Genomic DNA, 72,089 nt, shown 5'->3' with positions numbered 1-72,089 from the left:
ACGTAGATTCTTCTGGTATAGAATAGCAAGAACATTGTGCGATTCATCAGGACCTCTATTAATCATACCGGCCCACATCAAACTGATTGAAGGCTATCCAGTTCCTTCTAACTGCTTGTCTAGGGGAGTCCACCGAGTAGCATGAGTGGCTCAAGCCCACCATTCTCTTTGTAGTGACAAATGATTGTCATTTTTAGGCTTGCTACCTCGAAACTTGAAATGGCTGGTAGCCAGAACTGGCTAGATATAGAATAGCCAGGTTGACAAGTCTTCTTTGTGATGACCAAAATTCTATGCTCCACTGAGAGCCAAGACAGGATAGGAGCTCCCACTGTATTTTTGGTTGGAATAAAAATGGATTCAAATTAACACCTCCCTCTCATAAATGCATCTGATGGACCAATTTTTATTCACCACGAATAGGAAGCAACTTTTCATTTGCAGATATCCAAGAGGTTTCAGAGCTGCATTTATGGAAGCTCTAAGGGTGTATCTCATTGGGGACCTTTGATCTCTAGGGGTGTATCTCATTTTGGTAACTATTTTGATACAACAGAGTTTATATCTATCCCAGATATTGGCAAAAAGGCTCTACATGGATGTGAAAAAGCATGGGGGAGAGTATTGGTAAGAATTGGGAATTGTTCACTTGATTTGTTTCATTTTCATTTGGAAGGAAGAGCATTCACATTTTACTTGTCCCATTTGTCCCATCCCCTTATAAATAAATATGGCCTAGTGATTACATTAGGGGCTACATCTCCTTCCCCCTCGCTACAAATGTTTGGCCAGGACCACCATAGAGAATTACCATAGAGACCACCATATTGTGAATGGGCTCTGATACTATATAATGTGATAAGGCCCCTAAAATGAATGATGCCTACCCATATTGGACCACTATGTCCCTAATTAATACTAGGATATATGTAATATACTCTAGGAGATCTAAAAGAATCTCCTACCTTACCCTGGTACATCCACTAGTATGATTCATTAGGACTAACTTCACATAGTGGACCAATAAGGGACATAATGATAAAAGAGACCATTTGGTCCTTACTTCATTGATTGCTAGAGAAGGATTGGACTGATATCTTAGTCTCACACTTCTCGAGGATGCCTTACACTCCCTCATATCAATAGTGCTCACTACATTTGTTTTTATTTTGTTGAAATGCTCCTCTTGAGCAGGAGGTTAAACTTCTTCCACAGTACCAATACCTTGGGTATACTCCACTTTAGTTGGATGTACTTTAGAAGGACTATGCAAGAGCATTCATGAAGGTCAATATCATACTAATGGACTCTACTTTGGCACACTATGCAATGGGCGGGAGTCACAAGTGGTGAGGAAGGATGGACGATGGAGAGTAGTAGTTCTCTTCCCCCTAAGGCCACACAAATAACAAAGCAAGATTTGGAGATGGAGCACCATATTCACACAATTCACCAGCTATAGAGGGGATTGAAGTACTAACTAGAAGGGGCTCGCTTTTGAGGGGAGGCTTGAGGAGAGTGGAAGAGACTATAACCAAAGGAAGGAGAGACAAGCGAGTTGTTGGTGCTCAGATGCTTCCATTCCAGGTTTGGTGGCTCAAATTACCTGAACAAAAGAAGTAGCACAAAAAATGAATTTGGCATCAGAATGCGCGAGAGTTCTCCTTGTATCTCTCTCATCTAACAAGTTTAAAGGCCTTTCAATGCGTGAGAGTTCTCTCTTGTATCTCTCTCATCCAACAAGTTTGCCGTCTGATCGATTTCTGAAGTAGTAGCAGAATTTTCAGAATAGATCGAGACCTGGATATTATCACCACTGATCACATTGTAGCGAGCCAAAGGAGGCCCGCAAGTTTTGCAATGTGATCGACAAAGTGCTCACTGGTACAAGAAGCAGATAATAGTTTTTGTGCGTATCACATACAATCATTTGCTTGATTCTTCCATGTCTGATGCCAATCTGCATGCTAACTCACAGGAGTCCAGGTTAGTGCAATGCACATACCATTTCTACATTTTAAATGATAGGGAACGACACTTTTTTTGTGCATCATGCTTTTCTACTACATTGGGAATGGCTGAAAAAGAAAAATCCCCATGTAGAAAATATAAGACAACATTGGGTGTGGTCATGGTGCTACCTCTCAATTTAAATTAGCCTGTGGATTCTACTTTTTCTCAAGGTTCAAATCCCTGACTGGTCTAGAGATGATGTGTAATTTCTTTGGGTCTAGCCATGCCAAGGGTGAACATGATGGATCCGGTGGTGTTATTAATCAAGCTCTGTTTAACCAATTAACATGTCCTCAAGAAAAAGTCAATGGTGCCCATGATGCTGCAACATGGCTTATAGCCAACCTCTCCACAGGCATGCATTCAATAGACAGTAAACAAAGCCTTAAGAATAGTGTAGTACGCAGAGTATTCCATAAAGTGAAAGTGGATGGAGTGCAAAGGAGAAGCCGGCACAATTGCGAGAAAATTAAAGGATTTTGTGGTCTGCATAGCATATGGGGCTTTTCAAACAACCAACTGATTAAAACCAGAAAACTTTCTTGTTTCTGCAGTGTATGCATCATAGGAAATCATGATGATTATGAGAACATTGTAATTGTGAAGACATGGGAGTGAGGTCAAGTTTTTCCTCTATGTTCAGATGGAGTGACAAACGACTCACCACAGTTTGGGGAGAGTTTCGATGACCTCACTGACTGTCTGGAAGAGGGGGGTAACTTTGTGGTTGTCGCTACCTCTGACAAGAACAAGGAAGATGACCCATACTTTCTGTTACAGTGCACAAAACCTAAGCACAAGGTTGAGGAAGCATTTAAGAATAATTGGGGAACAACCTGTGAGAAAAGGGATGTAGTAGTCAGAGCTTTTTGGTACAAAAAAGCATCCAAGAGAGGCCACAAGTATGGACTGGTACATAAGAGTCCACAAACATTTGTATATTCTCATCTAGTAAGTGCAATTAAGTTCCAGATGCAACCTATGCCACAATGAAAGAAGGACAAGGGTGTCTTCAATTTATATTTAGACACACATGAGCACATCTTGGGGTGTCTTGGAGTGGTGGATGAGGAAGACTGAAATAGTACTAAGAAAACATAGTCTCATTGCAAGGAAACAATATTCTACTTATCCTAGAAAATGGAAAATGTATTTGAGACTATGCTTCTTTTAGTAAATCCCAAACTAACCACTGCACTTATTCTTGTAAATCCCAAATCATAAATCCCATGCTTTTTAGTATATCCCAAACAACCACCGTGCTGGTTTTATTAAATCCCAAATGGTAGATCCCATGCTTGTTTTTATTGTATCTCAAGAAACACCACGCTGCTTTTATTAAATCCCATAACAAATCCATTCATCTTATAATAATAGAAGCAAACCACCTTACTATGGCGATTGTTAATATCCTAGTGCAACCAATCACCATGCTGGTGACCACTTATCCTGCACTACTATCGTGCTATCCCTGCACTATTGCCCTGCTATCCTAAAATTTATTGCACAGTGCTATACTAAAACAGTCTCCTTTCTACTTGTAGATTTCAACCACTGGTTTACTTAAAACATTTAAAAACTAACATGAAAGTAGGTTCTCATTCTTCAATCTCACATTAGTTGTCTAATCAAAATCTTTCATCTCACATTAGTTGTCTAATTGAAATCTTTTGTCTCACAATAGTTGTCTAATCGAAATCTTTTGTCTTATATTATGGTCCTTGGCATGTCAAAGGACACTATCTAGTCACATAGCTGAGAAAACATTGCCCAAGTAAACTCTGAAGAAGATTAACAAATCAATAGATTACACACAAATTACGTAGATTACATCTAAAAGATTCCTTTCCTTCATATTACATCTAAGGACTCCTTTTTCTTCAAGAGACTAGTTCCACATTGCTTTGAACAGGTTGCCTTTTTGAGCTCCTTGATTGTAGGCTCGGCCCTCCTTACTCCTTTCCAAAAAGGGGCTGGTTGGTTCCTTCAGGGGCCTGGCCCCTCCCTTCATGTCGCTTCCTCTTTCCTTGATTTGAGCTTCCTAGTTGTAGGGTTGGCCCTTCTTGCTTCCTTCCTGAAGAGGGCTGGTTCCTCCCTTCAGGCTCCTTTTCCTCGCTCGCAGTAAGGCTCGGTCTTGGTCTTCTTCAATTTGAGCTTCTTATCTTTTGCATTTTTTTCCCAAATGCCATATTGAGCTATAGCATCTACTTTCTCATCGTATAGATAGCTATAGCAGGCAGGCATATTTGATTTGTCCATGACCTAGGCAATGGCAAATGGTATTCTCTGCATAGAGATCTTGCATACACAAACACCCCAAAGCAAAAACGTGCACAAGGCAGGCCATTGGATCATGCAATCATCTATGATGGGAGTATGGCAGACCATGCATTTCAGACCTTGCTACATAGCAGGATAGGCATGCGATTTAGCTATTGTGGCTATCAATACCACAGTCTTGCTCTGTACATGACAAAGTTGCTTCTTGATTCCTTCCTCCCTCATCCTAAGGCTGCAGATGTTCTCTTCCATCTCCTCCACTCTTTGCTCACTCTATGCAACAGCTTCATGTGAATCCCTTAGCATCTGTTGAAGTTGCTTAAATCGCTCAAGAACATCAACATGGGCCATTTCCAAGACTTCCACTATAGTTTGGAAATCTCTCAGGATGACAGACTTCTTTTCAAATTTTCAAAAGCCATAGCAAGCTCGTGCACAACCCTATCATAATCTTGTTGCAGGGTCTTGTAGCTTACTCTTTGAATTGCCAACAGTGTTTCGAAAAACCAACCCTCACCGTGGCTACTGCAACTTGCTCCACCGTGGTTTCTACAACTTGCTCCACCATGGCTACTCTCTGCATCCTTTCTGGCCTAAAGTATTGCCTCGTTGTCTTCTCCATCCTGGGTTCTCTATGCCCCATACTTCCTAGCCTTGAAGCTCTCTCACAATTCCTGCATCACCTTTCTGGTTTCTGCATTCTCCCTTTTCATCTCCTCCATCATCTGGTCTTTTTCAATGTTCAATGCATTATGCATGTTGTAGAGCCGGTTGGAAAGACCTTCCTTTATGGCTCTCTAATCTTCAAGCTCCTTTTGCATCATTGCTATCTCCTTGTCCGCGATGTCCCCATCACTTCTCACTTCATTAAGCCTATCTCAGAGCTCCTTGATGCACTTCTCTACTTCTTCTCTTCTATTCCATCATGTCAACCCTGAGAATTTTCTCAAGTTACACTGCCTTTGTTGTATGGGTGTCTTTCTCTTGTAGAAAAGTCACCTTCTGAGATATCTTTTTATCATATTGCTCAAAAATCCCTTTGAGGGTAGATGCCATCAGATGCATTGCTACTCCAGCGGACTGAGATGAGAATTGGGATTTGCCATCCATGCAATTCTTCAAGTTGGTTATCACGCTCTTGGAGATCACCCTTGAGAAAGATACATCACGTCCTTTCAATTGCTCTACTATTGCTTGAACCTGTCAGAACTTCATGGTTCCTCTCGCATCAGGAGAGAAGTCAATGGTCTTCTTTAGTACATCTTGGAGGTTTGTTGGCAACCTAGAAAGCTTGACTCCACCATCTTTACTATACTGAGCGTTGGCGTATACATCTAGAATATCATGTCTCTTCCACTGCTTCTCGAAGAAGTGTGCTTGAAAATTGCCTCCAGGAATGCCTAGCACATTTTCAATCACGCTTTCAGTGATGGTAATCTTCTTACCTTGACTGACTAGTTGCCCCTCCTTCACGTTCACCTCTGTACGAACCTGGTGAAGTTTTTGAGAGCATCCAAATTAGGCTTTTGAAGAGCAAGAGAGGAGGAGAGGCTCCCATATGTCACAATTTCAAGAACAGGGGAGGAGAGGCACTATGCTACAGAGGGGGAGGAAAGATTGTGTGAGGAGCTCCCAGACTATGCATGGTCCATTGCAAGAGGGGATAGAAGTTGCAGAAAGAGTGCAAGGGAGATAGAAATAGTTGAGAGGGATAGAAGATGAAATGGTGAAGTAAATGGAATAGTGGAGGCTTGAGTTTGCAGTCCAAGTGTAAGGGAGAAAGAAACGGTTGAGAGGGATAGAAGATGAAACAGTTAAGGAAATGGAATAGCGAAGGCTTAAGTTTGTAGCCCGACTACACTATCAAGGTGAGAGCCACCATGGTGGTTGGCCCGAATTTTGATTAATTCAAGAAAGCAATACTACCTTACATGGTAATGAGTGATTAGAGGTGGTGGCATCTAATATTTCCAGCCACGTCTGTGGTGGTGGTTAAGACCCACTGGGCTTGCAGTTAATTACCTACCCTACAATGGCCTGCAATTACTCACCTTCCAGTTACCACCACCGGGCTTGCATGCATGATTACTACGAGTGCAGTAAATACCAGTCATTGGGCTTGCATGCTCAGGAGAGTACTAGAGTGCTTGGTAATGAGTGATTAGAGGTGATTAGGCTTTTTGATTAATTCAAGGCGACAGTACTACCTTGCATGGTAATGAGTGATTATAGGTGGTGGCGTCTAATATTACTAGCCACGTCTGTGGTGGCGGCTAAGATTCCACCGGGCTAGCAGTTAATTACCACAACCGCCACTACCGGGCTTGCATACATGATTACTATGAGTGTAGTAAATTACCAAACACCGGGCTTGCATGCTTAGTATAGTACTAGAGTTCATGGTGATGAGTGATTAGAGGTGATTAGGCTTTATGATTTACTTTTATGGTAATTACTACCTGGTGGTGGTGGCTTTCATCAGCCACGTCTGTGGCCACCAAGCTGGCAGTTAATTACTAGCCACCGCAGTGGCCCGCAGTTACTCACCTACAAGTTACCACCACCGGGCTTGCATGCATGATTACTACTAGTGCAATAAATTACCAGTCACCAAGCTTGCATGCTCAGTAGAGTAGTAGAGTGCATGGTAATGAGTGATTAGAGTTTATTCGGCTTCATTATTTGCTTTTGTGGTAATTATTGCCTGGTGGTGGTGGCTCTCATCAACCACATCTATCATGGCTAAGATTCCATCGGGCTAGCAGTTAATTACCAGCCACCGCAGTGGCACCACTAGGCATATGCTTCATGATTACCAGCCCGTCGTCTAGGGTGGCGCCTAAGATTCCATTGCGGTAGCCTGTAACAAATATGGATGGAACCCCGGGATCCATTCACCAGCGTGGCTCAAACTTCATAATATAAGATCCGTGGCATTTGGCATTTTATTACATTGCTCTCATCTTCCCCTGCTCTCCTACTTTGCTCCACACACTCTGCTACTTTGCTCCACACACCCTCCTCCAGCTCTTTTCTGCCCTTACTTTACTTTTCTACATGCTCCCTCCTTTAACTCTCATCACTCATCTGCTCCCCTGGTCATCTACTCTGCTGCTCACCCACTCGTCTTCACCATGCCTATTACCACCCCCCCTCGATGCACTATGATCCTAATGTTATCTACCTACTCATATAAGGTGATTGCGATGCACTCACTTGGAGTAGAAATGCTAGCACTAGTACACACCACGGACAATTCCCCCCATATCTGCATGTCACCACCTTAGATGACATGCTCACCTCTAGCCTCTTTATGGTTGTGATGTATGGGTTCCCCCTAGACGTCGACGAACGCCTCAGGATTTTCACAGTAGAGTACTCTCGAGTTGTTGGGGGTGCCGTAATCTGAGTCCTGGTAATGTGCATGGCCTTCGGCCTCTCGTCTCCTCCATTAGCTCCCTTGTCAATATATGTACGTATGTGCTTTGTAGGAGTTCTAAATATCTTAGAGTACTTCGCCAGTGTTATGCAATCATTTCTTAAAGATGTATGCTTTCTTTTTTTGGTTGTCAAACTATTTTTTACACTCAGAGTTTTCTCTACTTGTGTTGTTTCCAAAAAATAAGAATGTTGCTTGATTTTCTCGATTGGAGCTATGGGTTCTTCTGTTAATATTTGGATTGTATCATCGGCTCTCTTTTTTAAGTTTGAGATTTTATGTCTAGTAGTATCAAGACGTATTGTAGTTAATGGAAACTATTCGTGCAAGGTACGCACTATATCGTTTGTCGAATTGTAGATGTCTCTTTTAACAATGTCCTCCAAACTAAGGACCATGGCTTCAGTCCAACGAGTGTTCTTCTTTTTTATTGGTTGCACCGTGCTTATGTATGTAAACATTTCAAGATGTTTTATTATAACTTGTATTTCTTTTGCTTGTTTTAGGAGCTTCATAGGTATTGAAGTATTGTAGTTTATTTTGTCATTAACATGATATGTTTTCAGTTTGAAACCAAAAGTATTGAATAGAATATGTTGCAAGAATAGGTCTTCAGCACAATAGTAATAATGATCATCTAGCAATCCTTGAAAATATTCTTCAATGTTGTTAATGTGTAAGTAAAGTTGTTTAAAGAGGCACGATTCAAAGAATTGTAGTTGTTTGTAGCAATTTGTATCCTTCGGAGTAAACCATTTTTTTTTGTGTTGTAGGCATGATATGAAAATGCAATATGTAAGATATGCATGTAAATATGCATTTGTTTTGCAGATAAAGCTTGTAGAAAGAGTTGTCAATGTGAATTTCTTTCGAAGAAATGCAGTTGCTTGTTTGTGAGTACTGACTTTTCATAATGAGAGCTACAGGGGAAATTTATTTATAGAATGATGGTGCTTCGAAGTTGATTGTAGATGTCGTCAGATGCCTTCTATAATTGCTCCACCAATGTTCGTACTATATTTTGAATAGTACTTGAAAGCAGCGAAGTGAAATTTTTAATTGTATTGTTGCATGCTATTTGAAGATAACATGACAGCAAAAACAATTGAAGATATACTATTGATATAGATGTTCTTTGTTATAAATTGTGTATCTTCTAATTTAAATGAACAATGAACTGGTTTTCGAGTACGAGCATAAAACTATTGATAAAGCATAAAATCATATGCAATAGAAGTAGAGAGGATCAAACACATCTGTTCTTAAATTATGAATTCTACAATAATGTACACGGATCATTTTATTGATGGCATATTATTATTATCATAGTTTAACGTCATAATTACATTTTTTAGTGAAATAATATGCGAAAAAATTGTATGTGGCTTTAATTTTGTTTTTCTTTAATGTGCCAATGTATTGTATTAGTAAAAAGCATAAAAAACACATACTTATTAAATTTGTAAAGTTAGTTGTGACCAATTTCTTCAAGGGAAAAAAAAAAGTAAAAAACAAGAAAGACACATGGGTATTAAATTTATATGATAATGAAGTTCATAGGCTTGTAGTACTTACTTGGATTATTACTAATTAATAAGTACTTATTGGAATATTTTACTTCTTAAAATTCAAGCATTGTGATGAGTATGAAATTTCTATGAGTGCATGATTTTCTATTATCAGAATGAACCATTATAGTTAAAATATTAATACCATAAAACATTGATGAGCCATTTAGTAAACTTTACATATTGCTAATAACACATGAAACAAGAAGAATGTACATCATTTTTCTATGTATAATTTTTTTTCCTTTGCATAAAAACAAGCCATATTTACAAGGGTATATCATGTCCTTCTCTTAAAAGCAAATCATTCTACTATTGAAGCAAAACAAAGTAAAAAACAAGGAAGACTCATAGGTGTTAAATTTATATGATAATGAAGCTCAAATGCTTGTAGTAATTATTTGAATTATCACTAATTAATGAGTACTTATATGAAATTTCTATAAGTGAATGACTTACTATTATGGGAATGAACCTTGTACTTAAAATATTAAATACCATAAAACTTTGATAAGCCATTTAAGATTAAACTTTACATATTGCTAATGGCAAATGAAACAAGAAGAATGTACAAGCTTTTTCTGTGTACAAAATATTATTTTTTTGTATAGAAACAAGACATATTTACAAAGGTATATCATGTCCTTCTCTTAAAGCAAAGCACTCTACTATTGAAGCAGTAAGACTCCATGCTTCTTCCAAAGAAATAAACATGACTGAATAGTGTTGTACAATGGATAAGTGGGTGTTGAGTGTTAAAATGTTTCTTGTACAAGAGAAAGTAAAATGACAAACTAGAAAACCACATGGTACTATAACACACTGTAGTAGAAGCATCATGATGAGAAGGGCTAGGCAGCAACATTCTGCAAGGGAATAAATCCTACAACTGTACCATGCATGTTAACTAGAAACCTACCTTCAATTTTCATGTCAAAGAGTTCAGACTTCATGTATTGCGTGTTGTCCTCAAGCATTTCAATGAATGGACGTGGCAAAAATCCAAGACCTTGGCTACCCAGATGTCCTTCAAGATGATAGCTACATTTCCACCATCAAGATTGGTAATAATACCTTTCACTTTGGGAATTTTCTCCATAATTGTAACTCGGTTGCATGTCAAACAGCATGCCACAGTATTGTCCTTTGAGATTTTCCCTTCTTTAAAAAGACTACGTACGGGTTCGTACAGTGTCGACTTGATTCCGACAACGCTAAGGACACCACTCACCTTCATACAAAATGTTGACAAAGTGAATTATCAATAGAATCAGGTAAATCCACTAAATATCACAAACGTTACGGAGTACTAAAACATACTTGATTGTCGTAATAGCCGATTTGTTGAATATGTCGGTGGAAAACACGCGCAAAACCTTGCAGGGATAGACGAAATTCGAGCTGGTACCAAAATGGTTATATCTAACATATTTAGCATGATAGGCTGGCTATTCTTCTTCACCCCAACATTCCTTAGTATAAAATGACAAAAACCAACAGCTTTGAACCTTTCTAAGATCTCGACATAATCAGAACGCCTATTGCTCCAAAATGTGAGCTGTTCAAGGAAAGTAAAAATCAAAAATAGTTTTATAAGGATAAAAGAGAGATAATGATCTACTTTACATATAGTGCTTGGAAGAAAATAAATTGCAATAAATGAATACCGTTATTAAGTCCTCTGTGTCCTCACCATCACCAACAATCAATTCATCCATCTAGCGGATTGAGCTACCAAGCTTGATAACTGTGACCACAACTGTTGCCAAGGGGAGGTAATTCACTTTCCCTTTATTTATAAGCTCCTTACATTCCTCCTTATACTTACAAATGCTTGTTGTCGGAACAAACATTGGATCAACCATAAACGGCTCAGATTATTTGATCCTAGTGGAAGGATGAAAAACTAAGGTGAAATCAGCAATACCCCCGTTGTCATGAGTATTCTATTGCATATAGAAAAGTGGTTACTCTAATACAGTCACCAACATTAAGGGTTATAACGAAATCTGCATAGTACACCTCGCCTATTGTGAGGATGATCCCCTCTCTGTCAATTAGATCTAGCTTCAAGCTTTTGGGGTAACTGACATTTTGTAAAGGCCATGTGCCATACTTGTTAAGAACTCTCCCTTCAAAAATTCCATTTCTTACGGATAAGTCAATTTCATCAATTGATAGGGGCCTATCGATTGGAGAGTACTCAGTGTCTGTACTTGCTTTGTCTGATAATTCTATGGATAATATATTGGGAGATCTCTCATCCTTTGGGGCCTCTAATTTGATCCTTTTATCATCTCTCCCATCAAGATTCGGGGAGAAGCGCTTCATGAAAGATTTATCAATGGTTATAATGGCACAACTTGACAATTCTGCATCCGCATCATAGCCATAGTGTCTTCACTTTGGATGAAGGAGTTGCTCGTCTTTGTAAAAAACAAACATCATTCTAAATTTCATTGTGAACTAGTTAATTTAAATTTGGCTTATGAAGCATTCATCACAAAAGTACTACTTTCACATGCAATTTTACAATTTGGATTTTAATATACTTCTCGTGACACCACTTTTAAAAGATAAAACTTAAAAATGAAAGAATTTTTTTTGGCATATACATTTAAAGGCTCTTGCAACACAACATCATAATAAAAACAAATATTAAGACATTTTAAAGTTATTGTATCAACACCTCGTCATAACAAAGTTTATCTGCATTTCATTAGTCGTAGTGCTATGTATAAAAATATGTATAAACATTACCACTTAGCTTGAAAGTGATATATACAACAATATGTATAAACTATACCACTTAGCTTGAAAGTGCTAATCCTGTAAGTGCATATGTGTGTACTTATAAACTCCAAAAAACCTAATGCCCTTGCAGTTTCATAGTACCAAGGCTTCATTGTCCTCTTGTTTCTGGTTTTCTTACACTTGATAACCTTTCTCTTTTGTTTCTTCTTCCGAACATTGATGGATTTCAACTTCAAAGGTCCATCGAAAGATGCAATTTCTGGAGACACCATTAGAAGCAACTGCTAAAAACTATAATTTGCTTTCAATGCTTTGCGTTCATCTCCTAAGTTCTTAAGACGATGTATAGACAGTCGAGGAGTTTCTTAGCATAGTCATAAAGCTTGAAGAAAAATAACTGCATGATAGTACAAAATATCATCAAGTCCCACATTAAATACCTAACACAATTTAAGTGAAGAAGCCATTCTATGCATATTTCATGTATTATATGAAATTCGAGAATGTCAAAGCATGATTTACCATGTAGAACAAGTACGGAGGAGCATCGTGCAATCAATTTAACATTGGGATGAATAAAACATGCATTTGTAACATACAAACCAACGATTGATGAATCTAAAATATTAAACATTTGAATTACGACCTATTGCCGAAAATACATTGCCCAAAAAAAACCTGATGGTAAATTGCATCTTCTATCTTTGTTATGTCTTGCAACTGCTTCGGGTAAAAAAAGAGGGTACAAACATGTACACCAGCGGCTGCTTGCGCTGCAATGCCACCCAAAAAAACAAAAAAAAGGTAATTGGAACAAAAACCCTTCATATTATTCTGAAAGCCATTATCTATATCCAAGTTATAAAAGAAGTTAGGAAAGGTGACACACAATCAGGTGGTAAAAGTTTCAATGACATAGGAGCATGAAACAAAGTCTCCACAATAGAATTGTAAGTAAATGGCCATAAGATCATGGGCCAAAATCGACAACTCGCATCTAAGCCTTTACATTTCATTGATCTAGATGAAACTTCTAAAGTACTACAAGCTACAAACTACTGATAAGATGCTAAGGTACTTAATATTTTGAGGTCTACTAAGAGTTGAAATTCATTGGTGAACATGCCGAAAACATTTTAAAGGGAAGAAGCTGAAGGAAGAAACGATCCAAGTCCTACAAAGACTAGTGATCAAGAAAAGTTCAAGTGTGTCTAGCAAATATTCCAAAACTTCGTGTGTCTACCATATAGTAGTAACAAGTAACAAAATCGGGCTGAATAATCGGAGTATGCAACGGATTGTCTCACCTCAACTATGAACAGTGGGCTTGATCAACCTAGAAGAAGTCAAATACACAAGGAAAACAGAACACTACAAGTTGTAGCAGATGCTTATTGGTGACAATCAAGTTGAAAAACCTAAGATAAGTCAAATACACAAAGAGAAGAGAGCACTACAAACTGTAGCACACTTATTGAATCTAGTTGAAGTAGAAGAAAAATTCAACTGAGGTGTTGACATACAATCGGGCTATGAAAGTTTCAAGGACATAGGAGCATAAAATAGAATCTCCACTAGAGAATTGTACGTAAATGGCCATAAGATCATGGCTCAAAATTGACACCTCGCATCTAAGCCTTTACATTTCATTGATCTAGATGAAACTCCCAAAGTACTACAAGCTACAAACTACTAATAAGATGTTAAGGCACTTAAGATTTTGAGGTCTACTAAGAGTCAATTGAATTTTATCCAAATCAATAGGCATTTCTTTGTTACTCTACCTTAAAATTCTTTACCAAGATCTGAAATTCATCTAAATCAATTCACAATTGAATTTCTCAGGAATCAGTTCAATCGCCTTCCATCATAATTTGCAAAGCCCATAGAATCGTTGTGAAAGTCTAGGTTTGAAACTTTTGTGGGGTGCAGGTAGTTGATATAAGGAGAATCTTTGATATCAAGTATTGGGGACTAAAGTTGATGAACATGCAGAGGCTACACTTTCAAGGGAAGAAGTTGAAGAAAATGATTCAAATCCTATAAAGACTAGTGATCAAGAAAAGTTCAAGTGTGTCAACAATAAATAATTCAAAACTTCGTGAGACAGATGCTCCAATTCATAAGAGGGCAGCATTTACCACATAGTAGTAAACAAGTAACAAAATCAGGCTGAATAATCAGAGGATGCAGCAGACTGTCACACCTCAACTATGAACAGCGGTCTTGATCAACTTACGAGAAGTCAAATACACAAGGAAAAGAGAGCACTACAAACTGTAGTAGACACTTATTGGTCACAATCAAGTTGAAGTAACCTACGATAAGTCAAATACACAAGGAAAAGAGAGAACTACAAACTGTAGCAAATGCTTATTGGTGACAATCTAGTTGAAGTAGAAGAATATAAAATCAGGCAGAATGATTAGACGATGCAACAGTCTGTCTCAACTCAAATTATGAAGAGCGGGCTTGATCAATTTAAGAGAAGTCAAATACACATGGGAAAGAGACCACTACAAACTGTAGTGGATGCTTATTCAATCAAAGAGAGTCCTTCAGTATAGCAAAGAACACAATGTGCTAGAAGTACCCAACATCACTATTCAAGATTTAGGGGAGGGACCCAAAAGCATATTCTAGATAGAATGAATGGTCCACTCAGCAAACATTCAATCCACTTTAGAGCAAACGTATCATGTGTAAGAATTAGAAGCCAACTCTATTAATCAAGCACTACAGTAACTTTTTTTTTTTGCCGAAAAAACAGTGCTAATTATATTGCTTCGAGAACAAGATACAAAAGGTCAGCTTGTAGCTGACAGGCTGCGTTCACAAATCGGACACAGCCCTAAAAAGTAACAAAATAAATCATACTCTCACGGAGGGATAAGGCGAGTGTGAATGAACAGCCAACGGGGTGGTGAGTAGTGCCACCGAAGGCCCTGCGAAGTCTGCTCGAAGAAGAGGCCCTGTGTGTCCCAAGCCCGAAGGAAGCGTCTCCACTTCTCCTGACCGGCCCGAGAATCTCCCTGAATCTGGTCCCACTGGCCTCTGAGGGTATGAATAATCTCGCTCCAAATCTCCGTCATGATCTGGGCAGTCGATAAGGAGGTGCCACCGAGGATCTGCGCACAGCGCGAGGTCCAGATGTGCCACCCTGCAATGCTGCTAATAATCTCCCAGACTGGCTGCCTCTCCCGAACTCCTGTATCAGCCTCTGCTAGGTGCTGCGGGATACCCTCGAGCGGCCCCCACGTCCCCTGTGTGATAAGGAAAGTGGGGCATGCCTCGAATATGAAGACCAGGTGCGGTACTGCACCAACAGAACGCGCCCCAAGTGATCAATCCTAGCTCTGAAGCTGCGCGAGTAAGAATCCCGAAAGTCCACCTCCACACTTCCTGGGCGCGAGTGCAGCTCCACCGGCAGTGTTTTGGTGACTCCTCATCCTCATGGCAAATCTGACAGCATCCGTCCTGGCCTATCTGCCGCAACCAGCTCCCCACTGGAAGACCTTTGTGGGCAAGAAGCCACAGGAAGTATGAGATCTTCCGCGGCCGCCAGCTCTCCCACAAGGCCTTCCAAAATGCCTGCAAAAAGAACCTGGAAATACCCTGTGCATACCAGCTGGGCCGCTGGGTGGGGGGGCGGCTCTGCATCCTCCCAAGAACTCGCCTGCCCAGAGTCGTGTTGTAGGCGAAGAAGGAGGTCGGCCCCTGTCCTGTCACAATCTCTGGCCACCACCACTCTCCTGGGTCCCAATCAAGCTCTGACAAGGCCCCCCTCCCAGAGCCAGAGACGCCAAAGCTGCATCTAGTCCTGCTCGATGCTAGGATCGGTACGCCAGACCTTCCCCAAAAGGCCTACGACCCGAACCCTCTACCATGGGAGTAGGGGGTCGATGAGCGCATCCTCTCTCCTGAGTCGTCCATCCCCAAAAACCGCGAAGGAGATAGAGGAGTCATCCATACGTCCTGCGATCACCAGTGGGATGCCAGCCAGCGGACGTCACCAGGCATGAGGACCTGAGGCTCAGGTGGAACCAACCAATCAGCTGGGATCGCGTCGTCGATCTCCGTGCGTCTCGCCTGGGCTCCACGTGCACCTCCAGCTGCGTCTGCAAGATCAGCCGTCTCCAGATGTCTGTACGTATCCCTCCAAACTCGAAGGGACCGGGCTGGCCCCCTCATCCAGCCATCCCACCTGATATGTGATCTCTCCCCCAACTGAAGGCCCTCGGCATCTCTGACCTGACCATTCCAGATAAGCGGCTGACGATCGATCTCCTCTTGACAGCTAGGAGGGGACTGAATTGAGATTGAGGCGGAGCCGCCTCCAAACCATGAGGAGGCTACGAACGAGTGGGGAACGTGGCGGAGTGAGCGGGGCGGAAGTGAAGATCCACCTGAGGGACGGTAGCCACTCTCCACCTCGGCGTGGGACACAAGAACCGACTCCCTGCTGAAGTAACATCTTCCACGTCTGCCCCCCCGGGGTCAAACCGCGGATGACAAGCTTGCCTAACAAGGCCTGACTCTGAAGCTCTGGATCGATGACCCCCAGGCCACCCTCAGCCTGCGGAAGAATGACTGTCTGCCAAGCAACCCTGGCTCTGGTATCTCTGAGACCATCCTCCCCGGACCAAAGGAAGTTCCGAACCAGCCTCCTGAGCTGTGCCACGCTGGATCTCGAGAAACACCAGCAGGAAGCCACATACCAAGCCGTGGCTAGGAGGACCTGGTTAACTACCAGGGCACGACCTGCAAGGGAAAGCTTAGCAGTGCTCCAGAAAGCCAGCTTCCGTCGGATGGAGTCTAGCACCGGGAGAAACTGCTGAGCTGGCGTGATGTCTAGGCCAACCTGAAAACCAAGGTATCTAGCTGTCTGTCCCCGTGGGATCCATCTGAAACCCAAAAACCTCCCCCACTGAGAACACGCCCCGGGGTCTGTGAGAAAACCAACTGATTTGTTCCAGTTGATTTTCGCACCAGCGGCCGAGCAGAAGACCTCCAGGGCCATCCGCACCCTCTCTAGCATCCTCTCATCGTCCTGGACATACAGGGCTGTATCATCTGCGTACTCCGAGTCCAAAAGCTCCGTGTCCTCCCGGAGTGGAAGGCGAACACCCCTGATCCCTGTAGACCTCGCCCGAAGGTAGTAAGTCATAGCCTCGGCAAAGAAGAGAAACAGGTATGGAGCAAGGGGGCAGCCCTGACGCACTGATCTCTCCAAGCTAAAACGCTCACCCAATGATGACCCTGCTAGAAGCTGTCCTGTACAAAGCTGAGATACCCTGAATCCAACCTGCTGGGAAACCTAGCCGCTCCAGAGTCCCCTCCAAAAAGGACCAGTCCACTCGATCGTAGGCCTTCTCAAAGTCGAGAAGTAGAATGGCAAGGTGTGATCCGCTGTGCTGAGCCCACTCCGCCGCCTCTGAAAAGGTGAAGACATTATCCAGGATACTGCGATCCTAGACAAAGCCTGTCTGAGTGTCATGGATGAGGTCTGGGAGTAGAGGCCGAACTCTGGCGCTGATCATCTTGGCGAGGGTTTTGTAGGCAGTGGTAAGGAGAGTGATCGGGCGCCACTGACGGATCTCCTGTCTATCTCCTCCCTTCGGGATGAGGCAAATCAGTCCCGAGGAAAGGCTCTCTGGCATCTAACCGCTGCTGAAAATCCTCTGCAGAGCTGCAAGGAGGGGCTGATGGATCTGGTCCCAGAAGGAGGTGAAGAATGCCCGAGATAGCCCATCCTCACCTGGGCATTTCTGTCCGTCGATGGCCATCAAGGCCTCCAACATCTCATCCATGGTGAACGGTGCCAACAGCGTCGCCTGCATGCTAGGCTGGACCAGGGATGGAGTGTGCCTCCACACCTCCTCACGGGCACGTCGAGTACGAGGGGCAAGCGGCTCCTGCTGGAAGAGGGTCCTGTAGAAGTCAGTGGCCAACCCCAATACCTCCCTCGGATCCGTAACGATGTGACCATCCGCTGTCCTGAGACTCCGAAGCTGATCACTTGCAGCTCTCTGGCCATGCGTCCTGAAGAACTCCCTACACATCCGGTCACCCTTCCGGCCCCAGAAGGAGAGAGAGGCGTGATAGGAAAACTCTGATCGACGCTGGAGTGTCTCCTCCATAAGGGCTCTGGCTCGAAGGGCCTGGATCCGAAGCTCCTCCGAACCCGGGGAAGCCTGCTGGAGTCGCTGAATGGAGGCGAGGTCCCTCCGAAGAGCTCTCTCTCTGCCCCACCACTCCTGTCGAACCTGTAGGGCTGCAAGCTGGCAAATCTGGCTGGCAAAGCCTGTGCCACCGAGCCAACCAGATCCACGCACTCGCCCCAGTCTCTGTCCCAAAGACTGCAAATACTGCTGCGCACATCCTCCCTCGAGAAAATGGAATCAGGAATCCGGCATGAGCGGGGGGGAAGGGACTGAGCTGCCGAATCTAATGATAAGAACACAGGCGCATGGTCGGACATTGTCGTCCCTGGAACTATACCCGCCTGACCGCCTCTGCCGATGGCCCAATCACTAACATAAAATCTATCCAGCCTCTCCAGGAGTCTACCTCCTTCCCTGCGGAAGCCCCATGAAAAGTCCAAGCTCTCGTGCCAGCGTCGGAAGGACGGGTCTCGCCAACTGTCCCTTCCTCCTGTCGCAAAGATGAAAGAGTCCCAAGCTGACTGCTCTGCCTGAGACATACCTGTAAACTCCGATCCTCTGCCCTGCTGGTCCTCCAAGGTCTCCAGATTGTTGAAGTCACCTCCAACAATCCAGGAATCCATGTCTGAGAGAATCCCTGTAAGTGTCCTCCAGAAGGTGGCTCTACACAACAGAGATCTGTGGGAGCATAAATGTTGAGGACTCCAACTCTGAATCCCTCCAGTTCCAGGCCTATCCAAAGGGCACGGCCTGGTATCAGCGTGCCATGACCGAAAACTCCCTGGGCTAGCTGCTCGCCCACGGAGGTACAAACACCACCACTCCTCCCCAGTGCGCCGATCGAGGGCTCCCAATAAGTGTGAGAACGTCCAGGGAGAATCTTCCCGCATCTGCGGGAGTGAGTCGCAGAAAGCTTGTGCTCCTGGAGCAGAAGTACATCCAAACGACCTATCACTGCTGGCTGAAGTTCCTGTCTCAAAATGAGCTTCCTAGGACCACGGGTTCCAGAAGAGTGAAACCCGTTCACATTCCAGGAAACGAGGTGTAGGCTCATGGTGAGGGCTGGGGGGCTGCGAACAGCTGTCTGCTCGCGGTCGAAGTTGAAGAAGAAGCTGACATCTTGGAGTGGAGGCGCTGACGCTTATGGGAAGGTTTGGAGGGGGAGGCGGGGTCATCCTGCCCGTTCTTCAACACCTTCAGCAAAGGCGAGAGGCCTTTGGTACCATGAACGAAAGCATTCTCGAGCCAGCTCGAGATCTCTGAGGTGGTCATGCCGTAGAAAACGCGGAGTTTCTGAGGGGTCCAGGCTCTGACATCTTGGGGGAGGGGCCAAGACAGGGGGGGCCTGAGGATCACAATCAGTCTGAAGCGTTTGGCGGCGCAACGCCACCACAGGCGCACGTCACCCTCGGACCACTGCGTCTCGAGAAGCTGCCCACCGGACGGGCCTATCCAGGAGCAAACCTGAGCATGTGTCTGCTCCCTGAGAGCCTCCCAGACCGAGTCGTCTGTCCAGGTCTCGGTGCCGTCGCTAAGGAACGTGAAAGCAAAGCTAGGGCCATCCCTGGGGGCCAAGGCGGCTATCCTCCCATCCGCCCCTTTGCGGAGCAGGAAGATACTGATGTCGAGGCAAGCAGGGAAAGTCCCGAGGTCGGCCACATCCAAGTAGTCCCAGGGGCCAGATCTGTAAAAGTCGCGGGGGAGCTCTCTCTCCTGAAGCTGAGACCCGTCGGAGTCTGCTACTGAGGGGCTAGCGGACAGAGAAGCCTGCTCCGGTGAAGGTGTAGACTCAGGGTGTCCTGCCAGCAGAGGGGGAGGGGGAGGAGGCTGGGGAATAGGCAACACAGACTCCTCAGGGGCGACTGGTGGAGGAGGAGGAGGAGGGGGAGCGGGGGCTGCCCTCGGCTGAGGAACCGTCGGTGCAACTAGCTCTGCGGGAGAGCTGAAAGAGGCCGGGGGGGGAGGGATGGGGATGCATCTGGAGCTGGGGCTGAGAAGGAGGGGGAGAAGACTGAGGAGGACGAGGAGGGGGCTGAAGCTGCGGGTCGGGAGAAATGGGGTGCAGATGGGGGATGGCCTGGGGCTGAATGGGAAGAGGCTGGGGAGAGGAGGAGAGGGGGACCTGAGTCTGTGGAGGGCGGGCTACCGTCGAAGAAGATGCTCTCCCAGGTCCCTGGGGCGGCTGCCTGTCAGGTCTCTGAGGTGCAGCTGCAGGTTGGGTAACCTCAGCCTCCTTGCCTTTATCAAAATTCTTCTTGTTCTTTCCTCTTTTCCTTCTAACCTCAGTCCAGCCGCCAGCTAACTCTGGTCCGGGCTCCGGCTGCCTCTGCTCCTCCTGGCGTGGCTGCCAGGAGGGGGGGGAGGGGGCGGAGAGGGGGGGGCGGAGGGGGTCGAGAAGAGCTGGCGAAGCGTGGACAAACAGCCGCCAGGTGCCCGAAGCCGTGACACCTCAAACACTGCCCTGGCTGTCCGGTGACTACCATGCTCTGGGTGATGCTGCCGGCATCTGTCACGATCTCGATCACTGTCGGGAGAGTCGCAGGATCCACCACAGCCACACGGACTCGGGGGGCTCCTGTCGTAGTCACCGCATCGGCGAAAGTATCGTGCATAACCCAGCCAAAGTGGGAGCCCAGGTCCCTGACAATCGGCCGTAGCTCAGCAGCAAGACCTGGAAAAACTAGCGTCATTGGATGACGAGGTATACGGAACCGAGCATCAAAATCCGCTGCGCTAAATCCGCGGTACCACGGGACTATCATGACAATCTTTCCATCCACAGTCGTGGGGGAGCCAGCAATCAGGTTGCTCGCAGCTTTCGCATTGGAGAGTTTGAGCCAGAAGATGCCCCTTCCCATAAGGGCCACCTCCTCAATATGGCCGTCCTCTAGCATGAGAGTGGACTGGAGCCAGTCCCTGATGGCTGAATATGGGACGCGACCTTCACCCCGCCCGCTGCTGCCCCTGCCCCTCGCGCTGCCTAGGCTCCGCCCTGCCACTCCCACCCTTCTCTCCCCGCGCCCTCCCCTCGCACCTTGGTCGCCGCCTTGCTCGCCTTGCTGCAAGCCCCCTCCGCTGGCTGAGTGCTCCCGCCTGCTGACTGGCTGCCCCCCTGCTCCGGTTCAGCCTTGAGCCTCTCCTGGATGGCGCATCCCCAGCCTTGGCCTGCTTGTTGGTGGCTTCCTTCCCGTGGCAGTGTGGTCTTCCAGGCTGGTCTTTTGCACCCTTCTCCCTCTCCGTGGAGTAGAAAGCGTCTGGGTTGGGGGTGTTCGGGCATTTGGAGGTGTCGAGCCACTTGTGGCATGGGGCCTTGCACTTCTTCGGAGGGGAGTATCTTCGGCTTCAGCCATCTCCCTTGCCCTGGCGGTCCTCCACAATTGCACCTTCATAGCAGCAGTAGGTTCATCTTTCAGGAAGCGTCTCTCCCTTCCCGGTGGCATTTCTTTGGCGGGAGGAGGTTTGCCCTGCACTCTCCTGCTCTTCCGAAGTTGGAGTTCTCCTCGCAGCTTTGCCCCGGCGACATCGGCCATGGCCATCCCCCAGCCGTCCAGTTCGTGCCTCTCCGTGGTGGTGGTTGTGGTGCCCTCGTCCCATCAGCATCTCCTAGTCGCGAGTGGTGCACTGGAGCTGGAAAGACCTGGCCCTTGGACAACAACCCAGAGGGGTCGCGTCGGCTGGTGGCCTCCTTGCTTGGGTCTCCAAGCTTCTCAAGACTCAGAGTTTTTCTCGAAGATTCTTTTTCCATAGGGCGGCAGCCCTTGACTCTTTCCTCAGGGATCCCTTCTCCTTTGGCTCTACTTCTTCTTGTCGTACCAGGAGGCTCCCCATGTGGGTTGAGGCCTGCAGGTGCGTGGAGCGGGCTACTGGAGTGCGGACTCGCCCCCCGTCAGGTGGTGGTTGCTCATGCTGGCAGGTCTCTTCCTATTGGCACCCTCGGGCGGGCACGATGGACGGGAGCTCAGTGGAGGAGGGATCCATACATGCTTGGATTACGAGTATCTCCAGGATTCACTTCATCAAGGATTATTGGTCGGCCTCGATTGCTCGATGGTGACTCAGAGGAGTCATATCAGTTGATGGTTCACTGTCTCGAAGACTTTCTAGTACTTCCAGGATTCACTTCATCAGGGATCCATAGCTTTTTTGGTTTCGCGGTTTACTGGTTTTCAGAAGACCCAGACTAGGGCTTTTGTTTTAACAGCATTTTGTAACAGTTTTATGCTTAGCCCTGTGTGGCTTGTAGTTTCGCAGGTGGGAGTTATCCATGTGCTCCAGCATTGCTGTTGAGTCTCTTGTATTCCTTGTCTCGAAGTAATATAATTAGCTCTTCTTTTTGTGAAAAAAAAAAAAGTCCCTGATGGCTGATCTAGAGGGGGAGTGTCCAATGACTCTGCCATAAACAGAGGTAAGGGCAAAGTCATTGGCAACCTCCTGAACCCGAGATGATTGTTGCTCTGTCAGGATGACGCGGTAGGCATCTGGAGAGGGAGGGTCCGTCTGGGCCTCCGGTTCCGGGCAAGGGGCCGCCATACCGCCAAGACAAACTGCGAGGCTTCCAATGAGGAGAAGGCTGCCACCCAAAAAAGGGGGGGGTAGATGCGGGAGGGTGGAGCCGGGGTGTGGCGGGAAGGATGGAGGGCGGGGGGCAGAGGAAGCGGGATGGGGGGCAGGAGGCGGAGATGGCGCGGGGTGGAGGAGTGGGGGCGGGGATCAGGGGCGGTGGAGAGGAGGCGGGAACGGAGGCGGGGGCGGGGGAGAGGCGGAGTGGGGCGAGAGGCAGACGGTGGGCGTTTTTTTTTTTTTTTTTTGGGCGGGGGGCGGAGAGCGGGAAGGGGAGACGAGGTGAAATGGAGGGGGGGCGGTGAGGCGAAAGGGGGCGGGGGCGAGGGGTGGGTGGGCGGAGCGGGAGGCGAGGAGGGGCGGGGTGGGTGGGCGGAACGGGAGCGGGAGGCGGGGCTGGGGTGGGTGGGCGGAGCGGGAGGCGGGGAGGGGTGGAGCGGAGGGGCAAGGGGGAGAGACGGAGGGGCAAGGGGGGAGAGACGGAAGGGGGGTGTGAGTGGAGCGGAAGCGGGGAGGGGTGGAGCGGAGGGGCAAGGGGAGAGACGGAGCGGGGGGGGGTGAGCGTGGCGAGGGGGGGCGGAGCAAGGCGGGAAGGGTGAGGCGGGGTGAGGGGGTGAGGGTGGGGTGACGCGGGGAAGCGGAGAGGGTGAGCGGAGGTGCGAGGGGGGGTGAGACGGAGGTGAGCGGGGAAGGCGACGGAGGGCGCAGCGACAGCGGGTGAGGGGGAGGTGAAGTCGGGCGAGGAGGAGGAGGGCTAGGGGAGGTAGAGGTACGGAGGGGGCGGGGGAAGCTCGCAGGAGCCACTACAGTAACATAGATCAATGATTGGGATCATCGTCTCTTTCAAAAGCAATAATTTAGCTAATGAGAATCATAGTCTCCAAAAACATCGAACAAAGACCTGTATAAAACTACCGTATATAATGTCCTTGAATGAGGGAACCAAAATGGGAAACCAAAAAACAAGAGTCTCCAAACAGTCTTTCCACAAGCCCGCATTGACTGTTGCAGCTTCCATATACTGATGGCTAATCATTGGTGTGGTTTGGAAGAGAAGTAGGTCCTAATAAGAATCAGAACTGGAACAAAAGTGACATCCTTGATGGAAAGTAACAAAAAGTATCATGGGCACTGCAGGAGTTCTACACAATTAATTACACTTTGCTTACAATTTCCAGGTTATGTTCAACACCCTATGGCCTTATTAAAGGTCAATGTCAAAATTGATCGGTCTTAGTCATGCCAGAATGAAACTTGAATGTAACACATCTAGCCCATTGGAGCCAAGAAACCTAAAATGTTTCAACGTCAAACCCTTATTCTATTTTAAAACTTTTGAAAAAGAAATTTGTTAAATGTAAATCAAGCATAAACATTATTTCACAAGGCCAAAACGATCCTAGACTCAGTAAAACCAGGAGTCAAAGTCCACACTGCTTTTCAGTAATATAATGAACTTGCAGACTTGATTGGTTATTTCAATCCGAATTCTGAAGTTCAGAGAGAATTGCATACCAGTTGCCTATTCTCTTTCTAATCAGAATATCAATTCGCTGCTAAAATCTGTAGCTTGATCCTCTAAAAAGCTCTTCTCTATGCTTCTAGAATTACAAATACATATTGTCTACATGACCAATGTAGCCACAGTGCATCACCTTATACTTATGTTGACCGAAGTAAACTGAATTTGAGAACCACTATAATGGCTATGGATGGCATCAATAAAACATTTCATTGTGGCTGGATGAAAATCGCCCTCTACTTTTAGAATGTATGTGCAGTTTACTCAAGCGACAACTGAATAGGTAGCACCTTCACATGAAAGCTATTCTTCATTCGCTAAAAACTTATCACAAACACCAATGTGGCATGACAATAAAAAAATGCAAAGAAAAGTAAACTGACTCTAAGAACCACTATAATGGCTATGGTTGGCATCAATAAAATATTTCATGGCGGCTGGATTGAAATCGCTCTCAATTTACAAAGTATATCCAATCTACTCAAGCAACAACTGAATAGGTAGTGCCTTCACATGAAGGCTGTTCTTCATTTGCTAAAAACTTGTCACAAACAGGACTGCGGCATAACAATAAAAAAATACAGACAAAATGTTGGGCATATCAGGAAAAGGAAGCATTGGGTTCCCTATACGCTCTCTAGAGAAAAAGATCGTTGGCGCAATTAACACCCTTCGAGGGGAATTTTCCATAAACACATACCATGTTGCCAACACTTCAGGGCCCCAACCATCTACATATCCATACATAGAAAAAGTCCTAACTCTACAAATGACACATTCTACTCAAGTGAAGAATGCAAAAGTGCAAGCCACAACTTTACACAAATTGTTCAGAAATTACCATTAAACAGCTAATTTTCTAACAATCATAACTCTTTCCATAGTAATTTTCCCATTTAAAAAATATTACTTTGACCATCATAACTCGAGAGAGTTATAGGCATTAAAAGATATATATTAATCAAGGCAAATTTGGAACATGGATAGTGTACAATGGCAACTCTCGCTAAAGCAAAATGCTGGCAAGGTGCAAATCTTCAATTGCATTTGTAATATATGTAATATACTTCACAACTCTTTTGGGGCTCTCCAGCGTGGGCTACCCACACAGGCACATAGGTGGTATGCCCAGGGGATATCCTTGGTCTTTCTTCGCACTTTCTGGAAGACTCTTTGGGCTAGCTGGCGTCCGAGGAAGATCTCCTACTTCCTTTGGATGGTGGCACACAAGGGGCTTCCAATTGGCAGTTGGCTGAGACAGATGGGGCAGGAGGGGCATTGCCAGATGTGTTTTCAGGAGGAGGAGTCCCTGAAGCATTGCCTTTGAAGATGCTCGCATGCGCAGACGATTTGGAAGGGAATCATGAGGATCTTAGCTAGGGCTACACCCGAGCTAGGACCGATTACTTGGGGAGCCGTTTGTTGGTGCAACACTGAGCCGAGACATCACTTGGCCTATGAGTTCTCTAGACAGGATCCCGTCTTTTTCATCACGCAGGCCACTTGGGCATACATGGACAGTTTCCCATGGCATCTGACAGAGACAAATGCAGGAGGGATGCCTCGGCACTCAGTTTGGGAGATCATAGGGAGCATCACAGGCTAGCATATCTGGACTTCCAGATGCGCGCAGACTGTAGGAGCCCAGACTACTTCTACTACCCAAACCCTAGCAGATATCTGGAGCACGATCATTCACACGCTCAAGGGTCAGTGGGATCAGATTTAGGGACAGTCCCGGGCAGGGAAGGAAAAGAGACGACGTTTCCTTTGCGATTGGGACCACCGGGAGTTATTCTTCCAGCACTCCACTCAGAGTCTTCAATGGCATTACGCCCCTCCACCGTGACTGTTTGTCGGTGACTGTTTGTCCACTCTCCGATGATACTCTGCCACCTCCCTCTCATACTAAACGAAACGAGAAGATAAACACATACTCAAGCACGCTATTTCTTTCGAATCTACAACATCCATGAAATAAAACAAACCACTCACATACCACAAGGCTCTGGAAGGCCTGTTTCTATACCCGCAAACTCCGGCATGCAACAATGGAAAGTTGCATGCCCGAGAATCTTCAGGATAGACAGTCTGAGGGGCTTCACGATAGATCTATGAACCGTAGACAAAACCACGATGAAAAGCAAACCCTACTTGAAGATGAAGACAGAGATAAGCAAGACCCGCTTGCAGATGGAGACACAAATAAGCATGATGGGCTAGAGATGGAGACAAAGATGAGAAAGACACAGAAAACATCTCTCAAACGAGTTGAAAACACAACTTAAACACAACCCTAAACAAGGTGGCGGTGCCACTATGGCCCTCCCCCAAAAAAAACCCATACAAAAGGAAAAAAAGAATTATGGGCCCTACCCTTTATTTTCTTTTATAAAGTTTCGAACTTTTAGCTTACTATGGGGGGTTTATCCTCCTGTTCCCCTTCCTCTACGGTTTGGTTCCCTTTCCCTTTTGGTTTGGGAAACCCTCTGGAGAAAACTTGTTGAAACCTTAAAAAACATCCAAGTGGGGGGAATTATTAGGATTGCCTTCTAGGCAGCGCTTCAGTTCCGTTTTTGTTAAGAAGTGTCTTGCATAGTTTGTTGTGACTTGGCCCCTTTCTATTTTGGTTTTATCTATCTCACACACACATTTGCAAGTCATTCGAACTTTCCTATACTCAGGCCTTCACCACAAGCATTGTGAATTAATCATTGATTCATGTAGACTTTTAACTTTTCTCATTTTTATATTATTATTATTACTTTGGGTTTTATGCGAGAAGGTAGTGCTTTCTTTTCTCCCTTGTCTTTAGAAATCGATCAATGTATAGTACTTTTTGAGTTTTTTAGTTTTATTATGCATGTATGTATGTTATGGAATGATTTGTCCAATATGCATATGGTGTTTCACATTGAGTGGCTTTTTTTTGGGATGTTGCTCCAAATGTGATCCAATTGTGTTCCATATATTACTTGAAGGTAGTCATAATTTCTTTTAATGTTTGTGATTGTTTTGTTTTTTGTAACATATCAATGTTGAAATCTCCTATCAATATCAAGTTGTTTGCGTTGTCGATGTTTGATAATGTGTTTTTTAATAATTGGAAGTATTTACTAGATGGCGATCTGTATCTATTTGCAATTGTGCATTGGTTGTTTTTTGTTTTGATGTCTATAATTGTTATTTCAATTCCGAGTTGTGTTATCTTATTTGTTTGTTGAATGGTGATGTTATTTCGTACTAATATGCAAGTCGAGCAATTGTTTATGCATTTAAAAGTTGAAGGGAGATGTGTTTCACCTTTTTCATTATGGGTTTCTTGTAAGCAAATAATATCCGAATTCATAAGTGTTGGAGTGGCTACAATGTCTTCTTTGTATTTTTACAATGATCTTGTGTTGAAAAATTGAATGAGAATAGTCGTTTCTTTATGGTTGTGGTTTCCATTTTGATTGAGTAGCTAGTCTTAGCATTGCTTCGTGTACATCTTTATATACAAGGAAGTTTTGTTGTTGTAACGGTTGTAGAAAGTAGAGGTTTTCTATTTTTTCTAAGGGTGACAGTGCTGTGTATGTGAGACCATGCGTTCGAATGCCTATTGGAGAGAAGGCGACATTTTCCATTGTTAGCCCTTGTGCTCTGTGAATGGTCCTCGCTACTGCGGCTAGTTGGATCAGGAATTATCGTCAAGTTTTTAAAGGACCAATTTGTATTTCTTTTGTTACTCTTAATATTGGTGTCCATTTTCGATTAGTAGTTGTTGTGTACGCATGGATATTGTTTTTTCTTGTTTCTCTCCCTATTTGTGAGTTTTGAAATTGAATCCATATGATGTCGTCATTTTGATGTGTGGTTATGCTCATGAAAATACCGTCTGTGCCGTTAACCAGTCCATCTTGTTGATTTATGTTTCTTGAGCATAATTCTACCAGCATTCCTTCTTTAATTTGTATAATTGTTCTTAGGCCGTCTATTGCTTTAGAGTTTTCTAATAGTTTACATGAAATGTGGCTATTGTTATTGAATGTATCAATTGCTTTGATGTTATATTCTTTTCCTTTTGTTGCATGAAATACTTTTTATTATGGTTATTCATGTCCAAGTTTGTGTAGTAAAGACGAGGAAAAGTAGGGTCTTGTGGTGGTGGACGGAAGCAGCGGTTGTTTATGTATTTTATCTGTTTTGGAGTGTGTGCAACTGTTGAGTGCTTCTATGAATTTGTTGTTGTTTTATCGCATTGGTTGTTTCAACTCGTAACAGTGTGGTTTTGTTAGCTAGTATGTGTCTGCTAATGTTTCGAGTGTCTCTTTTTCTTGTTTGAACACCCAATTGTCTCTTACTGGTTTGGCTTGGTACAAGTCTTCACAACAAATGACATCAACGCCGCTAAAGTATTCCATGTGATTTCTTTTGAATGTACACATGCGAAGGTCTATAAAATCTAAAGTTCGCTTATCAAGTAGTGAAATCTCATCGAATACAATAAGTTGTACTTGTTCATAGAGGCGAACAAGTGTGTCTAGTTTTTCTCTTGCCAAGCTTGTTAGGTTCTTTGTTTGTAATGGTAATGAAGTGCGGAGTGAATAGTGAGCCAATTTATGTTGTATGTTGCTTTCCCTCTGTAAGCTTATCAAATTTTAATCTATGTTTTGAATTGTGTGACTATAATGTCACAATAAACCTTGAACTATGAGCATCAGAAGATATGTTTTCCCTGTTCCAACCCCACCTACTAAGAATAAGCGTATTTTTTCATTTGGTTTTATTCATTTTCATATCATAATATCATCGAATAGTTGTCTTTGCTCAAAGTCTAACGATCGAATCATTTTGAAGTATTCGTCATTCTGCATATGAGAATTTGTTTTTTAATAAGAATGTTGAATTTGTCATTCAATGTTTTCTGTTGTTTTGTTTTCATGTCTAATGCAATGTCATATTTGGGAAAGCTGTGGTCTTGTGTTGGTTCATTTCTGATTGTTATCATCGTGCTTGTTGATTAATAGACTATCACATGCATTTGTTTCCTGATCATTGCCGTTGTCTTTTGTATTATATAAAGCCCATTTTTGTATAATTGTTTGATATCGAGCATTGTAAGCATCTTTCCAAGATCCATGTGTTAATAATTCATGTTCTTCATTGTCTTTGAAAGAAAAGTATAATAGTAACTGTTCACTATAATAGTTTTTTGGATCTTTTATTGCATTGAGCTTGATGAATCTTATGATTCTTAATTTTTTCCTTTTTTTGATATTACTATCTTTTTTATCGTATTCTGCAACAAACGTTGCGAGCAAAAGTTATTCATGTTTTCTCTTTTTTTGTATCTGTCTATAATAGTTTGACATGTAATATCTGTTGATTCAATGGGGAGTTGTTGCAATTATTGTTTTCTTTGAAGAACGAAAGAGCTCTATTTTGTTGCTCATTTGTGTTTATGAAGTAAAATTCTCTTGTTGTTCTATGTAATGGTAAAGATAGAGTAATGAAAGATGCTAATTGTGTGCTCATTTGTTGTGCTTGCAAAAATGTATTGCCCATTGCTATCGTGTGTATTGCTGTTATTTTCTGTGCACGTTTTCATTGTTTATCAGAGGCTTATTATTATTGTGTTATTTATTTTTATCATGTATGAAGTGCAGTATGTTGTAGTTGAGTATGGATCGATAATATATTGTATGTCCATGTTTGATTGCCACAAAAAACTCATTTCATGATTAAAAGCATTCGTGAAAATGTCTTTTGGTTGTCTTTTTAAGAACAGGGTTGTTTTTTATATTAATGAACGTAGTGCTAGTATATATGTCGATATGTCAACTCCAATATCAACTACCCATTCAGCAAATGTCATTTATGTGTTGGGTTCTATACAGTTTATATGTGTAGAAATAGTTTGATATGTTTGTTTGTAACTATGAATCATGTTTTGTGGTAGAGGTTCTAGTATCATTGTTTCATGTAGTGGATGCTTTGGATAGTGGAATCTACAATTGTTGTTGTTGTTGTTTTTACAAGTAAATGTGTGTTTGTGTGTTTGTATGTCTTTAATGTTTGTTGGCAGTAGGCTCTTGTCGCATGTTATGTATTTGTCAATGAAAGAGATAATTTTTTCATTCATGCTGCACCCATAAAATTTCGTGTTCATGCTAGCTTCCTCTGTTTTCAAATTCTGTGACGAAAAAGTAGTCCTCTACATTTTCGAGTAATTGTTTCTCTTTTATTATCAAATTTAGGATTTTTTGGAGTTTATGTGTAATTTCTTGCACATATCGTCGAATTATCTCTTATTAGTTCTCTCACTATGACGATTGAGTCTTTGTCTTTTTGTTGTGTTTTGTTGTTTGAGTACTTTTGTTGTAGACATTTCGTCAAAGGTTCCCATAATCTTTTTGCACACGATAGTGTCATAAAAAAGGTTGGGCGACCCAATTGTCTCATCATTGCAAACACATCTTTTTTGAGTTTCTCTTTATAGTCTGGAGAAGTCTGCAGGTTCTCGAAGTCTCTGTATCCTATTCTAGATTTCAAAATAGCATCAATGTTGGTGTCATTCATAACGTCCTTTGCATATATTATTGTATTTTGTAGTGCTCCTTTACGCAAGCGAACCCAAATTGATTGCATGACCTTTTGATTAAAACCTTATTTGATTTGAAGAACAAATTCGATATATTTTGTGAGAAATGAAGAGATGCGTGTGTTAATTCCCATTTTGCTATGTCTTGGTATGTTAGCCTCGTGTTTCCAATTTGTCTTTCATGTCCGAAAAAGAGTGTTGGAAAGTTTAGTTCTTCACTGTGTTTGTCTTGAAACAAACCCAATGGTGTGTTGTCTTCACAAGGAGCAATATACCTGATGTCTGTTTTGTAATCTATAACTTGTTCAGTTATAATAAGATTATATATTAATGTGTTTGTGTAGGTGTCATCATTTTCTTCACCATCAGCTTCGTCATTGCTATTGTCTTCTTCGAGCTGCAAAAAGGCCTAATTGTAAGCTACCTTTACGTGTTTTTTTTTCTAGAGTACAATTTGACATAGTTTGTGTCCTTTTAATTTGGAAAATTTGACTTGTCCAATGACAATTTACGATTCTACATTACTAATCCTCTAGTCCCATCTTCTCACTATATGACCTAACTACAATCAAAACAATGGTTCTTTGTTCGTGTCTATAGCAGCCCTTATTGTGTAAGATTTTAAAAGCACCTTCAATATGTGAAGTTTCTAGCATAGGCCATGTGCCCTCCTCTCATGCACAATTCTTATAGATTGGTTGCTTCAATCTATGTTATGGTGCATTAGACCTCAGAGGGGATGATAAGGATTACATTTAGAGTCATGATGTTGTGTTGCATGATCCAATAAAAGAAATGTACACCACCTAACATTATCCTAGCCGAGTTTGTGGCAAGACCTCTCGATCAATTACCTATGTAGATTGCGTTGGAGATGCAAGGTGACAAGATTATCATGGCTAGATCTCTCATCGTTTATGTAGCTTTGGTTGAGGGAGATGAGGAGCACTAGTAGACACAAGTCTCCAAATGGTATCAGTTCATTCGTGGGGTTCCTCAACTTCTTTAGTTGGTAGTTCACTAGCAATACCCTACATCGACTCACAAGGTGAGATATGAAGTTTCAGTGGAGCGACAAACAAGCCAAAGCATTCTAGTTCTTGGAAGAGATGGACATAAAGGCACCCAAACTTGAAAGCCAGATTGGAACTGGATACTTTAGGTGCTTGTGGACACATTTGCGCTGGCAATTGGGCCCATCTCTTGTTGGAACTTGGATTCCCCCATCAACTATGCAAGCCGAATGTTCACAACACCATAAATGATGGATTTGGCCACTGGAAGGAAAGCCCTTGAGATAGTGTAAACATTCAAAAAATTTTCCTTTGTTCTTTCTTTGCCAAAACCTTCCTGGGTCATTAGCAAGCTAGCCAATGTTCTTACTCCCATTCAAATAGACAATCGGTTACTTTAAACAACTATATCATTTTTCATATGACAAAATGATATATGGAATTGGGTTAATCTTTGTGTAAACACATGTGTGCCATTGATAAAGCCATGTGAGTACTTCTACCTGCTCAATGATGGTCTTCAATCGTTGCATAAGATGGACCTTGTTGACTTAGGGGTGGGCCTCTTCTGCATTCCAAATATGGATGTAGTCATTCCATGTTTCTTCTGATGTTTCCCCATTTGCATTTGTTTAAAAATGGAATCTTTGCTACCATATCTACAATTGACCTCTCTCTGAAAATTTTGCTTGGAAATCGCTTGAACTAAAGTTTGTTAAGTGCGTGTGTATTGTTAATAGACAAAGGGAAACAAATCATGAATGGAAAAGTGGACGAATCTGAAAGCTAAAAGGGATAGATACACCGAAGGGATTTGATGCTAATACCCTAACAAGCCACTATAGGATACAATTTCTAGAATGCAAAGTCAAAAGACTCAAACTTGCAACATCAAGCCATGCACTAGTAACTATGGCTAATTGCTTGTCCAACATTGATAAACACTAGAAGGAGTCATGAGAATATATCCCATATTACCATATATAGAAGCAACGGGTAGTGTTAGTCCTTATAGTAGCCACAAGCACTATAAACGACCTAAAATTATATTTGAAAGCTGTGGCGGCTAAGAGGTACTTCCCACATTAATTAAAAAAATGGTGTTTGCAACATCCATAAGCATGGCCATGCATATGTGCTAATTGGTTTCCACTTGTCGCTCACTGACAAGTTGGGAGCAATACCTATCATGTTGAAAGGATTTGTAGGGTACACAATACTTGGTTGCAACCTACAAAAGCCAGGGCCATTAGTTTGCAATCTAATCAATATTACACTTTCTTGTTAAGAATGATATGTAGCAATTGGGGAGCTGCCTACAATGGTGGAGCCCAAATTAGCTCAGCTAGCAGGGACAAAATCCCCATCTACAACAAATACTCAATTCTAACATTGAAACTTTTATTGGGAACTGCCTCTAAACCATCGCGGCTACTTTGAATTCTTGTAGAGGTGTGCTTGGAGGGTGGGACTCTTTTTTTTTGGGGGGGGGGGGACTCTAAGATGAAGTAAGCAACAGTATTGGGAGGCGCATTCCTCATTGAAATATGACAGTGAGTATTAAAGATGGACTGCAAGCTCCGAGTAGGTTTCCTTACTGGATTTAGACTAGGAATGTGTAAACCAGTATTATTGCATCATGGCCTAGTGCGGAGGCATCGGCTATGAAGGATAATGTGGTGGTCAAAGGGGGTGGGTCAATCGATATTGAAGGTAGAGGGTGACATGGCAGTCATAGAGGCTAACATGGGATGTTGAGAAAGTGTGAGGTGGTGGAGAGTGATGTGGAAGTCATGTGCCAAAGTTGATTTCACGCTTGCAGCTCATGAGGCAATTGTGAGTAAGAGGTGTTTGCAGTCTCTTTTGGAAATTGCCTCGATGGAAAGAATGAGAGTGGAAGAAAGATTGAGAGAGCTTCTTAGCCATGTGACAGGAGTGGGAGGTAAAACTGAAATGTTGCATATAGGAAGATGTTTGATTTACATTACTAGATGATCCATCAACCATATATACATACCACCCTCTCTTGTTCCACTCTACCCTCCTTTCCCTTTTACTAATTAATGAGATTTCTAAAATTATTCAACTTGGGGACCTATTGAATCAACTAGTAGGGGACATGTGCATTCCTGTGACACAATGCAGAAGCTCTTACTCTAGTTGTGCATCAAGGCTCAAGTGTTCTTTGAACCTCACCAAAGAGGCAAAATTCATCAAAATTCAATGCAACAGAGGGGGAGTGATTGACGGTGGTCAAGTTTGATACGATGCGAGGAAGTAGTGAAGAGAGAGGGAAGGCATTCACTTGAGGCATCCTTAGGGCTGTTGATGTGGGGTCTGCAAGGAGTAGTAGACCCGGTGATGATAGTTGTTGCTTCCTGCTCTTCAACCTTCTCTGTTGTGTTCCATGGGAGCAGAGGCCTGCTCCAAGTTGTGAGGAGGGGCAAGGTGGAATCCAGAGGAAGGACTCTAAAGGGAGGGAAACCATGGATTTCAGTGAGGGAGCTACCAGTGGAGGGATTCCTAGCTCTCCCCAGAACCCTCACTTTGATCACACCACTTCTTCGGTTTTTAAAAACCAAGCTTTGTGAAGTTGACACGTGCAGAGAGAGACTCTCGTTTGGAGGGAGAACAACGTCAATTATATATACATAAGGCTTGTTCATGTGACACTATGGTTTGCAAAATTTTAAGTCATTGTAAAATTTGGTTGCTAGTTCAAACATTCATGCAGACAATTATTTTTGTAATGATTGCATTTGATGAGCACACGGTTTTTTTACGAACCCCACCCTCCAAGGAGAGGCTAAAAAAAAACCCAGCATTGCCTTGCTGAGACATCAAGTTTTTGAGGTGTAGAGTTTGGACACTGGTAGAGAACTCTTTGAAAACTCTTGCTTATGAGCCCAAAAACAACCACAAACCTGGTTTGTGGCTAGGTGTCTGCTTGCCAATTGGATTTGCAAGAAGGTGCTAGCAGGCGTTCCAATTGTGCGAGTCGATTAGAATTGATGATCTTTGGGCGTGTCAAGTTTGTAAGACGGGATCAGCTACAAGGGCTGAACCAGCCCGAGTGGCAGGAAAAATGCCGAACTAGCATTTTCGTCCTCATTGCCCTGCCTTGACTTCTCCATCAGAGCAGGTTGCCAGGTGTCCAGGGGGCAAGCCTTCCGGGCCCAAGGCGCGATGCAGGGAGGTGGTGTAAACACGGGTTGACCGAATGATATAAGCAAAAAAAAAGATAAGATATAATAATGATGGGGAGAGATTTAATAGTGTGTGTGTACGTGAGCCGTCCTCTTGTACACTCGCTCACACTCTCTTCATCACCTTCTTCTTCCCTCAAGAAGAAGAATGCAGCTGCTTCCCTGCAGCACCATTGCTTGGCTATGCCCATGGCTATGGCTCTTCCTTCCCTCCCCCCTCTCCCTTTCCCTCTCCTCCCCCCCTCCCTTTCCCCTCCCCCCTTCCGCCTCCTCTTCCCTCACCACCGCCGCCAGCTCCCCGCCTTCTGCCAGCATTTCATCCGCCTCTTCCCAGCCCATTCTCGCTTCCGTCCACGCTCCCGTGAGACGCCGACGCAGCGCTCTTCTCACCCTGCCAGCTCACCCCCTCTCTCCTCCCCTGCGAACGGGGATGACCGCGGGTTGGATAGCTCGGATTGCAAACACGCTCAGAACGATCACCCGAGCGCCTCGAGCAGCAGCCCAAATTCGCAATTTTCACGTCCTGAACGCGGTAGCTCAAAGAAGCGGAGAAGGCCAAACTGGGGCTGGGACTGGGATTGGCCAAGGAAACCGAAGCCTACCAGGGAGGACCGTGAGTTGTGGGCATTGTTGCTCCAGCTTAGCATTGCATTCCTGTTCATGCGGGTCATGGGTCTTGTTGTTCCAATCACATGTAGTGAGAGGAGAATCGGATACTTTTCGGAATATAGTATATCCACTTCGCACGTCAATGTTGCTTTCAGCGAATTTGTAGATAGAATTCAGCGGGGCCACGTTAAAAGTGTGGAAATAGATGGAGTGCATTTTACATACTCTCTCCGCACAAATGTACAGACTTCCTCGACCGGAGTGCAGGAATTGGAGGGAGGAGCGAGCAAAGAAGAATACAGTAGTGTCCTAATTGATCCGGAAGGGGAATTTTTTGGAGTTGAGCAGTTGAGTCTTCCCTCTAGAAAAATCCTCTACACAACTATCAAGCCAAGAGACATGGTTACCCCTTACGAGAAAATGATTGGTGATGGGGTTGAGTTTCGAGCGCCCGACAAAAGAACCACAAACTTTATTAACTCCTCTGGGGTAAGTTTCCTTATAAATCCTGCGCAATCACTGATCGTTCTTGCATCCGGCCCACCGTCGATTAATTACGTATATTTATTGCCCTGTTGGCACCACTCAAAAAGGACGTTCGTATAGAAGTTTACACAATGGAAATCCAAGTTTATCGACTTGCACGAACGTCAACGGATTGGATGGTCGTGTTCTTTCTCCAATGGTGGTTTCTGTTTTAGATTTATCTGGTGCATGGCCTTGATGTCCGGGCTTCGTTACGATTTGCAGCTAGCATTTTTATACGTGGGTCTTCTAGTCGTTCTGTCTTCACAAAAATTTTCAGTCTTCTCTCAGGTATGACATCAAAAATTTTCATTTGTTTAAGGAGCTTTTGAATGACGTTATTGGGACTGACCGCCCGCATACTTAAAGCGCTAAACCTTCTGGGCTTTCAGCGATCAAACGGTTGGATGCATATTGGAAAAACGTACTCTAAACTTGGCAGGGAGAAAGCACAAAGAGAGTCCACTACTTTTGCAGACGTTGCAGGTGTTGATGAAGCTAAGGAGGAGCTCGAGGAAGTTGTGGTTTGTTAGCATGTTCTCACAATCAAAGTCTATGTCGGATGTCTCAGTTGTATCGCTAGTCAAGAAGTTGCAACCCATCAGTTCTCTACTTGTGGGAATCATTCTTGATCCTGGGTTTTGGCATGTAATAGGACTTTCTGAGGAACCCAGAACGTTATATTCGACTCGGTGCCCAGCCTCCTAGAGGAATCCTGCTGGTACAGTTAATTTCAGAATCCGCAAGCTAAATCTAGGAGCAACACTTTCTTTAATTTCTTCTCCGTTACGAGATGGATATTTTATAGATTTCTCTAGAATATTGCAACACAGATTGGACCCCCTGGAACAGGGAAAACTTTGATGGCAAAAGCTGTTGCTGGGGAGGCAGACGTCCCATTTATCAGCTGCTCAGGTAGCGAGTTTGTTGAGCTCTATGTTGGGACGGGGGCTTCTCGTGTTAGAGATCTTTTTGCCAGAGCAAAAAAGGAGGCTCCATCTATCCTTTTTATTGATGAGGTGGGTCGCAGAGCATCCTTTTCACTTATTGTTTCCACTCTCAAAATGACTGCTGGTGACCTATGTTCCAATGGGATGCTGGCAGATCGATGCTGTTACCAAAGGGCGAGATGGTCGCCTTCTGAGCTTTGGCAATGATGAGCGTGAGCAGACCCTGAACCAGTTGCTCACGGTTAGCACTCTTTTAAGCATAAAAGTCAGCTCAACGATCACCATGTTACCTCTGTTGCTCCCCGAAAGCATTCTGATTCTCTCTCAAAGAATTTCTTCTATACATGAGCAAAAGTCTTAACGATATCTATTTGATTAGTGGATAGTCCAGCAAAGTAAAGGGAGGCAACTTATATTCGTATTACATTTTAAAGAACAAGAAGGGTAATGCTTATTGTGGTCCAACTCGGGTAGACATAATGCTCATTGGTTTCAACAGCTACTTTCATATATTCCATTTGCAGGAGCTAGATGGTTTTGAGAGCAGCCCTAAGGTCATGGTGCTTGCAGCTACAAACCGAGCTGATGTTTTGGACCCTGCTTTGAGGCGCCCTGGTCGGTTTGATCGTATTGTCACGGTACTGTTCTAAAGTTAGAAGTGCTGTTTAAAACCTTTGGGTATAAGAGAGAGCTTCTCCCTAGATTACAAGCTTGCTGCCATAATGATTCAAACTCTGAGAACTTGTGAATGCATTTCAATATTAGGTGCTCGTTTGGGAGAGACTAAAACGAAATCGTTTAGACTTGACAAGCAGTTGTAGCTTTTGAATGAAGAGATATTGGACTACTTTTTGATTAGCCTTCTCCTTTAGTGCTAGCCTTCGTCATGGCTGAGTCTTCCCTTCACCTCCGGAGTGCCGACATAAACTCAATATGAAGACTTTGTATAAATGGATGCTCAAGTATGTGTGGGTGTGTGGATTTGTATGTGTGAGAGCATATTTTTATACGATGGTCTACACCCACTGTTGGGTGCTGATGACGTCAGTGGGGATGTTATAGTAGTTAGACATGCAAATTTCACCTTGTGAAGTTTTCGTCCAAGTTGCGGCCTGCTGGTATTGTGATAATTCTTTCTATCTTAAATGGTGCGTTGCTCTATCAGCTAGATTTAGATGCTCGTTTGGGAGAGACTAAAATGAAATCGTTTAGACTTCACAAGCAATTATAGCTTGAATGAAGAGATATTGGACTACTATGAATGAAGAGATATTGGGCTACTATGAATGAAGAGATACTGGACAACTATTTGATTAGCCTTCTCCTTTAGTGCTAGCCTTCGTCATGGTTGAGTCTGCCCTTCACCTCCGGAGTGCCGACATTGTATAAATGGATGCTCAAGTATGTGTGGATTTGTATGTGTGAGAGCATATTTTTATACAATGGTCTACACCCATTGTTGGGAGCTGATGACCTCAGTGGGGATGTCATAGTAGCTAATCCTTGCTATGCGTCATGGAGTTTATGGTTTTCAATCTTATGAGTGACTATCGTGAGATTGAAACTGCACTATGTTTTGGGAATGTTCCTGGATTCATCTAGGTATATATTGGATTGGAATTATTTGGAAGGTCATCAGCCTGAACTGTGTAATCATGACCTAAAGACCTGGTCATAGGAACCATACCGGGGGCCTTTTAGCCTGAATTGTGTAACCATGACCTAGGTCACAGCATCCATTGTTTGCTATGGGTGAGTTAGCCTGAATGGTCCAAGCTTGGTCCATTGTTTTTAAAAGTCAGTACGAGTCCCTTAGGACTAAGGTCGAAATTTCACATCAAAATTTTCTTGTTCTGAAGTCCTAACTAGTTCGATGAAGGAGCATCTAGTGAGAAAATTCTCAGTAGAGGGATTGTTTGGCTCTTCATCTCTCTTAAGAGACATTTTCCCGACTTGTATGACCACAAAACTTTATCCCTTAGTGACCTATATGATGAAAGGACACGAGCAGATGATAATCAAACCTTCAGAGAGGGCCCACTGATTTTCCCGACTTGTATGACCACAAAACTTTATCCCTTAGTGACCTATATGATGAAAGGACATGAGCAGATGATAATCGACCCTTCAGAGAGGGCCCGATCTCCTCTACTGATTTCTCTTGCAGTAAAACCTCCAGAACCCTTTGTGACCGTGACTAAACATTGTCTGTGGTCTGTTGACACATAGAGGGAAGGCCAAGACAAGGATCGGGTAATGCATTGCTATCAGAAAAATGCGAGGACCTATTGACACATTCAAAGCTATCACAGAATGCTCCAAACTATAGGAGAGGAGCAATGCAGTAGCACAATGGAAAGTGCTTTGCTTTGAGAGTGCTAATAATGAAGAAAGATAATGTTGACACAAGAAAAGAGATGAAGTTTGTGTTAAAAGGGTCACTGCCACTCTTGTGATCCCCACCCAAAATGAGGTCGTCATTGGAGCAGGACACCTTCAACAGATAAGGGTGTGAGAGATGCCATGTGAGCACGATGCTTAGGCACTGCATGGAAAGATCTGAGAAGAAAAAGTGTCATGTCTAATGACTATGTGGACTGCGATGTGGGCAGCAAACAGGCTGCTGTGTGGACAGCAGATGTGTCCAAGCATGTGAGGCGTCTGGGGCTGCATGGAGGGCCAAGAAAGCCCTGGACTGGTCACTGGTTGGCCAGTAAGGCAGGGCATGTAGGTAGCTAGACGGATCAGTGGGCCAGGGTGCACGAAGCTATTCGGTCAGATCAAAGTGCCAGTTGGCCAGTTTAAAGTGAGGGGGGAAGGCCACCCCCTCATCCCATAGACTTCTCAACTACTGGAAGCGCTGAGCATTCTTAAGAGGACACGGCCGCAGCATGGTTATGGGAGCAGCTAGAAGGGCTTTTTTGGTACTAGGCAGAGCAGGGTACACTGAGGGTTCACATTATACTAAAATTTGTCCTTTTGAAGTGTCATTTATACATGGTACTTCAGCTGTCCACATTGCTGCACAGACTTCCCGGATGTGTCATTTATACATGGTACTTTAGCTGTCCACATTGCTGCACAAACTCATCTATAAGATCATGGCTGTTCGATCTCCAAGTTATTCTGCTGCTACGGTTAGGCTGTTAGAAGCTAGCCTCAATTATTCTAACAGAAGTACTGAAGTTTGAGAGGAACTTTCTCAATAAGCACTATACAGACTTTCCAAAAGGCATGCTTAATTAAACTTGCAACATATTGGAAACTAAAATTCCTGAATATGTTCACTTCTTTGGCATCTCTTCATATGTATTTGTTCTAACTACCAGCAATTTAATGCTTATACCTACATGTGTATGCAATGTACATCCATTTATGTACTACTAATATTGTTTATTTTGTGTCTACATCCATTTATGTACTACTGATATTGTTTATTATGTGTCTACAAAACCTTTAAACTTGCCTATCACGTTTTATTTTGGGATTATGAATTTTTAGTTTTGCCTAATGGGATATTGGGCTTTGGCATAATTGACCCCAATCATGGAGCATAGGCTCCACCTTTGTCTGTGAGCGGGCAGAGTACAGCATGAGTGCAGGCAGCTAAGTCAGCTGCCACATGCTCTCGAGACAGGCAAGGAGTTGTGTGGCTGTATTGGCGTGTAGACCATAGTATAAACATATGCTCTCACACATACAAATCCGCACACTGCTGGTAACAGTATGCATTCTAGAGACCCTACAGACATGAAACTCGAGCAGCTTCTTTTGTACATGCATTAGATGACTCTCATCGAGCTGATGGGATAAAGAGAATCAACAGTCTCACCCTTCACGAACTTTGTAGCCATAGAGCACCGCCTTGCTATACTGGAATTCACCAAGTGTCAAGCATGTGTTGGGAACCGCCTAAACCAGCCAATAACTGCTTGCTTTCATGCTTGGACCAATACCATTGTGTTGTCCAGCAGCCATGACGCGTGTCCACACCATGCACAAGATATTCTACCCCCTCTTACAACCTTAATCAAAAGCGCATCACAGAAGAGTCCTCAAATAATGGCCCCATGAGGATCTGCTGCCATCAAACCTCACTGCACCAATACTGTCACCTCAGTTCCAGTTTTGATGTGAGCTCAAAACAGTATTACAGATTGCATTTGATGAACACCTCCTCCCCTTTTTTTTCCTATTCCCCTTTCCTTTGCAATTTTTCCTCTTCACATTTTTGGCAATGCTGTTGATGTTTTTATGCATAAGAGCAGTTTTATGACTGTAAAGGTCTCAACTAAAGCTTCTGGGTCATATACAGTCTACACCTCATAAACTAGGAGCTTTCCTTACTTTTTTTGTGGATACATTCTGAAACTATTTTTATTCGTTCCATAATAATACATTTGTCTTCAAGCCTCACTGTTGCTGGACAGATATGCATTTCGGTTATCTATAATCATGAATATCTGTGGGACAGAGGTTTCATTAGGTGCTGTTTGCTGTGTCTATCATCGATAGGTACAGCCTCCTGACAAAAAAGGAAGAGAGGAGATTCTCCAAGTCCATGTAAGGAAGAAGCAAGTGCCTCTGGCTGAAAGCGTTGATCTTCAATTTGTAGCTGCTGCAACCTCTGGCTTTACTGGGTACTTACTTAATATTTTCTACTCATAATATCTGAATATTTTGAATGGTAAATGGCGTGCATTTGTGCATGTGTGCATGTGTCTAAAGGTCTTTTTCTCTTCCATATGTGAATGGTATAAATGCGTTATGTGATGACAGGGCTGATCTTGCCAACATAGTAAATGAAGCAGCCCTTCTAGCAGGCCGTGCAAAGAAGGATAAAGTTGACAAGGAGGACTTTCAATCTGCTGTTGAACGAGCTTCTGGAGTGAGTGATTATAAATCTCTGCCCATGTTTAGTTTTCTGCAATTGCCTGGGGGGATCTCAAGTTCAATTGCCGAGGTGAGTTGAGCATAAGCTTATGTAAAGTCATTTGTATTCTAAAATCACCCACTGGATGCTACCTTCATTTTAGGGGATAGAGAAAAAACGGTCAATCTTACATCCAAGTGAGAGAGGAGTTGTTGCTCGACATGAAGTAGGTCATGCAGTTGTCGGAACAGCCATCTCCAACATTATTCCTGGACATATGCGAGTTCAGGTGCATTCTTGGTCCTTTTTGTGGAAATTTCATGCTCTCTCTCTCTCACACACACACACACACACACACACACACACACTTTTTTTTTTTTGGTGAAAGCAGATGACTATATTAACATAAAATCAATGTACATGACATTAGACTCCAAAGGAGAGCCCAATGAAAGAACTCAAAAACAGTGAGAAAACACTTCAAGGCTAGTAGCATCCAAGTCTCTTGCAGCAAAACTATCATATAAAGATTGCTTGAGAGACATTCTGAAGAAAATATATGTCTGAGAAAACTGTTGACCCATCCTGGAATGCAGTCTCTGTGTCCAAATGGTCCATAGTACCCAAAAGCAAGTCCAGTGAAAGAAGAGGAGGAATGGAGACATCTGAGATGCGAAGCATCCAAACATCCAGAAGAGTTTCCCAAATCGGATAGAGGGAAACCGAAGCCGCAGCAAATGGGAAACATGAGTGATCAATATGCGAGAGTGTGGGCAAGACCATAAGAGGTGAGGAACTGTCTCGCGGTGATGAGAGCAACGGGGGCAAGAAGAGGGAGCAATGCGACGTGCTGCCAATTTCACCCCAATGGAAAAAGCTCCCACTATACATCTCCAAAAGGAAAGCCTTTGTTTTAATGGCAATTTGGCTTTCCAGATTTTCATGAGTCGTGATTGCCACCAAGATAAAGGCCTATCCAAGTTCCAAAGAGTGTTGGCATGCTTGTCAATCCATGGCGGTGGAATAAGAAATTTGTAGACCTTCGAGGAGGTCAGATTATGCATTGAAAGCGTATGCGTAGCAGGAGGTAAGGAAGTCAAATTCCAGTCCAGTAATCTGTCCTGTACAAATAGTGGAGGAACCGGAATAAATGGCTGCAACATAGTTGAAAGTGTTTTCCAAATGGACCTATGATGCAGTCCCAAGGAGAATGTCCTGCAAGCTTGTGGAAATGAAAGCATACATCCTTGTTGATCCACAACATCGCCAACAAATCTTATGCCCAATTTCATGAGATTGTATGCTTTAATAGGTGCCTGTAGAGCGAGAGGCGATTCAAACACCTTTCTCCAATGGATGCTTTCCAAGCGAAAAGAATTACCATGATGAGAGGAAGCACCTGTCCATTTGGCATATGAAAGAATTCTCTTCCAATCATGAATAAAAGCAGTAGAAACAGGGCAACCAGGAATTTTTCCCTGAAATGTGGTCATGATTGCTTCCCAGTGATCTGTAATCTAATGCCCATATGCATGGGAAGTCATGTTTCCACACATAGCTGCTAACATAATAGCCCATGGCTGTTTTTGCTGAAAGAAATCAGCAATCATAGTGCTCTTTCTTGCCAACATATGAATTTGGAGATTGAGAATATTCAGCCCCCCATGAGTCTTGGGTGAACAAATAGACTGCATTGGGAGTAGCCGCAAAGCCTTTTTGTGAGATTTGCTTTTCCAAAATATCTCCATAGCCTGTGACATATAGGAAGCCAACTGCTTAATAGACCAGGGAAGAAGAGGCAAATAGAATTGCACATATGCCATAATGATGGATTGTACTATCCGAAGTCGAACATGTAGAGGCCAAGTGGACAAATGCCAGTATTCCAGCTTCTTGTTGATCTTTGAAGCACCCATTTGAGCTGGTGTTGCGGAGTAATATTCCAGCCAATGGGGTAGCCTAGATGCCTCACAATAGTATGGGAAGAGATAATGTGGCCTGGCCAGAGAAGTGCATGCCAATCAGCTTCTTTCATAGCTAGAAGTTTTGATTTCTGAAAATTGATATGCAGTCCAGCAGCTATACCAAAGTCATTCAGTGCATGCATCAGATGAGAAAGGTCACTTTGAGAATTCCTGGGCATAAAGTATGAATCATCAGCATATGCCTGTGCAAGAAATGACTGTGCCCCTGGAATTTGCAAGCCATGAAGCTGTCCTGTGTCTGCAAGATAGTCCATGTGCAACAGTAACGGATGGGTAGCAATGGCATACAGTAAGGAACTAAGAGGGCATCCCTGTCTCACTGAGCGGGTCATAGTCCAAGTTCTTGACAATCCGCCACCAAGCAGGCACTGCGCCGTGGCCTGAGAATAGAGCCAGTAGATAATATGGACGAGCCGAGGGCCAAATCCCAATTTATGCATAGTCTGAGAAATAAAATCCCAATGGACAGTATCAAATGCTTTCGCAATGTCTACTTGCAGAATGAGAACATCTTGTTTAGAATATTTGGCATACTCAATCGCAAGCAAAGCATTGGAGATATTGTCAGTGATGTGCCTTCTGGGGACAAACCCATACTGCCTAGGATGAAGTCTTGCTTGCAAAAGGAAGCGAACCCTGAGGACAATCATTTTAGCGATGAGTTTTTAAATAACAGGCATGAGAGATATAGGCCGCCAATCAGCCATCGTCTCACACAACCTTTTTTTGGGAATCAATTACCAAGCCATGTTTCCAGGATGGAGGAAGAGATTGTTCTGCCCAAGCATGATTGATCATTAGAATAAGAGTGTTCTTGAGATCACCCCAAAATGCACGGAAAAATTCGACAGTCAAACCATCCCAACCAGGAGAGCTGCTTTTACGTAGATGACTCAAAGCATCATCCAGTTCACTAAGCATAAAAGGCTGCTCCAATGCATGAGCCTATTCCCGAGACAATATGGGCTGGACATGCATAAGAAATTGAGACCTAGCTGCATTCACTTGTATCAAATGATCAGGCTGAAGAGAAAAGAGATGCTGGAAATGACTAGAACATTGCAATTTCAATTCTGATTTGGAAGTGGTCTAGGTGCCATCATCTTTCTTGATCCTGCATGAGAGGGAAGGAAACAGGAAGAAGAGCAAAGGGAGAGAGAGTGAGTGAGAGAGTAAGACTCATGTGCCTTTACCCCAACAACCTCCCACCTAAAGGCCAATGTGCCTAAAGGGGAGAAAAGAATAAACATTACAGCAATATACAGTTACTGTATACAAGACCATAAAATAAGAATGGTCTTATCCTAATCCCATGATGTGGCGGCAATGTGCAAACCGCTCTGTAGGCAAGCTCTTAGTGAGCAAATCTGCAGGATTATCATCAGTGTGCACTTTCACAAGCTCAAGTCGCTTGTCTTCTAGTACCTCCCTGATGAAATGATATTTCACATCAATGTGCTTGGTCTTTTGATGAAAGACCGGATTCTTTGCCAACATGATAGCACTCTGACTATCACAATGCAAAACTGGCATATCTCTTGTAATGCCCAAATCTCCCACCAGCCGAGTAAGCCATATTGCTTCCTTGCAAGCCTCAGTGGCTGCAACATATTCAGCTTCAGTGGTTGACAGTGCAATGCATTTCTGCAACCGAGACACCCATGATATAGCACCTCCTGTAAATGTGAAAATATAACCGGTAGTAGACTTCCGGTTATCTGCATTCCCTGCATAGTCTGAATCTGTAAAACCATGCACCAATGCATCCTGCCTACCATAGCATATGCACAAGTCTTTGGTACCCTTGAGATACCTCAAGACACCTTTCACTGCTTCCCAGTGCCTCTTGCCTCGATTTGCCATATACCTGCTGATGACTCCCACCGCAAAAGCAATATCCGGACGAGTAGCAACCATGGCATACATCAAAGAACCAACTGCAGATGCATACGGAATCTTGGCCATTTCAGCCTTATCATCATCTGATCTGGGGCTGTCCTTACTGCTGAGTTTTAAATGTGGAGGCAACGGGGTACTAATAGACTTCCCCCCCTCCATTTTAAACCGCTGCAGTACTTTGTCAATGTACTCCTTTTGTGACAGAAACAAAAGTCCCTTGGACCTGTCACGAGTAATCCGCATGCCAAGAATATGATTTGCATCACCCAAGTCTTTCATGTCAAAAGACTTATGCAGTTGTTTCTTCAAAGTACTAATCTCATGCTGAGATTTACTGGCAATAAGCATGTCATCCACATATAGAATGAGTAGCATCAAACTGCCATCCTTTGCCCGTTTGGTGTACAAGCAATGATCGGTCTCACACCTATGATACCCTTGGGACTGCATGAAGGCATCAAACTTCTTGTACCATTCTCTTGGCGCCTGCTTGAGTCCATACAAGCTCCTCTTGAGCTTACACACAAGCTGCTCTTTCCCTTTAACAGCATATCCCTCTGGCTGACTCATATAGATCTCATCATGGAGATCTCCGTGAAGAAAAGCTGTCTTCACATCCATCTGACATAAATCCATGTCGTCATGAGCAACAAGAGCTAACACTGCTCTCAAAGTAGTCATCTTGACTACAGGGGAAAATATCTCATCAAAGTCAATGCCCTTCTCCTGCTTAAATCCCTTGGCAACCAACCTGGCCTTATACCTCGGTAAAGCATTTGAATCCACTTTGACTTTGTAAACCCACTTGCATGGCAAAACCTTTCTGCTTGCAGGTAGTTGCACCAAGTCCCATGTATCATTTTGAAGTAGGGAGTCCATTTCTAACTGCATGGCTTTCTCCCACTTTTGTTTCTGTGTTCTTTCCATAGCTTCCTTGAAGCTGGAAGGTTCACCACAATCTGTCAGCATGATAAAATCAGCCACATTATTGGCTCTTGGAACAAACCTGGCAGGAGGCCGTTGTACACGGGTACTCCTCCTAACAAAATGTTCCGGATTAGGCTGCTGTCCAGCCTGTTCGTCATGCATGACGGGTGGCTGTACCACCATATCTGGCTGTTCTACAGCCCCATCTGCTGGCATATCCAGTGGTGCATCATTGGCAAAATTATCTGGCTGATTTTCAGCCTGTATACCCTCTTGAACAGGGTTATCTGCAGCAGCCTGCTGCTGCATATAAATGGGCATTCTTTGCTGTCCAACATCATCATAAATAACCCTCCTGTATTCCACAGGTTGCACGGGTTCCTTGTGTACACTATCCTCTTTAAAGATGACATCATTGCTGCGTATAATCTTCCGTTTAACGGGATCCCATAACCTGTACCCCATTTCACCTTCGTCACCATAACCCATAAAGATGCATCTGATAGACTTTGGATCCAGTTTGGTGCGCAGTTCTTTGCGTACATGAGCAAAGCACTCGCAGCCAAATACACGTAAGTGCTTATATGAAGGTGGTTTGCCAGACCACACCTCCTCTGGCACTTTCAACTCCAAAGCCTTGTTTGGCGACCTGTTAATAATGTGAACTGCTGTTTGCACGGCTTCTGCCCAAAAGCCATGGGGTAATGCAGCATAAGACAACATACATCGAACCTTCTCCTGAATAGTTCGATTCATCCGCTCACTTGCACCATTTTGAGATGCATTATGAGGGGCTGTGAGTTCCTGTTTGATGCCCTTAGCTTGGCAAAACTGCACAAAAGCATGTGACACATACTCACCCCCATTATCGGATCTGAGGCATTTCAGCCTATGACCTGTCCGATTCTCAACCTGAGCGACAAACTTCTTGAAAGCATCTAAGGCATCGCCCTTATGCTTCAAGAAATAGACCCACACTTTGCGTGTGGCATCATCAATGAAAGTAATAAAATATTTTGCACCCCCTAGTGATAACTGTGGCATCTCACACAAATCAGTGTGCACTAGATCAAGCGGTGCTCTATTCTGGGGAGTTCTCCTCTTATGAGGAGTCACAGAATGCTTGCCAAATATGCAATGATCACAAGTAGGCAAATTTGAAAAAGAAAGAGACGGCAGATAACCCAAACGTGATAGTTCTTGCATTCCTTTAACAGACATGTGTCCCAACCGGCTATGCCACAATGAAACCTTTGGCAGCTCGGTTATGGCAACAACATGATTACCCACACTGGAAACATAAAGAGGGTACAAGGTATCACTCTTATAACCCTCAGCCACTACAACCTGGCCATCAGTAATCACCCATTTGGAATCCCCAAATGTGGTGTGGTAACCACTGTCATCCAACAAGCCAGTGCTAATCAGATTTTTCTTGATTTGCGGCACATGGCGGACACCATCAAGCATGAATATGCGTCCATCAGGAAATACTATATGTATACTGCCAATCCCTGCAATCTGACATGCATAGTTGTTCCCAAGATGAACAACTCCATGAGTACCTGTGTAGGAAGTAAACCACTCCCTATGAGGAGTAACATGAAAAGAAGCACCTGAATCTAAGAGCCAGGTGTGCATGTCATGGCCATCAATAACCAAAGTATGTGCTATTATAGTAGAAGAGCATAAAACATCATGTATGTCTATGTCACTGTCACTATCTTCTGCTGCAACATTCACTGCATCCAAGTCATCTGCCTTGGCCTTGCCTTGGCCTTTGCTTCCATTGCCTGCATCCTTTGTTTCAGCCTTCTTGGCTTTCTGAGCCCGTATGAACTTGAAGCACTTAGACTTCACATGTCCCTTCTTGCCACAATAAAAGCATTCAATATCCTTTTTACCACGGGACTGGCTGCGGGATTTGGACTTACTAGCAGATCTCCCCTTCTGCTGAGTCCTGCCTCTATCCTGTACCTGCAAGGCATTTGAAGACTTGCTGTTCGCATTATTCTTCCTGCTCATCTCCTCCATAAGGAGAGAGCTCTCTACATCAGCATACATAAGAGTGACATTCGAATTTGACAGGGTGGTCTTGAAAGTGTCCCAACTCTCAGGGAGGGTACACAACAAGAAAGTAGCCTTGAACTCCTCATCAAGGTTCAATCCCTGTGCAATAAGCTGTGTAAAGATGGCATTGAACTCACTCGAGTGTGAGGTCATAGCTGTACCTTCCTTCATGCGAAGATCAACCAGCTTCTTCAACCAATAAACCTTACTGGCTGAGCTCTTTTGGGCATACAACTCATCTAGCCTCTGCCATAGGCCATAAGAGGTCTTTTCAACCTGAACATTGAACACAAGAGTATCAGAAATAGTGAGCATGATGGCTGCCCTTGCGGACAAGTCAAGCTCTTCCCAGTCATCATTTGACATGTCAGATGGCTTGACACCCTTCACCCTTATGGGCTTAGAAATCTTCTTTAACAGAAGTACATTCAAACACTGTTCTGCCCATAATGCATAATTGTGTGCTCCTTCCAATTTCTTTATGTTCAGAATTGAAGAATCACTTCCCCCTGATGCCATATCAGATAAGGAAAGTATCTGACTCCCTGGAAGTAAAAAAGACTGAATAAAATTCTGATTTCTCAGAAAAAACCTGCTCTATCAAGAGCCAGAAGCACTCAGAATAGTGCTGTTTTTACTGTCAAAAGAATCTGCAGCAAAACAGTAAATGTCCCTGCAATCACTGTACCTTCTGACAAACTGTACCGTGCTCAAATAGGCATAAAATTCTGATTTCTCAGAAAAAACAGTAAGTTCAGAATGCTGCAGTTGCTCCACAAGTGCTTTAACAGTGCATAATCAGCTGACAAAGCACAAAACACTGCTGTACTGGATGTACTGATCACTTCTCCCACCTCAGATGAGGTATTGCACTGAGTTAATATGCATAAACTACTTGGCATACACTGTTGTGTTCACCCAAAAAAAAATCAGACACTTCAGCCTGTCACAAACCTGCAACAGAAAAATGGGACAAATCCCAAGCAATCACCCTTCTGCGAAGGGGATAAAAGGCATCTGAAGATCTCTGACAGTAACCCAAGTGCTCTCAAGCAAAATCTGAGCAAAAGCCCTTTGATCTGACACTTGTACCAAGTGAAAACAACCTCAACACCGAGGTAGCATACAAAATGTAAATCTCTCTGACAAAATCAACTAACAGTGTAATGCATATACTGCCCTGTGTAGAAATGACATACACAGATCCCAACGTACAAACACTCAATGAGGAACCTTTTGAGCACTGTCAACGATGGACAGTTAGGGACCGAGTAAACTCAATGCGCCCTAGCCAAGCGTGGCTCAACTGAAGTTCTCTGAGTGTTGCACAAGAAATGTGACCTGCATGAAAATGTCACCTCCACACTGCGGAAATCGAGGCAAATGTGTGCTCTCTGGCACCACACTATCTCAAGGCATACAAAGCATCAACTGCCAGGCAAAAGCCCTATGATCTGCTCACCCGTAAACTGAGATTCAAACCCAGTAAAAGCATAAGAGTCCTCTGCAAAATCAAGGCATTTCCTTCACGAAAACAGATACCTGTGCAATCAACCACACACTGTGGTTCTCTTCACCTCAAGCACGAGGTAAATGAAGGTACTTGCTGTACTTTCAAGAAAACACAGTTTTGAGAACTGAAAGATGATCCTGAATGAAGAGCAGAGTGCTCTTTCTCCTTCTCTTTCTTCCAAAAAAAAATCTGCGCCTGATGTACTTCCTGTACCTGTGCAAGGTACGGAATCCCAGAAAAAAAATATTTTCGAACAGTTCTTCCCTGATGCAGCTCCCTGTAGGTACGGCGACGTTCGTACTGTACGGACGCCCGTACGGAGTCCGTATGACGGTACGGACGGCCGTACGGTCGTACACCTGCTCGAATTTGTGCGACACCCGGACGAAGCCCGAGGGCTCTAACAGCTAGCAGTTGCTATACAGCTGCTGGCATAACGCGGCGCCGCCCTGCTGCAGCTAGCAGCTGCGCTTTGCCCGCGCCCTGCTCTATGCCCGCGCCCGCGCCCTGCGCTATGCCCGCGCCCTGCGATCTGCTCGCGCTGCCGCCTGATGGCTCGCGCTGCCGCCTGCTGGCCCGTTGGCCCTTGCAGAGGCTAGGTAGAGGTCGAGGGAGGTGGGTAGGCAAGGGTAGAGGGAGAAGAGGCTCTGATACCAGTTGAGAGGGAAGGAAACAGGAAGAAGAGCAAAGGGAGAGAGAGTGAGTGAGAGAGTAAGACTCAAATGTGCGGGTGTGAAGTGATGAGCCACACCACAAACTCATTAGTTTTATTAGGATTAGGTTTTACCCTATGACTGTCTTAAGACAGTCATAGATGTCCTATCTTTAATAAAGGGGTGGCAATGTGCCTTTACCCCAACACTGCAAATATCCTCCTTTCGCCTATCCGCGTGGAGACCTTTAAAAAAGGCCTTGGAGGAATAGCCCTTATCCAAAAGGGGTTTCATGCGAGCTCGGATTTGCCACTTCTTTAATTTGCGAAGATCATTTTGGTGAATGATATGAACTGCATAAGCACAAGAATCTTGTTCAGAAGAGGTAAGCTGTCTATGAGAACTGATTGCATCCATTTGCTGCTTGTGAGATTGAGCCCATTTCAGCTTGAGCCTGAGGTTACCCATGTAGCTCTGTCCATAATCTTGAATAACAGCCTGCAAGCGATGAGCAAGACTGACCCAAGCAAAATCCATATCCTCCTGAGCATGTGAGAGGAGGGGACAGACAGCCACTCTCACCATGTTCTGAAATTGCTGATGAAGCAAATAAGCACTGTTAACATGGAGCAGTCGACGACCAAAAAAAGGCATATCATCTGTCAGACGTGCTATAGATAATGTCAAGCATACTGGAAAATGATCAGATAGCAAGAGGGAATGATCAACCCATAGTGTACATGTAAAATCAGCATACTGCTCAGCATGCAACAAATACCATTTGTCAAGTCGAGCCCAGTAATGAGTAAATGCATTGTGATGATATGTATAACCCATATCTCTGTCCCTTGTTGAGAGCCATAGATCTTCTGCATGCAGGGATGAGAGCATATCTTCCCAATGTCGAAGCTCAGTGGGGATCATGTGAGAACGATGAGTGGTATTGTCTTGAGTGGCAGGAGAGTTGCTAAAGTCTCCACACAAAAAAGCATTGGACAGCCATGGATATTGTTTGAGGGAGACCCACATTTGAGCTCTAGTCGCAGAGGTTTGTGATGCATAAACAGATGCTATTTCATAGAGATCAGCTTGCCAAGTGCACTTGATCACCATCCATCGACCCTGAGGGTCATTGTAAGCAACCATGGGCTGCATATCATGTTTTACCAGCATGCAGACCCCCGAAAAGTGCATTGTACCAGCATTAAAAATATCATAACCAGCATAGTGGCCTTGCTGATCAACCAAGAAGTGTTGGTTGTGTTCCTGTAAAGAGATCACATTGGGATGCATGCTATGTACATAATGCCAGAAAAGTCTCCACTTATTGACATTGCAAAGACCCTGAACGTTGTATGTGATGCAAGTAATTGAAGTAGACATAGAAGATATGTACAGTCAAACCAAAAGCAGAGTAAAGTATAAACTGTCAGGCCTCAGCCATGACATCAACATCCACCTGGCCTCCTGGATCATTAGCTCTACGATCCTCATCATTGTCGCATACAGGGATGCCCTTTTTTAACACATCAACCCACAGTTGGGAAGTGAGGCTGTCAGCAGGGGTAGAGGTTTGACCAGGGGTAGAAGTTGAAGCATCCCAATGGCGAGATTGTAAAGGATGTGGTTTGAGAGCGAATACCTTTTTGGGTATCAGAGAAGTGGCCCTAGTTTCCCACTTCTCAACTTTCCTTTGCTATTGCAGAAAATGCCTAGCCTGACATAGAGAAGTAGCTTCAACAAAAGAGAATTCCTTGCGCTGGCTGAATTCTATCAAGGCTTGACAAGTATTTTTAGCATTGACCACCTCCTCTTTGAGGGAATGCATATAACTCTTGCCATAGTTGCGGATCACATGTGGCATGCGAGTGACAAAGGTAATCCACATCCATGTGACAATGTGTTAGCACATACAAAGCAATTGTGATATTGGATCAATGGGGGCCTTTTACAGAATCCTGTTGGCACTTTCAAGGGGGAAGAGCAGCTTGCAACATAGCTTGAAAAGCCTCGTGCTGTAAATAAGTTTTATTTATACGAAGAATCCTTCTATCAAGGAATCTGTCATTTTGTGTGTCACAAAGGACGTTGTAACCATAGTGGCTCGAGCATGAGCCGGATGTGGAAAAGTGTTGTCAGCCCACATATGGCAAGTAAAAGCATCATATTGATGCGCATGAAACATATACCACCGATCCAAATGGGCATGATAGGTGGACTACACATTATGCTGAAATGTAAAGCCAGGAAACAATGCTCGTGTCGCTTTCCATAGATCAGCAAGATTGAAGCAAGAGAGTGTTGCGATCACTTCTCTCTTTCTAAGGCAAGCATGTGCATGTGTCCAGAGGTATCATCTCCTTGCTGAGGTGCATGATTAATATCCCCACTGAGAAAAGCATTCTACCTCCAAGGATAGTGTAGCATAACCTGTCAAATCAATGCCCTGCGATGTGACGATGGTGGGGCATAGACAGAGGTGAATTCATAAACCTCTCCTTGCAGAAGAAAATGTACAACAAGCCATCGACCATCTCGGTCATTGTAGGCCACAACAGGCTGAAGCTCATGCTTAACTAGAAAAACCAATGTAGAAAAAGAATTCTCTCCTGCATAAAAGATATCATATCCTGCAAAATCCCCTGTCCGTCTAGCTATAGCAATGCTGATTATGTTCCTGAAGGGCTACTATATTGGGCTGCAATCCACACACACACACACACACTCGGGCGCACTCGCACATCCGCACACTCATAGTGTGACACTTGGTTCAGATCTCTATGGCTTGTTTTTTCAAATGACCAAACTATTTTGTAATATTGCAGAAGCTCAGCATTTTTCCGAGAGCTGGTGGAGCCCTGGGCTTTACATACAAACAACCTGCCACCGAAGATCGATACCTCCTGTTTGTTGATGAACTAAGAGGACGCTTAGTGACTCTTTTGGGTGGAAGAGCAGCAGAAGAGGTAATCTATAATGGTCGTGTGTCAACTGGGGCTGTGGATGATATAAGGCGAGCAACAGATGTGGCTTACAAGGCAGTTGCTGAGTATGGCCTCAATTCTTTGTTTGGACCAGTTTCCCTGGCCACACTTTCTAGTGGTGGTCTTGACAATTCTGGTGCAGCATTTCCTTGGGCAAAAGTCCAAGTACGATCTTTTAGTCAGTTCCCACCTTAACACTCAAACACTTCATTACACATGCTACACTCTTTCTGAATATGTAGCTCTGACTTTGTTCCTGCTCTTTATGTACTGTTTGAATGTCTTAGGGGACATGTGCTGTCAGGAAATTAGCATGGTGACGCAGGAGCATCTGATTGGTCATCTTTAACATGAGTACCTTGTTGTTATCAGGGCCATATGACAAATCTCGTTCAGGAAGAAGTACGAGCTCTTTTACAGTCTGCATTATCCACAGCTATGATTGTTATACGATCCAATGCCACTGTTATGGAAGGTCTTGGGGCCCAGCTGGAAGGTGTGTTTCGCCACACAGAGAGAGAGAGAGAGTTTTATAACGTTTTCAGAAAACAAAGGTGGTCTTTGGGACAAAGTACAATACAATGCATGGAGAGCCTATGTTCTTCTTCTGCTCACTACTGAAAAACAAGAAAGTGCAAAAGTATAACTTTCCAGGAAGCACGTGGTGCTATGAAACCCATGCAGGCCAATTGTGGCCTCATCAGCTAAAATAATGTAGACTGATGTATCCAGCCAATCTGCTTGTAGATGCATCCCGATCTCCCTTATATATGTCAAGGATCTTACAATGTAGAGCTGCCTACTACGTAAAGGAGGTGTGAATTGCACGCACGTGTGTGCGCGTGGTCAAGGAGATGTTACTTGTGCATACGTTTGCATGTATTCACACATCAGAATCTACAGTGTGTGTGGGTGTGTGTGTGTGTGTGAGAGAGAGAGAGAGAGGTGTGTGTGTGGTGGAGAGAGAACCTGCAGCCCTTGCTCCAGCCCTCCCATCAGCCCCTTAGCCTCTTCAGATAAGCCCGCATGCTTCAGCTGCCTGCTGCACCAACTCCGTGTTCATAAACAGCTGTCTAAGGCTGTAAATCCCTGCCGTACAGTCCCGCCAGACTTCCGTACAATTCCGTACAGGTGTATGGACTTGTACGGACTGTTCCGCCTTGTTCAGGCTGCTGCTGCCAGCTCATTCTCTACTTCTGGGTTGCTGTCTGTATAGGGTTTGCTCACGGGCTACTTCTACACGCTGGTTTGAGGGGTTTTCTCTTCCCCCTTTCTCTCATCTTTGGTTTTTGGGTCTTGTACACTATTTCCATCGCCAGAACTTCTCTTTTGCCTTTGATCTATAGTTCATCTTGGATCTTTTCCTGGCTTTTTCTCTTTTCCTTCTTCAGAACTTGTATTTTCTTCTCTCTAAATCCCTAAATATCTCTTTCCTTTTCTTCTCCTTGCAAATACACTATTTCTTTTTTCTTGGTGGGTCATTTTTTTGGGATTGTTTTCTCTTTTATCACTTTACAGGTACCCTCTTTTTTGGTTCCATCTTCTTCAGAAGATATGGCTGAATACTTTTATGAAAAAACATTTCAAAAGGATAGATTGATTCAATGCAAAAAGCAAAAGCAGGCTGAGGGTCAGCATGACCCTGTGCATGATTCTGTTGAAGCACAACTAGTTTATGATGTCATGCACGAAGGATTTGCAGCCATAAGGAAAGAGTGGAAAGACTCTATTTCATCGGTTGGTCTCATGGTTGAAGTGGATGAAATTGTGGATCCAGTTAGAGAATATGCCAAAAATGCAGTTATTTTATTTTTCCTAGGTCAGATGCCACCTGCTGCAAAGGTAGGCAACTGGTTGACCCGTACCCTCGTTGGTTCATTTGTTCATAAGGTACACTATGCAGCCAGAGGCTTTTTTGAGGTCATCATGGTAGATGAGATTTATAGGCAAATGCTTTTGGAATATTCGTCACTTTTTTTTTGGCAGCAAATGGTGCATGTTTTGCCATGGTCCCCCACAAGGGATTATCAGGCTTTGATTCGACATCGATGTCCGGTTTGGGTTGAAGTTGTAGACTTCCCGCAATGCATGGCTTCACTCTTGCCTAAAGTTGCAGCAACTTTAGGCAAAGTGGTTTGCCCACCGCGGCCTAACGGCAACTCTAAATTTTGCATTCTCTGGGATACTGATAATCCCACACCGGAGTCTTATTCAATCACGGTGAACAATGTTGACATGGGCAGTGCATTTTATAAATTGAAATGGGGATTATTTGCAGGGGCTTGCTTTGAATGTAAAAAAATTGGGCACATGGCTTCACAGTGTCCAATGAGCCAGCATAAAATGCCTCCTGCTACTTTGCTTGCCCAGATGCCTAATAAGGATGCTTCTGCCTCTATTGGGAATAAAAATAAAGGTAATAGACAGTTTTTGGTGAATTAGGATAAAGGCAAAGCCCCAGTTGTTGCAAATGGGAGCGCTTCTTCCCCTTCGCTTCCTGTTATTCAACCTTCAGCAAAAGGACCAAAAACTCAAATTGATGGATGGCAAAGTCTAAGAAAAGTTATTTTTGTTCGACGACCTCCACCTCCTCGCACTTGGAATGGTGCATCTTCTAGTGGAAACTCTCCAGAGGTCAACTTCAGAATTGGAATCACATGGGCTGCAGTGACAGCTAGCAGAACTCTCTTCCCTGAAGAGGTTGCTGCATTGCTGTCTACTTCTCAGGCGGATGTTTCTTCTCAGGGAAGAGGCCCTGACCTTGAGGTAGACATGCAAGGTTGACATCCTGAAGTTTGCTGTTGTACATAGCTATTTTTCTCCTATAAATATCTGTAAATATGACTGCTCATATCAAATGCTTTACACCAAATGTTCAGGGAATGTGTGACAGTAGGAAATGAAAATCTGTGTGGCTGTATATCCATCGATTTCAGCCTGATATAGTGACACTACAAGAACACAACCAACATGTCTATGCAGGAAAGACAGGTCATTACTATGGCTATGATATTTTCTATGCTGGGGAACACTCTTTCTCAGTTGTAGTCATTTTGATTAAGCATGAGCTTCAGCCAGTTATTGCCTTGAATGACAATCAAGGAAGATGGATTATTCTTCAATGCATCATTCAAGGCGAGGTGTTTGAATTTGCTTTTGTATATGCACCTCAATCTTCTCGGGATAGAAGTGTAATTTGGGATGCCATGCACCGATATCCATATATGTGGGGATTTCAATAATGCTCCGCAACAGGGTGACAATACATTAGGAAATACTCATATGTTAACCTCTGAAAGACATGCATGGTCTCAATTACTGATTCATCTTGATTTGGTTGATCTTTGGAAGGAATTGCAGCCTTTCTCACCTGGATACACTTTTCAACATAATGCCCTTTATCAGGCACGTCTGGATCGCTGGTATAGTGTAGCTCCGCAACAAAATGATGATTTTACATGCCAAATGTGGGTTGACTATGCCTTTGTGCATTCAGATCATGCACCATTATGGTTGAGGTTATCTTTTCATGATATGCCAGATGATGGATTGCCTCAAAGGTGACATTTGATTGTGAACAATAGCTATTTGCAGCATGTTGCTTTCAAGGCAATGGTTATTGAAGCATATGAATATATGTCTTCTCAGAGCCACATTGATCTTGATAATGCATGGGATTCTTTTGTTTCCAAAATGCAAGTTGTAATTAGAGGTTATGGCAAGTCTTACATGAAGACTCTGAGGGAAACTGTGGCTCAAGCCAAATTGACTTGCCAAGACCTCACTAAACTCAGTCACTTTCGTCCTTTGTCCTTGCATGAGCAAACAACACTTTGCCAAGCTAAACATTGTCTCCAAATAAACGATCACAGGAAACTTGCTAAATGGGAGACAAGAGCAAGACAAAGAGCTTTCACAGATAAAGACTGCTCTTCCAAACAATTTTTTAAAAGCTTGCATCAAAAGAGATTTACAGACAAACATTTGCAGGGTGCTTATGCCTTATGGTTCATGGACTACATCATGGTCACAGCTTGCTTCTGTCTGTGTACATCATTTCTCTCAGCAATTTGGTTATGCAAATCCTCCCTCATAGCAGGTTTTGTCTGCAAGAAATTTACTTTTACAGCATGTTTCTCCTATTATCTCCACTACTCAAGCTTTGGAATTGGAGGAACCTTTTACTGAAAGGGAATTGTCAGATGCAATCAAATCCTGTGGTAGATGGAAATCTCCTGGATGGGATGGTCTTACAGTTGAGTTTTTTTAAGAATATTGGCCTCTATTGAAGCATACTTTGCTGCATATGGTAAATTCTGCTTGGCAAAATCAAAAAATGCCAGACACATGGAAGAGAGGTCTTGTTAAACTCCTTCCAAAAAAGCAGATTTATGAATCTTTGGCTGATTGGAGACCTATTACGCTTATGCCAGTCATTTACAAATTTACTATCAAAATGATTGTTGATCGGATAAAAGGCTATTTACATGATGGGTTGCATCTTGCGCAATATGGTTTTGTTCCTCGCAGGCATATCACAGACAACATTGCTAATGCCTACACTGGAATAGAATATGCCAAATATATGTAGCAGGATGTTTTGCTATTGCAAGTTGATATTGCCAAAGCTTTTGATACTGTTAAGTGGGACTTTATTTCACAAACAATGCAGGCCTTGGGATTTGGTACAAAAATGTAGCAAGTTATTAATTGGTTATATCAAGATTTTAAAGTTGCCTGCATACTTTCAGGGGATATTTCTACAACTTGGACTCTCGGTTGTTTTGTTCGGCAAGGATGTCGCCTCAGTGCTTTACTATTTGCCATAGCCACTCATCCAATGCATTAATATATGGACCACCTTTTGGACACTGGCATGTTGCACGGATTGGAAATTCCTGGCAGCCGTAGTATGATTACTCAAGCATATGCTGATGATTCTTTCTTTACCCCGAAAAATACTCAGAGCGATCTCTCCTTGATTATGCAGGCTCTTTCTACATATGGTTTAGCTGCTAGTCTTCATGTGAATTTTCAGAAATCCAAGCTACTGCCGTTGCATGCTAAAGACTAGCATGGTCTTTTGTGGCCTCGGGAAATTGTTTCAACTAGATAAGAGACTGCCCTTTTGTCTCTCGCTTGCTTCTTGATTGGAAGCACATTTTATCCCACTTGGAATGGAATGGCAGGGATTCTTTGTCGGGAAATTCTTTGAGGGCTGAGAATATCTATTGGTCCAAAATATTCCACCCTCCTTTGGCTATACAAGAATCCAGGCGTCCTTGTTTTATATCTTTCAAGGGTATTTCTTCTGTGGCGGATGTACTACAGGATGATGGCACTCTTTTATCTTTTTCTGTGGTTGCTAGTAAGTATGGTTTGGGAGCTCATTATCGTCCTTTATGGCATAAAATTTCAGAAATGCTTCAACCTTTCTTGCCGGTACCTCGTTTGGAACTTCAAGATAGACTTGAGGATCGGACTCTCCATTCTTCATCTTCTTCAGTCCGTCCTTTGAAGCTCTCACATATCACAGTGCCTTCTCTATATAAAGTGTTGTTACCTCCGCCTTGGATTTTTGACAGAGCAAATTCTGTTTGGCATATGGATCGCCCACTAAAGTGGTGGAGAAAGCGACTACGTCTCCTTTGGCATTATAAAGTCTCTCTTCGGCAATAGCTTTTCCTTTGGCGAGTCCTACTTGGCATTTTTTCATCTGGGCAGTTACTAGCGCATAGACATATTGCCCCAGCTGTTTGCCACAGATGTCTACATTTTGCTGAATCTGTGCTTCACATTTTCTGGCACTGTCCACATACTTGTGATTTCCTCGCTCTCATTTGTCAGGGGCTTTGAGCGAGATTTCCTACTATTAGTTTTGGCAGGTTCTTCTAGTTATTTGGTCTTCATCCCGCTAGACAGGGTTTTGATTTATTTTTTGTTTGGGTGCGCTACTGGGTACTTTGGACTCTATGGATGGACAGAAATCATATAGTCTTTGGTGATCCTACTTTTCCATCTTTTTTTTTTTCCAAACGATCTTTGAGGCAATCGTTTTATGATTGTTTTCAGACTCATTTGATTGATCATGATGTATATATGGATTATACTGAGATTTTCAGTTGAGTAGTAGTTACTCCGCTTTTGAAGTAACTATGAATGTAATTATTTCACAACAATAAAATATTTCTTCTCACTAAAAAAAAAAAAAGTGAGAGAGAGAGAGAGAGAGAGATCTGAATACTTTATGCACTCAAACTTTCATCTTGAATGTAATTTTGGTCCCCATAAATAAAACAAGATACTTTGCTACTGGTAAAAGAACAACTCTCTCTCAAAACATCTAGCCTCTATGATCAATTTAATCCCATGTTTACATATCTGACAATAGAATTAACTCTGTGAAATTTTGCCTTTTGCAGCTAATGATAAAGTGGACGGAGATAATTTACAACAGTGGTTGAATAAAGTCATTGCTCCGGTTGAGCTTTCTGTTTTTGTGAAAGGCAGTCACATTCTTCCATCCTAGCGTGGAAAACCTCTGAGTCTATCCTTAACAACCTACAAAGACCACCTTGGTAACTTCTTTCAACTTTGAAGTTCTAAATATGACAGATTGAGGTTAACACAGTTTTCTATACAGCATCTCTGGTAGTATGATAGTATTATATGTAATATGCTTCGAGCACAATAGAATTAGTTTGCATTCCTTGCATTTAAAGATTATTATAACAGAACCGGCTTGTCCAAGTATAGGAAACATAAGAAAAGTAAGTACTTACAACTTTATAGCCTTGAATAAGAGGCCCTCAGGCTCCAGTGATGATTGGGGTGATGGTGATATAACAGGAGGGCTCAAATAGAAGCTCAATTAGGAGAGGAAACATGGGCAGGAAAACAATATGTAGAACAACAAATAGCAGAAGATTCCACAAATTAAATGGAATGAATTCAATAGGCCAAGTATTGAAAATTTATCCCGATTGCACAAAGTTCTTCCAAGATCACCCAACAAGCATGCAACCAGTGGCATAGACTTGGAGCATGGGAGTAGAATTGACCTTTACAAAGATCTGGATGCCAAAGGCATGGGTCAAGGATGTATGCATTAAGATAAGCGGAGCTACTTTGCATTGTGGTCAAGATGGAGAAAGAGTAGGGATACCCCATGCTCTTGAGTAGATGATGGTTGAAGGGCACCAAAGCAGTTTTCAAATGAGGGAATGGTTTGCTCAATATTGAGAAGAAAGGAAAGTACAAATATTGATGGCAACAAGCACAATCATGAAAGAATGCAAGCCAGAATGTTTGGAATTGGACAAAGCAGTCACCATGAACATAAAAAGACAACCTACTAGCCATGAAGATAGTGTGAATAGCAACCATTAATGCTATGGGAGTAGCAATATAGTTGCCTGTGGATGAAGAAGAGCAAAATTGCCATTCCCAAAGAGAATCACAAAAGATGAAGAAGGGGAGAGAGAAATCATGGAGAACCTATGCATCACATCAGCCCAATGAGTGGCAATAGCCGCACCACTGTGGGCTAGGCTATCGAAGAACTCAATGTGGGTTCTCAAGAAGAACCAAAGCTTATATAAATCAATGAAGAACTACTTGATGAATTCATTGAGCAAGCCCAATAACTCTCTTCACAATGCAAGGGCGTCTTTGCATGGGAATACACAGACCTGAAGGGCATACCGCCAACTGTGATTCAACACTGAATCTCCCTTGTTCAGATGCAAAGCCAATCAGATAGCAGAGATCCTCATGAATCTCAACTAAGCAAAGTCAGTCAAAGGCTGAGATGGATTAACTATGAAGGGCAGAATTTATTTATGCGGTTGATTGGAGTGAATGGTTGTTTTCAATCATCATCGTTCACAGAAGTGTGTGGATTATAAAAATATGAATAACAAACAATTGAAGACCCGTTTCCATTACGTTTCATAGACAGCATCCTTGACAAAGAGGCAAGCATGAGATGAATTCACTCATGGACGGATGTGGTGGATACAACCATATCATGTTGGTAGAAGAAGATAGGGAAAAGACCACTTTTATTGCTGAATGAGGAGCATATTCAAGCAAAGTCATGCCATTTCGATACCAGCTATGTTTCAAGGATTCATGATGAAGTCTTTCATGAGTACATTGATGAATTCTTAGCGATTTTCTTGGATGGTTTCTCAATGTATAGTACAAAGCTATGGACTAAAGAGTGTTTGAAGAAAGTGTTTTAGAAATATAGAGAGACCCTAATCTCCCTCAACCCATATAAGTGTGTATTCTACGTCTTTTTAGCCTATTAGGCCACACAATTTCAAGTGAAGGGTTAAAGATAAGAAAATGAAAGAGGCAAGCAATATCAAGCATGTTTTATTCGTTGATGGGATTCCTCAACTTCTATTGGTGATTCATCAAGAAACTCAGTGGAGTGGTCGAACCCTTGCATGAGCTGACAAAGGGCTGAAAACAAAGTTTGAAGGGAACCATGATCAAGCCGAATCATTTCAAACTATGGCAATTTGGTCCATTGTGGGTCAATCAAAAGGGAACATGGAACATGCGAGCTGAATGTTCTCAACGGCAGAAATGAATTACTCCATCACAAAAAGGGAAGCCTTAGGAATGGTATATAATGTTTAAAAGTTTTAGTATTATCTATTCGGTAACCCATTTGTGCTCTTTGTGAATAACCAGGTCTTGGTATATTTGATCAACATGACAATTATGAAACCAAAATTGATCATGGATGCTTTTGCTTCAAGATCGTTCATAATCCTGGTTCGTCCCATTATGGAAGAAATCCTGCAGTATAGTACCTTTCCCTAGCCACTTTCTTGAGGGCGCATCATCACACAAGTGACTAAGGAGTGCACTCAAATTTTGTAAATACACAGTGATCGCTAGCCATCTATACGAAAAAGAGGCAAAGGATATCAAATAAAAGCTACAAGGTGAAGATATAGAGATGATCACATATATCGAGACGAAGGACTAAGGAAGGTGAGGAAGAGGAAGGGATATGATCGTTGGACGATATGTCTTTTCCATATTAAAGGGAGATAGTGATTGTGTAAGTACATCATGTATGGCGAGAGGTTATTTCTCGACCAATGTCTAGTGAGGACAATCTTGAATGCTGGATTATGGTGCACTGATGCATGCCAACGAGTATCAAGTGCCCCTTAACCCTACCGCTCTATGGGAACCCTTCCAAAAATGAGGGTTAGATATCAATCCATTCAAGGTCACCACACACCCAGGAGGGAGTAAGTACTTAGTGATGGCAACAGATTACGTCACCAAATGGGGCGAAGTGATAGCCTTGCAAGACAATGCAGCATGGAGGATTGGAAGAAATTTGTGCAAAAACTTAGATGCAGATTCGGATGCCCAATCGAGATCATGTCGGACCAAGGAGTTCACTTCATAAACTCAATGATAGTAATCATGATGAAGGAATTCCTCATTCAACATAAGGAATCAGCGACTGTACTACCCAAGGGTGAATGGTCAAGTAGAGGCCACAAATAAAGTGCTAAAACCATTCTTCACAAGACTTTGTATGAACATAGAAATGATTGGGATCACAAACTCCAAACTATGCTTTGGGCACATCGCAGAGCATTGAAGGTCAATACTGATGTATGATATGTTATCCATGGCTCTATGGATCATATATGCAATGTTGCTTGCAGTGTCCAGGAGAGAGAATCACCCAATTTCGTGTGTGCAAGAGGCTGCCAGGAGGAGAGGCAATCTAACTTTCGTTCTCTGCAGGCTGAGTCTGGTCTGCTGGGGCCGTTTCTAGCTGTCAAGCAGGCTGTTCTGTGTGCTGGGAGGCAAGGCGAATTGACCTGGGGTTGGAATCCTGCTGATTTCCGGGCCAGAGGAGCAAGGCGATTGGGTCTTGGGGCTGTACAGGCTGTCCCGGGGTGTTCTAGAGTAGAGGCGATCTGGTTGGGTGCTGTTCTTGGACTTCTTCAGGCTAGTCGAACGACTTCTGGAGGCTTCCAAGCTGTGGGATTTGCTGGCTGACCTATCCATTGCTGATTTCTAAGAGACCAGGTTGTGGATGCTATGGTTGGTCTGTTGCCGGGCAATAAAAGGCTGCTCGTCGTGTTTTTGGGCTGATTCCAGGCAAGAAAAGGCTGTACGACCTTGTTTGTGGGCTGGGGCTGCTAGCCAGGTGATTATCTCTTGCGATTGGTCAGCTGGGGCTGAGTGCTGGCCTTGCATGCCAAAGGATTGGTGCCGTAACAGCTTGGTTAGGCTGGGATTGTTGGACAATTTTACTGTGGGAGCTGGGGCAGTCTGCCAGATGGGTTATGCCTTGGAATTGGATGCCTGTGAAGCCATAATTGGCTTGGATTGCTGAGAGCAGAGGTTATGCTGTAAACTGGATGCCTACTGAAGGGTTCAGTCTTTGTTGTAATCTGTTTTCAATTGAATATATAATAAAGAAAAACCGCAAAGGGCGTGAGCTGATTTGGGGCCAATTGGTGTACTGTGTAATGAGCAGGAGCATTCTAGTTCTCTTATGGTGTTGTTTGCTGTGGATGTTTTGCCAGTGGAGTAATACTTGCTAAATTGAGAATGTACCGCCCTTATTTTTATTAGAGGCAGGTTGCAGCAAGGGAGGTCAAAATTGCAAGTTTTACAGCCCAAATCTGTGTAGCAGTTTTGGCATGATTTTGAGATCGTTTTGAGCTGGCATGTAGTGTGGCAAGCTTTCGCAGCAAAATTCAGAGTAGTCTGCATTTTTGGACATATCTAGAGGTTGCTAGCAGATTTGCAGCAATAAATTGTTTGTGAGGTTTCTCTCTGTTGGCACTTGCTCCAAAGCACCAAAATTTGCTCTTTTTCCAGCTATAATAAATTATTTCAGACTTCTAGACAGGTTTAGTGCATCTGTAACAGTTCTAATTCATGCATGCATTCCAAGGCTCAAGGGCTGGCTGGATTTCTTCTGTTTTGTGCAGTATTTATCGTGAATCCACACTCTACACACAAGTTCAGGCAGTTTCCAGCATTGTTACTGGGCATACACTCTTTTCTTCCTTTGGATGTTGTATTCCAGCTTGCATATGCTAGCTTGTGCCTTTTCTCATAAGTCACACTCAGTTAAATCCTTGGTTTAAGAATTTGCAAAGTCACCCCTGGGACATATTGCAACAAAAGTGTTACCACTTTTGTTTCGGGAGAAACCACTACATTTTGCAAAGAGAGGCACTATTGCGTCTGAATTTACTTATTATCTTTTGAAAGCTTATGTATCCTCCATTTTGTCTGGGTCTGGGTGGCAAAGGACCATGGAACATTGCATCTGGTTGCGAAGTTAGATCATTCACTTTTGTTTTGGTTTTTCCTAGTCCACTGGCAGGGATGGGGAAAAGTCTAGCTTTAAGAAAAGGAAATGCAACCTTCTCTAGTATTGCCATCACCTTGCAGAACGCCTTTAAAGAGTTGAAGATGACAAGCAAGCCTCCCACGGTAGCAAGCATCTGCTTTCAAGATTACACCAAGACTAACAGTCAAGATGGAGGCTGCCTTAGAGTACAACTTTAAGATGTTTGTACCCTAAGAAATTTATTGAAGGTGCATCTTGCCTCATGAACACAAGAATAGCCTACTCTCATATCAGGAAGGGGTTTGAAAAGATTTTGCTACCTCCGTGTGTGTACACTGGGTCAACCAAGGAAATTATAATGAATGTATGGTTACTCATGACTAGAAGTAGGTAGTACAAGGCATGACTTTATCAATGAGCATCTCATATGTATAGTAATTTTTTCATAAAATTTTCATTTGTTTACGTCAGTGGAGCACCTAGCCTCCATATCTAGTATATTTTGAGGCCTCTAAACAAACATGTTCTTGTGTTGGGTCCTAGGAATACGCTTACCCCCGCCCCTCCTCCCTTCTGTCTGTGTCTCTTTCCCCCCCCCCCCTCCTCCCTTCTGTTTGTGTCTCTGTGTCTCTCTCCCACAAAGCATAGTTTTTCTACTGCTGATAGCATTACTCTAGGACAGCACACCTTTAATTAACGTGCCTTTGTTTTCTGCTTTTATATGGCCATTTCACTTTTCGCAAATGACCATCGTTTAACCATTCAACAAGCTTTTCATTACCTGCATTATCAAGATAATTTCAAATTGTGTGCTGCTCTTCCTACTAGCTCTAATAACCCTCATTGCAGAATAGCCTGCGGTTCCCCACTCAAACCGTTGCTTCTTGGGCAGAGAATCTTTTTTTCTCATAATCTACCATTGGCTTAGCATTTCAGAATACACATAAATCAATTGAGATGCCTCTTGAAGCTACAGAATAACCATGCGATACTATGAAATTAATGATTGAAATGATGCACAGGAACTCAAATGTCAAATAGAGTTTTTTGCTTAAAACATTAGTAGAATATGTGAAGCTATGGATATTTTTGACACTGTCCCTTTTTTTGAAGGGTGTGTTTGATACTGCAGGGCCCCTGTCCAATGGCTGTATTCCAAAACAGGGTTTTCAAATGCAAGATCATATTTGCCTATAGAGCTTCTTATTACTGGCATAGGCCTTTGCTTCAGCCTTCATATGCATGTCTGAAGACAGGATTCAGCTGGAGTAATAGTAAATGTATACACATTTAAGGATGGTGCTATATTCAAAAGACCGAATACAAGATTCTGTCTGTCGATCCAGCTAATGATGCGGGCAAGCTGAATGACCACCACGGTAAAGAGAAATAACTAAGTTGGATTGTGGGAGGCAAACTCCCCTCTTCAATAAAAGTGATGCTTGGCAGGACTTATTCAAGGAGAGCTGACATGACTCTGGATCAAGGACAATGACTAAAATAATTGTTATTTCCATATGTATAATAAATATTATTGAATGTAATGTAGTAAGTCCTTGAGTAAACCACTTGACCGGATTTTAGACTTAACGGGGACCACATTGATGTGGCAGTCTAATTCTAATTCACATGTAGTGAACACTGACCAAGCTGGCAGGAAGTAAAGTACAGCACATTAATGAGAGTTGTGGCAAGATGTATGCATGGGGGAATAACGGACTTAGCTGACAGTCATGGAATTCAGGAGCAAAACTGACCATTTTATACATGTGCCCTTTAACTGCCGTGAGTATTTCCACCGTCACCTGTTCTTTTAAAACAACAATGCTTATGGGTTCAGTCAGGTCAGTTATTTCTGTCAAAATGCATTGGTTTTCCACTCATCTTGAAAACTGGTTGGAGAAGGCAGTTGAGAGCTTGCAACGATTTCGGTGGAAGCCCATCAATTTGTGTACTCACTCTCTCTCTCTCTCTCTCTCTCTCTCTCTCTGCCTCCCTCCCTCCGACAACCCCCCTCTCCCCCCTTTTTCTTTTGGGTAAAAGAAATTTTGCATTAAGAAAGCATTGAAATTTCACTCCCACCCACCAACCCCAACACTTTTTTTTAGTGATCCACCCCCAAAATACACACACACACATCAATGTTTATATATGTGTAGATGTATACATATCACATATCTATGCTTATATAGACATAGATGTATACATATATATTCTTCTTATCTTACGTGGTTCATTTATCTATTATCTAGATCATCTAAGCATTATTTGCTTAGAAATGCTCATCTTAGGGAGACTAAAATGAAATCATATAGTGCTAGCCTTTGTCACGGCCAAGTTTGCCCTTCACTCCGGAGTGCTGCAAAAACTCAGTACAAGACCTTTGTACAAATGGATGCTCAAGTATGTGTGGTTGTGTAGATATGTGTTTGTGACAGAATTTGTTTATACTACGGTCTACACCCTTTCTTGGGCACTCATTACGTTGGTGGGGGTGTCATAGTAGCAAGTCCTTGCTATGCGTGATGGAGATTATGGTTTTTAACCTTGCGAGTGATGGTCATGAGATTCAAATTGCATTATGTGTTGTGTTTTCAGAGGATGCGTTTGGGCACGTCTTGAATATAGATAGATAGAGAGAGAGAGACAGAGAGTGAGAGAGAGAGAGAGAACCACACACACACACACATACACACGTGTGTGTGTGTGTGTGTGTGTGTGTGTAGAGAGAGAGAGAGAGAGAGAGAGAGAGACATGTGGAGGGCAGCATTAAAGGAGAAGGCCGGGCAAACTCAACTATGAAAAAGGCTAGCATTAAAGGAGAAGGCCGATCAAACTCTCTCTGTCTCTCTCTATAGATAGATAGAGAGAGAGAGAGGGAGAAGGCAGATCAAACTCTCTCTCTCTCTATAGATAGATACACACGGGTGGAGGGCAAACTCAACTGTGAAAAAGGCTAGCATTAAAAGAGAAGAGAGTTTGATCGGCCTTCTCCTTTAATGCTAGCCTTTTTCACAGTTGAGTTTGCCCTATATATATATATATATAGATAGAGAGAGAGAGAGAGAGAGAGTTTGATCGGTAGAGAGAGAGAGAGAGAGTTTGAACGGTATAGAGAGAGAGATGGCCGACAGAGAGAGAGAGAGAGAGAGAGAGAGAGAGAGAGAGATGGCTAACCAAACTCTCTCTCTCTCTCTATAGAGAGATAGAGAGAGAGTTTGATCGGCCTTCTCCTTTAATGCTAGCCTTTTTCATAGTTGAGTTTGTCCTCCACACTTCGACGGCTGATAGAAACTTAGTACAAAGACCTTTATATGAATGTTTGCTCTAGTAAAGGATGTGTGGTATAATTCTGCCTTCATAGCATTATCATCCACAGAGCGTCTTCCATAAGAACGGCCATGGTTTTTATTCACCATGGAGACCTTCTGAATCTGTAACAATAGCAAATTTATGTAAACAAGATAACAAATTGAAGTTTCAAGAAAGAGAAAGTGGGCAGACAGACAGTTGACAAGAAACATCTTACTCTACGTCAAACAGGATCAAGGGAGCAGTTTTGGAATAGATTTGGAATAGAAGAGGCTGCTGCACAATGAGGCAGTGGTGTGGAATGGTAGACCTTTCGAAGGAAAGGCGGCACAACATTTCAAAGTTCAAAGGAAGGTGGAAACGGGAAGGTCCTTGTCAGATAAAATATCAGACTAGATTCTATCTTCTTGTCCAAAGATCTTGTGAGAATAAAAAACCAATCTCCACATTAATGTAGCACGCTTGTACCTACATAAAGTATTGTTTCTTTTTTCTATTTTCTCTTATTTTCGTGAATTTCCAACGTTACGTTGGCCCTCTATTAATTGGTTGAGAGCTTATTTTTCCAAACCGTAAAAGGTCCCAAAATGAGGTCCCTTTTTTCCTAATGTGTCAATCTTATAAAACCCTGAATCTTGTACCGCATGTTAGTCTTATAAAACAATTAGGTACAACAAAAGAGGAGTAAGCAAAACAAAACAAGCATGTAAAGCAAAGAAACTAAGGCGACCACTCTCTACCGAGCAAGCACATATTTATAATATCCCTAAACATAAAATTTCCTTTTTTTGTGTAATTGTTTACCCCTCTTCCATACATATACAGGTTATAATTTTGAATTTAAAAGCCCCCTCCATACATATACACACCATAATTATCTTGGGTAAGCATTTTTAAATCCCTTCCTATCTTTAAATTGCCCGAGTCCCCCAAATTTAATGAACCTATTATCTTACATTTTGTACTGAGTGACCCCCCAAGGCAAAGAAGCAACAATAAAGCAAGCAAGCAAAGGAAGGAAAGGAAAGAGGTAAGCAAAGCAAGGAAATGAAAGGACAATGAAAGTGGTAAGCAAAGCAAATTCTTCTATTTCTTCGGTAGAGAATTCAAGTACAGTCAAAACGGAAGGAACTTGGGAAAGGTTTAGTGTTTCGAAAGGAGCATGGGTGCTCATGCAACCTAGCAAAAGAAAAAGACCCCAGACAAAAAACATTTTCTTGGCGTCATGGAAGGGAACAGTATGAGATTTTAAAATCACCAGAGGGAAGATATCAGTGAAAGAAGTTTTGATTCAGCATGTATACATGCATAAAGAATTGTCTTGTGAGACTATCCAAATGATCTTTCGCAACACAGGCCTAATTGTATATTTTTCTATTGTGGTTTTTTTCTTTACGAGGTGTATGGATTTTTAAGATGAAGCTTTCTTTCTTTGCTTATTGACATTCTTGTGTTGTTTTATTTCAGATTTATACCCTTCATCGTATGAGACATAGCAAAACATCGATTGTATTCTGGGATTTATAGATGTTCTACATGGATCGATAGGAGAACAACAATACCAAGGTCGATGTGCAACAGAGCTAGCTCAATCGGGTATATTTTTTACTGATCATTTTTATCAGTTGCTGGACAATGCTAACACACATGGTGTGTTAAGGAAACAAGGCCTTCCGGCATGGAATTCAGTGGATTGGCCTCACCCACATTCTAGTGTTACAGAGGCATATAGGGCCAAGCTTTTCAAAGAAGTACAGAAAGATTTGAGGCCCAATATTGCCACAAGGATAATAAAAATTTCTTTATGCATGCCTCTCACAGTTTTTATGGACTTCTTTAATACCTTTCCAGTGAAAGTTTCAAAAACAATGTTCACAGTTAAAGCAACAAGTTCGGCATGCATGCCACAATTTTTAGATAAAGGTTGGGATAAGAAGACATATAGTTCAGTGTTTTGTGAGGTTGTCAAACCTTCTATGCAACTGAAGTACATGGTTGCATCATAAAATTTTATTTTTTCTTTTTATTATAAGCGCAGTCGAATGCTAGGCACAAAACTAGTCCCAATGGATCAAGATGAAGATTCTTTTGGTGCAGAAAATAAACTTCTTGATATTGATGTTGTTGAGAATGGTGATGTGCTAGTCAATATCTCATTAAGAGAATGTTGCTCCCTAGCTCAATTGCGTAATGACATTCTGTTTGAGACAGAAGATTCTATTTCAAATGACTTTTTATTTATCTACAACAATAAAAAGGTACACCATCTGATTCATCCTAATTCTGATTCATCCTAATCTCATTAAGCACTGCTATTAGTTTACTTTACCCTATTGATTCATATTGCTTTTTTGCAGGTGCTCAATAAAATGCAAAGACATTGAAAATTTGAAAATTGAGATAACACAGACTCTATAAACAAAGGTTTTGTATTCAATCAAGTAAAATTTTGTATAGAAGTGTTTACTTGTACATGTAGAACATATTCCTGACATCCATTTTCTATTTATGTACAGCTTGATCCAGAGGCTGCTCTACATGGTCCAAGCTCTCCCTATCATCATTTTTTGGAGAATTTATTTTCTACTGCTCCATCCTGTCCTGTACAATATGTTGGTGCTGCTCCATTGTCTCCTCTACTACCCCAGGAGCATCTATTTGCTGTTGCTCCATCTTCTCCTCAACAACATCAGCAGCAGGTCCTTGCTCATGTGGCTTCTCCTCATTAGCACTAGGTCCTTGTTCCTGTGGCACCACATCAGCTTCATCTATGGCATCAAGGTGTATGACACCTTCTTGTACTTTAGAGCTCTCACCCAACTCGACAGTAGCTGGTACGATAAGTTTGGGGGACGCATAGCTCAAAAACTTCCAAATTGTATGAGCTCTGAAATTATATACATAGTTTGAGCTGAAGCTATCTTCTTTCATCTGCAATGGCATATGATGATTTAAAGCACTTTGTATCACTATCAATTATCTTCAAGCTAAATGAAAATTATTTTTTCTTACAAGGTCTGGCTGTTCTTTCTCAAAATAGCTTGAAAGTAGATATTTGGCACTGATCAGCACTCTCCATCCGCAACTACTTGAATCATCTTGTTGTGGTGTCTGTACAGTTGGAAAGATATGTTAGAAATTGTTAACATCTGAACAAAATAAAATTATTCAATAAGTTCAAAGGCATAGCATGAAATAGACATCAGTAGAGGGAACGACTTTTTACCTCTAGATTTATTGGCTCTATTGAATCCAAAAGAGAGACATTAGGAGGACAGTGATCCAATGCATCTAGAAGCCTTCTAATACAAGTGCAATACATATAATT

The 72,089-nt window shown here is 43.0% G+C and overlaps 1 protein-coding gene across 1 annotated transcript; it reads left to right on the top strand.

Annotated features, from left to right (window-relative positions):
- Window positions 1-35,532: 35,532 nt before the first annotated feature.
- LOC147893260 (ATP-dependent zinc metalloprotease FTSH 7, chloroplastic-like) lies at window positions 35,533-67,213 on the top strand. The gene is made up of 15 exons (XM_087385525.1): window positions 35,533-35,715; window positions 35,958-36,200; window positions 36,462-36,527; window positions 36,629-36,760; window positions 36,892-36,957; window positions 37,055-37,255; window positions 37,341-37,427; window positions 37,711-37,824; window positions 41,702-41,826; window positions 41,966-42,074; window positions 42,223-42,348; window positions 53,932-54,255; window positions 54,463-54,586; window positions 60,513-60,668; window positions 66,563-67,213. The coding sequence occupies exons 1-14, from the start codon at window positions 35,533-35,535 to the stop codon at window positions 60,617-60,619; spliced, it is 2,007 nt and encodes a 668-aa protein (XP_087241651.1). The 3' UTR covers window positions 60,620-60,668; window positions 66,563-67,213.
- The last annotated feature ends 4,876 nt before the right edge of the window (window positions 67,214-72,089 follow it).

The sequence above is a fragment of the Dipteris shenzhenensis genome, chromosome 15 (assembly GCF_047967505.1).
Source record: "Dipteris shenzhenensis isolate YYH24624 ecotype China chromosome 15, Dip_SZ_1.0, whole genome shotgun sequence".
NCBI classification, from domain to species: Eukaryota; Viridiplantae; Streptophyta; class Polypodiopsida; order Gleicheniales; family Dipteridaceae; genus Dipteris; species Dipteris shenzhenensis.
This window is presented reverse-complemented; position numbering and strand designations above follow the sequence as displayed.

Bases quoted from the DNA above. Each gene is read 5' to 3' on its own strand.
- LOC147893260 (XM_087385525.1), top strand. From the start codon at position 35,533: ATGACCGCGGGTTGGATAGCTCGGATTGCAAACACGCTCAGAACGATC. The intron at 35,716-35,957 runs GTGAGTTGTGGG...ACAAATGTACAG, and splicing joins GAAGCCTACCAGGGAGGACC to ACTTCCTCGACCGGAGTGCA. The intron at 36,201-36,461 runs GTAAGTTTCCTT...TACGATTTGCAG, and splicing joins ACTTTATTAACTCCTCTGGG to CTAGCATTTTTATACGTGGG.